The sequence below is a fragment of the Pituophis catenifer genome, unplaced genomic scaffold, assembly GCF_029215685.1.
Source record: "Pituophis catenifer annectens isolate HBS135680 unplaced genomic scaffold, rPitCat1.0.hap2 SCAF_10, whole genome shotgun sequence".
Taxonomy (NCBI): Eukaryota; Metazoa; Chordata; class Lepidosauria; order Squamata; family Colubridae; genus Pituophis; species Pituophis catenifer.
In genome coordinates, this window is record NW_027256890.1 from 8,204,746 (window position 1) to 8,276,349 (window position 71,604).

Consider the following 71,604-nt stretch of genomic DNA (forward strand, 5'->3'; position numbering starts at 1 on the left):
GCTAGTCGTTCCTGACTCTAGGGGGCGGTGCTCATCTCCATTTCAAAGCCGAAGAGCCAGCGTTGTCTGAAGATGTCTCCGTGGTCATGTGGCCGGCACGACTCAATGCTAAAGGCGCCCCGAACACTGTTATTTTCCCCCCAAAGGTGGTCCCTATTTTTCTTACGTGCCTTTTTTACCTGCTTTCGAACTGCTAGGTTGGCAGAAGCTGGGACAAGTCACGGGAGCTCACCCCGTTACGCGGCGCTAAGGATTCGAACCGCTGAACTGCCAACCTTTCGATCGACATGCTCAGTGTCTTAAGCCTCTGAGCCACTGCGTCCCTGGTCCAAATAATTAAGGATATCCAGAAAGATCCCAGGTAAAATCATGACATGGGACTTTCCTTTTATATATTTAGAAAGGGAGGCCTGTCTAAATCAGGTAGAAAAACTGGTTTCCTACAAATTCACCAGCTGCAAAGATTTAAAAACAAAACTTCTCTGTGAAGGTAACGTCGGCCATCAGAACAGACCGGCTACTCAAATCTTTTCTCAAATAGGGCTTATTTTGCCATCATCCCCCTCTTAGTAACAGTAACAGTGTTGGGAGAGACTTTGGAGGTCATCTAGTCCAGCCCGCTGCTCACACAGGAGACCTATAACTAGGGATTCGAACCGCCAAACTGCCAACCTTTCTGATCCGACAAGCTTAGCGTCTTAGCCACTGAGCCACCTAGTCAGGCTCTCAATTTATCATGCTCTGGTTGGGGACTGTATTGATAAGAGATAAGAGAATTGTAGAGTTTTTCCAAGGAAAGTTGTGACATGTAATCCCATCAGTGAAAAATGGAGGGCTCTTTTAAATGACACCCTTACAACTCTGAGGGATGTTCTCGTATTAAAGGAGGTGCACTCAGGGTAGCGTAAGATTTACACCTGTTTGCAAGACTGCTGCTCGACGTGCCTGTTACAGCAAGCACTGGCGCCTTTTTTCTTGTGGGGGGTCCTTGGTGCTCTCTGAACTTGGCTGCTTTGTGTGCAAATCCCTTTCCCTTCTAGCACTGATGATGTTACTTAGTTGGGTCATGAAACGTCTGCATGAAAACAGCCAAGTACAGAGAGCACCAAACTCTCTGAGGAGAGCCCATGGCTTAGAGGTTTTATACATCTACCTAATATGCAGTGGAACTGGGTATGTCTAGTTTGATGAAAAGAAGGACTGGGGGGACAGGATAGCAGTGTTCCAATAACTCAGGGGCTGCCCCAAAGAAGAGGGAGTCAAGCTATTCAGGCAGGACAAGAAGCAATGGGTGGAAACTAATCAAGGAGAGAAGCAACTTAGAACCAAGGAGAAATTTCCCGAGAGTTAAGAACAATCAATCAGTAGAACAACTTGACTCCAGAAGTTGTGAATGCTCCAAAACTGGAAGTTTTTAAGAAGAGATTGGATAACCATTTGTCTGAAGTGGTATAGGGTCTCCTTCTTGAGCAGGGGGTTGGACGAGAAGACCTCTAAGGTCCCTTCCAACTTTGTCATTCTGTATGCTTACCTACTCCAAGGAAGCCTTGATTGACTTTAACAGAATTTATTCCCTCCTTGGTGGACGTAAAAAAAAGACATTAAAAAAAATAATAATGCTTTGGGAGCATAATATCACGCGAAGAAGAATTCAGTCTTAGACAAGCATGACTAATCAGCCTCCCACAAGGCACAAATGTTGTAACACCAAAACGCACACCAAATTCCACACTCCAGAAGACAGCAAAGGGAAGCGTTTAGCTAAATCAGAGTTCTCCAGCCGTACCCCTTTTATATGTTTCCCGCCCTCTTTTTCCCCTGCTTCAGATTCCAGAAAGAACATCGCATCGGTCTTTAAAGTAATTTTTAAAAGAAACCCCAAGGAAATTTGGAATCAACGAGATTCTTGATCAATAAATCGAGGCCATGTAACAAAACAAGGCCCATGTCATGAAACGGCTTCAAACCAGGTTTCGTTATACGGCCAGGAAAAGAAAGGCAGAAGCAATTATCTGATTTTAAGGATTTTCCATCAGCCCAATAACGGCGAGCGCGCAGAATTCTCCCTATTTTTACAGGCACCTCTGTAAAAAGAAAACCAACCACCCCACATTCTATACCAGTGATAGCTAACCTTTTTGCCGTCACGTGCCAAAAGCCGGGGGGGGGGAGCATGGGGGTGGGGGTGTCGCGCACAATGTGCCCACACCCATAATTCAATGTGCCCCGCCCCCGCACATGAGACTCCCACGCATTCCCTCCACTTCTGACACATGATGGCACAGTGGGCCCGTTAGGCCTGTTTTTTGCCCTCCCCAGGCTCCAGAGTCTTTCTTGGGGGGTGGGACCGGAAGTCGGGAAACGGGCCCTTTCCGGCCTCCAGGGGGGGTGGGGAAGGCCGTTTTCATCCTCCCCAGGCTCCTAGAAAGCTTCAGGAGCCTGGGGAGAGCGAAAAACGGGCCTTCCCCACCACACCCCTGAGGCCCTCCAGAGGCCGGAAGTAGCCTGTTTCCCAACTTCCAGTGGGCTCGGAAGGCCCAAAAATTAGTTGGCGTGCCGGAGCTGAGGTAGGGCAACGCTCGCATGCCCACCGATATGGCTCCGCGTGCCACTTGTGGCACGTGTGCCATAGGTTCCCCATCACGGTTCTATACAATCACAAAATGCTTCCAAATAGCTAACGCTGTATTAAAAGATAGCACGGCATCGCCAATACTGAATTGTGACTTTTTTTCCTCACTCTTGTCATTTCATCGCTTCGCCTTCCAGCTCAAGGAAAGGCGGAAAAATAGAAGTGTTAACCATGCATGATTCTCCAAAGTGCTCTGTGATTTTCAATAAGGGGGTTAAATAATTGTGTGTGTGTGGGGGTGGAAATAGTGGTTTCCGCTCAAGGAGGTACGTGATTTTGGCCCCCCCTCCCCCTCCAAAACCAGCACAGATCCCTTTGTGCAAAAAAAAAAAAAAAAAAAAAGATCTTGTTTTTAAGATAAGAGTCTGCTTTTTCTATTCGAATGCTTCTGTTCTGGATTTTGTGCACACCCAAAAAAGTGTGGTTTTGTTTGTTTGTTTGTTTTTTCCTTTCTTCTTTTTCTTCCACGAATGGTACAGGGATCTAGGCAAAGAAGGATCTTGAATCTTGAAATGCTGACTGGGTTCTTGCCTGACAGACGGGCAAGATTCATTTTCATTTCCGTAGGAAAGTGATTATATCTGCAGCTGAAACTGGTAAGTGCTGGTTTTCCATTGGGTGATATCGGCATTCAGCATCGTCCGTTCGGTGAAGGTGACCTGTCCTTCCCCGTCGACGAGGATGACCGTGTTCGCTCTGAAAAAGAGGGAAGAAATTTATTGACCGGCACAAGTACAGGTGGTCTTTGACTTACAAACAGTTCCTTTAGTGACCTACGCTTACTAAGTCATTACAATACACAATTAGTCCCAAAAAACCCTATTTTATTGTAACAGCTGAGAATTACATTCATTCCCAGCTGAGTCCCAATTAGTTGCCAAAAACAAGTCCTTCGGAAGAATTCCTTCAGGATAATCACCAACCTTTATCTTCTTTGACACCCTGCCAAAGGCCTTACTTGGCAAAGCCCCACAAAGTTCAGAAACAAACAAGACATGCCGACTGGAAACCAAGTTAGCAATGTTGCTTTCCTGCAAAAAGGCCCAAGTGCCTTTGTTTCTCTTTTAAGCCTTATGGGAGGGGCCAATCATCTGGCATTTCACCACTAGGCAAAATTCACAAACATTTTGCTTAACCATAGAAATCTGAGGCTCCATTGTGGTCGTAAATCGAGGACTACCTGCATTATGCTCTGCTTTTAGGACCCTAAGCAGTCCACCGCAAGAGAGAAAAAAACAACAACATACGCATCACACTAATGCAACAAATTCAATCGCAGTTCAAAAGCGAAAAGGATATAAAAGACACATTAGGTTTCAAAACCATCCCGAGTGTTATTAATAATTTTTCAATGCTCTTCTAAACAGTCAGGATTTTTGCTCCACCGAAGGACAGAGGGGGATGATTTATTTCAAGCAAGATTAAGGGAGTTCTGATGTAATCATCTTCAGGGTTCCTAATTTTTCATTCGTCTGTCCATCCTCTTAGTCATGTAGCAACGAGAGAAACAAGCTGGAGACAGATGGAAAATTGAATATGGGGTTGAAAAACAAAACAAAACAGGGGAGCAATTTAAGATCCCGTCTCTTTGCTTTACACAATAGAATTCTGGACCTTTGGCCTGATTTTATTAGAGATTTGTTGGGTGCAAAAGGTTAATTTTTAAAGTAGAAGCAGAATAGCAATATCACTTGGACTTATATAACGCTTTACAGGCCTCTCTAAGCGGTTTACAGAGTCAGCCTCTTGCCCCCAGCAACCTGGGTCCTCATTTTTACTGACCTCAGAAGGATAGCAAGCTGAGTCAACCAGAAGGGAGGGAGGGAGGGAGGGAGGGAGAAAAGAAGGAGAAAAGGAAAAGCTATACTTATATACCGCTTCCCAGTGCTTTACAGCCTTCTCTAAGCGGTTTACAGAGTCAGCTTCTTGCCCCCAACAATCTGGGTCCTCATTTTACCAACCTTGGAAGGATGGAAGGCTGAGTCAACCTTGAGTTGGACACGATTGAACTGCTGGCAGTCAGCAGAATTAGCCTGCAATACTGCATTCTAACTATTGTGCACCATGGAAGGAAGGAAGGAAGGAAGGAAGGAAGGAAGGAAGGAAGGAAGGAAGGAAGGAAGGAGCAATAGCACTTAGACTTATATACAGCTTCACAGTGTTCTCCAGCCCTCTCTAAGCAGTTTACAGAGTCAGCCTCTTGCCCCCAACAATCTGGGTCCTCATTTTACCCACCTCGGAAGGATGGAAGGCTGAGTCAACCTTGAGCCGGTCAGGATTGAACTCCTGGCAGCCAGCAGAATTAGCCTGCAATACTGCATTCTAACTATTGTGCGCCATGGATGGATGGATGGATGGATGGATGGATGGATGGATGGATGGTTTTGTCCCGGCAAAACCCCTTTTATTTATACGACTGTGAATTCCTTTCATTCACAGTCAGCAAGGCTTGGCAAACAGAGGAATATTCAGAGGAATATTTATCAACACAGACCTTATCTTGCTTGGAAGGCTGCTAAGTAACTTAGTTTCCAAACGCAGGGCAAAATTTGGTACAGAGTCACGGACAGATCTTCCCACTCTTGAAACGACCAACCAAACAAATTGTTTCCTGCAAAAGCCCCCTCCCCATTTACTCCTCTTTTGTTTTCTATGGGACAGGCCAATCACCTCCAAGGTGTGGCTTTACTCCTAAATCGACTCTGCTTTCTGAGTTGTTTTTGTCTTCTGGCAGCTCTGCGCATGCGCACACTGGGAACAAGCTCCAGCTGTTCCTCTGCCTCACTGCTGTCTAGCTCCCTCTCTGCCTCCGACGCAGAGCCCTCGTCCGAGCTTTCCCCAGCCCCCAGGACTGGCCCATGTTCCTCCCCAACCTCCTCACTGTCCGACTCTGCTGCCTTCTTCGCTGGCGGCTGGTGGGTCACAACAGAGAGAGGCTGCCTATTACTTTTTCACTGGCACCTCCGCCGCCCTGCTAAATCAATTCTCAACGGAAATTGTCCTTCTTTGTGTCTTTATATCGGGCCAAATTCAGGATTTATGACATCCTCTTGGAGCAGAGGGAGGGAGGGAAAGAAGACGGATAAACCAAAGCAAAGGTTTGCCTCTTTGCTTCCAGATAATATTGGATTTTGATTTATAATCACTTTATCTTAGTCAGATGTTTACCCCCGAAAGGTAATAATTGTAATCAATAAATTATAACGGGCGATCAATTGAAAATCACCATGTTTTCCAGGTGGGTCTGGGCCAAAATGAAAAGGGCCTTCCTTCAAATTTTCCCTGCGTGGAACTTTGCTTTGCAGGATGCCTCAGGCCACAAATTGTGACTCTTGTCGGGTGTTTCTCGCCAAACTCTTTCGGGTTTTTTTTTTTTCATCTTTTGATCTATGGCAGCAAGTGCCTATTTTATCCCCAACCGTTGTGTTGAAAATAGGTGTATCAAAGTCTCCGCGTAATCAATTCCTTTGCAGGGATCCCAATAAATCTGGAGCAAACAATGGATTTATGTCTGAGAGCAGCAATTTAATTTGAGGGGGTGGGCTGTGTCTTCCTGGGTTGGGGAGGGGGTCTTGATGGGATTTCTTCTTTTTAATGCAGAGTAGGTAAACTCTGTACTGTAAAGGTAAAAATGGATGGGGTGTCCAAGACACTGGGCTTATCGATCAAAAGGTCGGCAGCTCAGTTGTTTTGATATGGTTATCCCAGTGGGTCATTTGTTTGGTATATAGACAGGTACTTGTCTCTCAAAAGGGACACAGTGGCTCAGTGGCTAAGACACTGAGCTTGTTGATTGAAAGGTCAGCAGTTCAGCGGTTCGAATCCCTAGTGCCGCGTAACGGGGTGAGCTCCCGTGACTTGTCCCAGCTTCTGCCAACCTAGCAGTTTGAAAGCATTTAAAAAGTGCAAGTAGAAAAGTAGGGACCAGCTTTGGTGGGAAGGTAACAGCGTTCCGTGCGCCTTTGGCGTTGAGTCATGCCGGCCACATGACCACAGAGACGTCTTCGGACAGCGCTGGCTCTTCGGCTTTGAAACGGAGATGAGCACCGCCCCCTAGAGTCGGGAACGACTAGCACGTATGTGCGAGGGGAACCTTTACCTTTATTAACATAATTTCCACACAAAGCTGAGCTTTGTCTTCTGTTTTTCTAGCCCTGCCTCCACACAGCCTTCTCGTTTCTTCCCTTCCCCTCACACCCCATTTCCTGTTTCTGAAATTTCTGAAATGGAGCGAGGGGAATGGGGTGCTGTGGTGTTCTGACCTAGGCATTCCCAAACCACAAAGCAGACTCCTTGTCCCGACAAAAAACCCTTTTTATTAAGGTACTGTGAATTCTTCTCATTTCACATCCAGCAAAGTCTTTCAAGGGTGAATTTACAGTCACAGAACTTATCTGGCTTGAAGAGCTGCCAGGCCGATATCTTCAAAACTTAGCAAGAAATCTCTGAGAGTCACAAACCAATTAAGCGAACTAATTGTCTCCTGCAAACTCCACTCCCCTTTCGCTCCTTTTTATTCCCTCTGGGAGGGGCCATTCATTGTCACCTGTGGCTTTACTCCTGAGTCGACCCTTGTTCCTTAGCTGTTCTCTTCGCCTGGCAACTCTGCGCCTGCGCACAACAGGCTCCAGCTGTTCATCTGCCTCAATGATGTCCAACTCCGAAGGCAGCTGATAACTGGCATACGGCCCTGGCCCCCTCTCTGCTCCAATGCAGAGCCCTCATCAGAACCTTCCCCAGACTCCATGACTAGCCCATGTTCCTCCCCAACCTCCTCACTGTCCGAATCTGCTGCTAACTCCACTGGTGGGCCACAACACAGTCAGGGAGGACTGCATTCGCTTACAGGTTCTCTAAAACATAATTCAGATCATGAAACTTTCCTCTTACCTGGTTCCATAATCTGGACATCGGACGCACAGAGCTGCGTACTTGTTTAGGAATGGAAGGACGTAATCCTTTCCCTGGTCCTCCATTGCAGGATCCGGAAGCTGACTGGACCAAAAAGAAGCCAAATCAGAGATCATGGAACTGAAATTCCCTACTTCCTGTGCTTAGATGGGTCTTTATAGGTGTCATTGGGATAATCTTGTAAATGGTGCCGTGGTTTAGAGGTGGAGCTCTCGCCTCACAATCAGGAGGCTGTGAGTTCGATCCTAGGTAGAGGCTGATATTTCTCTGTCTGGGCACAATGAGAATATATCTGCTGTGAAATTCCGTACTGGCGACAGAAGGGCGTCCGGTCAGTAAACCTCAGCTCCATTCAGTTGCCCCGATTCCACCCCGCAAGGGATTATGGGGTCATTAAATGATGGGGAAAAAATAGGGGTAATCTTGTAGCTGTTTACTGGAGACACCAATACAGGTAGTCCTCAACTTACGACCATATCCGAGCCCAAAATTTATGCTGCTAAATGAGAAATTTGTTAAGTGAGGTTTGCCCCGTTTTACGACCTCTCTTGCCACAGTTGTTAAGTGAATCACTGCGGTTGATAAGCCAATTGTTAAGTGAAATTGGCTTCCCCATGCTGGTCAGAAGGCAGCGAAAGGGGATCATGTGACTCCGGGACGCTGCCACCGCCGTCAATACGAGTCAGTTGACAATCGTCTGAATTTTGGACACGTGACCATGGGGATGTGACAAAGGTCATAACTATGAAAAAAAAAAAAAACCAGTCGTAAATCCCTTTTTTCAGGGCTGTTGTAACTTGGAAGGGTCACTAAATGAACTGTTGTAAGCCAAGGACTACCTGTACAATTGTTGTCAAGAGCCCAAAATGCAAGCCGGTCTTAGGGATAGGTACTCACAGAGAAGGGTGGGAAGCTGAGTTTCTGATTTCGAGTGTGTGCGGATGCGCATGCACACCAGGAAGCTGCTCTTCCAGTTTCCGGCATCCCACATGTGCAAAGACCAGCTGGCCGGCACGTATGTGCATGCCAGAACCCGGAAAAGCAACGGGCGATGGCTGGCATGCCCGGAAAGATGGCTCTGTGTGCCACTTCCGGCACACGTGCCATAGGTTCACCATCACTGCTATATTCTGTTCTATTCTATTCTGTTCTGTTCTGTTCTGTTCTGTTCTGTTCTGTTCTATACTATACTATACTATACTATACTATACTATACTATACTATACTATACTATACTATACTATACTATTATATTCTATATTCTATATTCTATATTCTATATTCTATTCCATTCCATATATATTCTATTCTATTCTATTCTATTCTATTCTATTCTATTCTATTCTATTCTATTCTATTCTATTCTATTCTATTCTATTCTATTCTATTCTATTCTATATTCTATTCCATTCCATATATATTCTATTCTATTCTATTCTATTTTCTATATTCTATTCCATTCCATATATATTCTATTCTATTCTGTTCTGTTCTGTTCTGTTCTGTTCTGTTCTGTTCTGTTCTGTTCTGTTCTATATTCTATTCTATTCTATTCTATTCTATTCTATTCTATTCTATTCTATATTCCATTCCATTCCATTCTATATTCCATTCCATTCCATTCCATTCCATTCCATTCCATTCCATTCCATTCCATTCCATTCTATTCTATTCTATTCTATTCTATTCCATTCCATTCCATTCCATTCCATTCCATTCCATTCCATTCCATTCCATTCCATTCTCTGGATGGGGACCATTCCGCCAGCAAGTAAGTCGGTCTATAAGTCAAGGCAGGGGAAGTGAGGATTCTCCAGATGTTGACAACCTACAACTCTCAATATCTCAGACACTTGGACATCTGCAGTCACCCAGAGAACGGTTTGGAGCAAAGCAAGAGAAGATACGGAGCCTTACGGGTCCTGGTTATTCATCAGTTTAATCAGTTCCTGGACCAGGTCTTCTTTCTTGAGATTCTGGCTGTGCTTGATGACATCTGAGAAAAGCTGTTTTCCGTACTGAAGTTTCTTCCAGGGCGTATCCAGCAAAGAATTGCTCAAGCCGTATACCCCTGTGTGGCGAGACCAAATCTACCTTCAGGCGTTTCGCAATGAAACACGAAGAAGATGCCCACAGCAGTTGCTCACCTTGGTGAGAAGTTCACGACACGAACAAAAATCAAGCTACAGTAGAGGCTGAAATTGTGGGAACCTTTTGGGGTGTGTTTTCTAAAACTAGCTAATAACGCCACTTTTTTTTTTTTTTGGAGCAGTACCATAAAATTATATATCCATGGAAAGATACTTTAATCAAGAATGTAATGCAATAACTTTTATGAAGGATTTGCTATTAGAATAGCAGTTAAAGTATAAAGAAGAAAAGTGTAACACGTAACAAAAAAGATATACAAAAATGATCACCATAGAAAAAATGAGATATACAAAAATGATCACCACAGAAAAAACGAGATATACAAAAATGATCACCATAGAAAAAATGAGATATACAAAAATGATCACCATAGAAAAAATGAGATATACAAAAATGATCACCATAGAAAAAATGAGATATACAAAAATGATCACCATAGAAAAAACGAGAAATACAAAAATGATCACCATAGAAAAAATGAGATATACAAAAATGATCACCACAGAAAAAATGAGAAATACAAAAATGATCACCATAGAAAAAACGAGATATACAAAAATGATCACCATAGAAAAAATGAGATATACAAAAATGATCACCATAGAAAAAATGATATACAAAAATGATCACCATAGAAAAAACGAGATATACAAAAATGATCACCATAGAAAAAACGAGATATACAAAAATGATCACCATAGAAAAAACGAGATATACAAAAATTATCGCCATGTCAGTTAATTCTTAATTCGGTAACCTTTAGCATGAATTATGGCCTTACAACGTCTTCCCATGGAGTGAACCAAGTCTTTTAGTTCTGCAGCTGTTCTAATGTGAAACCAAGATTGAATGATGGCTTCTATTAACTGGGTTTCATTGCTGGGTTGCTTCTGACTAACAAGTTCCTTTAGTCGGCTCCATAGATTTTCAATTGGGTTAAGGTCTCGGCTATTCCCAGGCCGTTCCAGCAGTGGAATAGGATGATCTTGGAAACTCCCCCAAAAAAGTGGTATTATTAGCCATCAAACCTCAAAAATACACTTTTCCCAAAAGGTTTCCACAATTTTGGTCACTACTGTATGTTGGAGTAGAAACACGGAAACCGGGGCAGCATGGCTCATCTCAGCTCAACTCTCGCTGCGCGTCAAATCTTTTTACCTCATGCGTGCAACTCAATTTTAGGGAACTTAAAATGCTGTGAGACAGCGAAGTTCTTGTGAAGCCACTTTGAGTTTACAGGGTAAAAAAGGGGGATTATGAACTAGACAGCAAGATACGCATTCACTGATTTTGCTTAGGGGAATTAAAAAACCCCGATACAATAATGGATAATCTGGAAAGTTTATATGTTTGGAACAGCTTGCTAAAAAAAAGAGAAGCTTCAATGAGACAACGAGGCTTTGTTATCCGGAGGCCTGTAGTTTTGCCACAGATAAGCTGGGAAATAAAAGCCTCAATGCCACGTGTCCCAGTATGATAAAAATAACTTTGCTGGGCACAGAATACTCTAAATGGAAATGGCTAATGGCAGGCTCGCAGTTATCTTACCCAGCAAAAAGGTTTATTAGGGCTGTTTGATCAAAAGAATTCCCTGTTTGTTTTGTTCTCGGAGCTGGGTTATCACAAAAAGGCCCCAAATATACACACAATAGCAATAGGACTTAGACTTATATACCGCTTAACAGTGCTTTACAGCGTCTGTGTCAGTATATTGCCCCCTACAATCTGGGTCCTCATTTTACCAACCTTGGAAAGATGGAAGGCTGAGTCAACCGGAAGGAAGGAAGGAAGGGAGGAAGGGAGGAAGGGAGGGAAGGAGGGAGGGAGGGAGGGAGGAACGAAGGAAGGGGAAAAGGAAGAACAATAGCAATAGGACTTAGACTTATATACCGCTTCACAGTGCTTGCCAGCCCTCTCTAAGTGGTTTACAGAGTCAGCCTCTTACCCCCAACAATCTGGGTCCTCATTTTGCCGACCTTAGAAGGATAGAAGGCTGAGTCAACCGGAAGGAAGGAAGGAAGGAAGGAAGGCAGGCAGGCAGGCAGGCAGGCAGGCAGGCAGGCAGGCAGGCAGGCAGGCAGGAAGGAAGGAAGGAAGGAAGGAAGGAAGGAAGGAAGGAAGGAAGGAAGGAAGGAAGGAAGAATGGACAATAGCAGTAGTACTTAGACTTATATACCGCTTCACAGTGCTTTACAGCCCTTTCTAAGCAGTTTGCAGCCTATTGCCCCCAACAATCTGGGTCCTCATTTTACTGGCCTCAGAAGGATAGCAGGCTGAGTCAACCGGAAGGAGGGAGGGAGGGAGAAAGGAAGGAAGGAAAGAAAGAAGAAAAGGAAGAGCTATACTTATATACCGCTTCACAGTGTTTTACAGCCGTTTCTAAGCGGTTTACAGAGTCAGCCTCTTGCCCCCAACAATCTGGGTCCTCATTTTACTGACCTCGGAAGGATAGAAGGCTGAGTCAACTTGAAGGAAGGAAGGAAGAAAGGAAGGAAAGAAAGGAGGGAGGGAGGGAGGGAAGGAAGGAAGGAATAGCAGTAGCACTTAGACTTATATACCGCTTCACAGCCCTCTCTAAGCGGTTTACAGAGTTAGCCTATTGCCCCCAACAATCTGGATCCTCATTTTAACCACTGCGGAAGGATGGAAGGACGAGTCAACCTTGAGCCTGGTGAGAATCGAACTGCCAAACTGCTGGCAGCCGCCAGTCAACAGAAATAGCCTGCAGTACTGTACTCTAACCCAGTGGTCCCCAACCTTTTTATCGCCGCGGACCAATCAGCCTTTGATAATTTTACCGTGGCCCGCTGAGCGCGGGCAGGGGTGGGGGCTTTGGGCCACACGTGCGTAACTGCGCGGGGCTCTCTTCCCTGGAGCTTTTGCGCACGGCCCAGGAGCTTTTGCGCACGGCCCAGGAGCCTTTGCGCTGCAGCGTTCATGTCCCCCGGCCGCTGCGCGGCCCGGTGCCAGGTACTCCACGGCCCGGCACCGGTCCGCGGACCGGGGGTTGGGGACCACTGCTCTAACCCACTGCGCCACCATGGCTCTCACACAAGTGGAGATGCAGCATTGCAGAATGACAACAGTGGCCTTTTGCAATGCAAGCTTGGCCTTTTGGGATTGCATGATGTTTGTGTTACAACACCATTACTACTACTTAGGCCGCCTGCTCTCAACCTCCTTGAATGAGTTCTCCTACATGTCAATCTTTCAGGGAAGATCAGATCAGAAACAAATTCCAGAGTGGCTTGAAACTACGTTGATTAAATTGGATCATTAAAAACCCAACCCTGCTAATTTGAAAGGGCTTCCCTTTCTCCTCCTTTGTAAAATGTATAACTTACATAAATTATTGGGTGGGGGGAGAGGAAACTACCCGAGAAGGTTCTTTTTCGTAACATTGCCTTCTCATTAGGCAGGGGTATCAAATTCAATTTCATTGAGGGCCGTATCAGGGCTGTGGTTGTACCTCGGGGGGAGGGGCAGGGGGCGTGACCGACTGGGTGGGCGTGGCCAGTTTGATGCCACTCTCCAACTGCTGGCATGTTTCCTCTGTCAACTCGTAAAACATTCCTGGATACCTTTCTCAAGGCCGCAGCCTACGTTACCAGAGGCAACCGGAGAGGCGTGTTTTCTACAGCCCGCAAAAGTGCTCCGTTGGAGAATGTGATTTATGACACACCCTGGGAGGGGGGCGGGGGAAACAGGGTCATAGTTGGGAGGTAAATTACGTGGAGCAGAGCTGACTTCACTTGGGTATGTGCTGACATGTTGTTCCTGATAAATAACTGGATTTCTTTTGAAACTTGGCTCGAGGCTCATGAATTAATTAGGGCATCCGTTGGAACCCTGTCCTCTTTGCATTGGGTAGACCGGCCCCTGCAGGCCGGATCTGACAACATTGTGAGCTGCATCTGGCCCATGGGCCTTGAGTTTGACACCCCTGTCATTAGGGCTTATTTCTGTTGCTAAGCAATGTGGTTAATGGACGTTAAGCAAATCACGAGGCTGTTAAGGAAATCCGGCTCCTCCCCCCCCCCCCCCCGGATTTTGCTTGTTGGAATCATGCTGGGAAAGCCGCAAATGGCGATCCCATCTGAATTTTAATCGTGAGACCATGGGGACGTAAGTGTGAGGAGCGGCTGTAACTCATTTTCTCCAGTGTAACTTTGGTCACTAAAGGAATGGATGTAAGTCAAAAACTACCTCTAATGTGTTCTCCCTGAATGATTGTTCTCCAGATGTGTTGTACCAACAACTCTTCATCATTCACACGAAAAACCATCAACACGTATCCCAACCTGCAAGTCACCTTGACACTTGCGGTGTTAACAAACTGAACATTAGAAATAGAAGCCTTTCTGGATTTTAGTCAACTGTCCAACCTTGGCAAGTTTAAGACCGGTGGTCTTCAACTCCCAGAATTCTCGGCTGGCTGAGGAATTCTGGGAGTTGGAAGTCCACTGGTCTTAAAATTGCCACGGTCCAAAGCAAGCAGTAGCTGCCCACCTCGGAATCAGGGGTGGGCTGCTGGGGGTTCGCAGGGGTTCGGAAGAACCTCTAGCTAAAATTCTGTGCAGTTCGGAGAACCACCAAATCCCACTCCTGGCTGGCTCCGCCCCTCCCGCCCCTCCCGCCCCTCCCGCCCCTCCCAGGAGTCCCCACACGGCCCATTTTGGATGCAGGTAAGTGCAGGGTGCACGCAGAGACTCGGGGAGAGCGAAAAACGGGCCTACCGGAAGTTCAGGAAGGCTGGAAATGGGCCCGTTCCCAGTCTCCAAAAGGCCTCCAGAACCTGGGGAGGCTGTTTTCGCCCTCTCGGAGGCTTAAGGAAAGCCTCCGAAGCCCGGGGTGGGCAAAAACGCCCTCCCCCTGCCATGGTGCAGAAAGCCGATTGGGCCACGCCCACTATGGCCACACCCGCCCAGCAACTGGGCAGAGAACCCCTTGCTAAAATTTTTGAAGCTCACCCCTGCTCTGAATTTCTCAAAATATGACATATATCCCTTGGTCTTCACGTCCATCATGGCAAAACACACACATCCAGGTATGCAGCCAAACCACTGCTTTAAATAAATCAAGGTAACCATGTTTTTTCTTTGTTTGTTTTTTTTTAAATTTAACCCACCGGGATTTAGGAAGAGAGGTTCTGGGTCTCCTTTGTTTCCGTAATAGCAAATTACATCTCCGTTACTGGTGCTAAAAGATAAAAATAGAAGAAGTAGTAGGGAAAAAAAGTTCTTCTTGTAAAAACTGGCAGCTTAAATCTTTGATTCAGTTCTACTTATCCTTTATTTGAACATTGTCATTAACATCTACTACATCTTTATTTAGTGATTGGCCCTTGGGCCATATCAAAAGTGCAAAGTTCCAGAAACAGATTATTACTAAAATTTGATAAAAGCAATTTAAAATGGAACTGGAATAAAATACGATTTAAAAAGGAATTGGAATAAAATACAGTCTAAAATGAAATTGGAATAAAATACAATAATTTAAGATATAGATATACAATAAAATTATATTTTGGTGGGCCTCCCCTGCAATCTACCCCAATCGGTCCCAAATATGCCAATCTCAACTGAACCATTTTGCTTAAATACCGTGCTGTGTTAAATGTTATTTTCAGATTCAGGCCGCACATAAGGGAAGTTGTTTTGATATGGTTATCTCAGTGGGTCATTTGTTTGGTATATAGACAGGTACTTGTCTCTCAAAAGGGACACAGTGGCTCAGTGGCTAAGACACTGAGCTTGTCGATCGAAAGGTTGGCAGTTCAGCGGTTCGAATCCCTAGTGCCACGTAACGGGGTGAGCTCCCGTGACTTGTCCCAGCTTCTGCCAACCTAGCAGTTTGAAAGCATTTAAAAAGTGCAAGTAGAAAAGTAGGGACCAGCTTTGGTGGGAAGGTAACAGCGTTCCGTGTGCCTTTGGCGTTGAGTCATGCCGGCCACATGACCACGGAGACGTCTTTGGACAGCGCTGGCTCTTTGGCTTTGAAATGGAGATGAGCACCGTCCCCTAGAGTCGGGAAGAACTAGCACAAATGTGCGAGGGGAACCTTTACCTTTACCTGTCTCTCATCCTCTTCTATAGGCAACAATCAAATAGGATGTGATGATTGTTGCCTTCTACCTCTGCCACTCCGCAAATGGATTCAGTTCTAATGTTGTGCAATCTTTAGCCCAGCAAGATTTCCTCCGCACCTCCCTCTGTTCAGAAATCAGCAAACTATTTTTCTTTTCTTCAAATGAATCTGGTGACATTTCTGCAGCAGGGACACCGGTTAAGAAAAGCGAGCGGAGGACTCCAGCACACGGGAAAAAAAATATCTTTATAGATTTGATCAAATGAATCTGCTTTTAAAATTAATTAAAAAAAACCCAAAACTCAACACTTTTGAAATTAGCAGCTTAAGATCCGATGAGGAAAATCTTTTTGCTGGAAGGTAGGACATGGAATTGCCCGAGAGCAGCAAGCTTTTTCTGCCTTCGAAGTATTAAAAGAAAAGAAAATTCCATTGATCCGGTGAGAATTTGATTATTCCCTTCGCGACGCTTCCATCCGCAATGTTAGAAGCATCTAAGATGGGTCCAGTATGCTAATTTAGCCCAGTTTCTTGTGGCAATTGCATTTAGTTGGTTATTAATATTTTCCTATGTATTTCACTGGATCAGTCATTGGATATTCTAATCACATCTCCTTCGTTGTAAAATCCATGCCTGCTATTTTTATCCTCCCGGGATAATCACCAACTGCATTCAAGAACCAATTAGATTTTTAAAAAAACCCACAAACTTAAAATTACCATACCATAAATAGGACTCAATGTCAACACACACCTATAGAATTAAGGAAGGAGGGCGGGGGGGGGGAAGCCAAATCAACAGACCACCCAATCTTTACCGAAGGAAAAACATGCTGTGGAAGGGGGGGAAAAATAATAAGTCCATCAGCAGAATAAAATTATCTGTGTAGATGTGCATAATTAACTCGTCCCCAAACAAATGAAAAGTTAATTAGTCAAATATATGCAGTGATATGAATTAGACATCCATCTTCGGTACCATAAAACCTTCAGAGGGAAATTAACTAACTTCCTAATATTTGTTGAGCTTAAATAGAGGAAAGGCTCAGCTTAAAGGCAGATGTTTTTCGTCTAGTAGCGGAACGGTGGAGTCCGAAAGCACCGCCTCTCTTTTTTTTTTTTCGACAGGTAAAGCTGCAGGTGTGTTTTTGGCCACTTTGAGACCACCGACCGGGGGCCCTGGTGGAACAGGCAAGATTATTGCAAAAGGAAGTTCTACCAGCTCAAAACAAAAAAAAAAATGTTTTTAAGGGAGAACAGGCCAGGTCTTGGCAACGTGCATCACGAAAACCTGGAAACATGTTTTGCAGGCAAGCAAGCAAAGAAGCAGGTAGATGCTGTTAGCACATCAAAAATGAGCAAAGGAAGAAAGAAACAGGATAGATCTTAATAAAAGGGAATCGTTGTAGCTCAGGGTTGAAATGAGGAGCCCTTGGGGCTCTCTGGTGGCTTTCTTGAAGACATTTCATGACCCAACTAGGGAACATCGTCAGTGCTGGAAGGGAGTGGGGTTTGCAGGGGGGAGGAGGAGAGGAGGAAGAGGAGAAGAGAAGGAAAGAAAGGAGGAGGAGGAGGAGAAAGTGGAAGAGAGAAGGAGGAGGAGAAAAGAATGGAGGAGGAGAAAGAGGAGAAAGTGGAATAGAGGAGGAGGAGGAGAAAAGAATGGAGGAGGAAGAGCAGAGGAGGGAAGAATGGAAGAATAGGAGGAGGAGGAGGAGGAAAGAAAGGAGGAGGAGGAAGGTGAGGAGGAAAGTGGAGGAGGAAAAAGAGGAGAAAGTGGAAGAGAGAAGGAGGAAGAGAAAAGAATGGAGGAGGAAGAAGAGAGGAAGAGGAAGAATGGAAGAAGAGGAGGAGGAGGAAAGAAAGGAGGAGGAGGAAGGTGAGGAGAAAAGAATGGAGGAGGAAAAAGAGGAGAAAGTGGAAGAGAGAAGGAGGAAGAGAAAAGAATGAAGGAGGAAGAGGAGAGGAAGAGGAAGAATGGAAGAAGAGGAGGAAAGAAAGGAGGAGGAGGAAGGTGAGGAGGAAAGAATGGAGGAGGAGGAAGACAGGCGGAGGAGGAGAAAAGAATGGAGGAGGAAGAAAGGAGGAGGGAAGAATGGAAGAGGAGGAGGAGGAAAAAAGGAGGAAGAAGAAGGTGAGGAGGAAAGAATGGAGGAGGAAGAGGAGAAAGTGGAAGACAGAAGGAGGAGGAGAAAAGAATGGAGGAAGAGGAGAGGAGGAGGAGGAAGAATGGAAGAAGAGGAGGAGAAAGAGGAGGAGGAAAGAATGGAGGAGGAGGAAGAGGAGAAAGTGGAAGAGAGAAGGAGGAGGAGAAAAGAATGGAAGAGGAGGAGGAGAGAAGAATGGAAGAAGAGGTGAAGGAAAGAAAGAAGGAGGAGGAAGATGAGGAGGAAAGAATGGAGGAGGAAGAGGAGAAAGTGGAAGAGAGAAGGAGGAGGAGAAAAGAATGGAGGTGGAAGAGGAGAGGAGGAGGAAGGAAGAAAGAAAGAAAGAGGACTGCGGGGTCTTTGATACTCTCCGAGCTTGGCTGTTTGATGATGACAAAAGCACTAATGTTACCTAGTTTGGGTAATGAGACGTCTGCAAAAAAAAACCAAAATAAAAAAACCCCAAACCCAGCCAAGCTCAGAGAGCACCAAGGACAGGTCGTTTTCTCCGAACACCTCCAAGCTTTTCAGGACGATCTTGCGAAGCTGCCGCTAGAGGTCTCGCTCCTCCTGATTAGCTTTCGGCATGCCAGCCTGGGAACAGTCAATTCCTCCAACAAGATCTTGAGTTTATGGAGCTGGCTCCCAGCATCGGGGAATCTTATCCTTCGCTCAGGAGATGCGCTTATTATTTATGGCGAGCAAACCACTTCAACACCACCGTTGATAAATGGAGCCAATCTCCAGTTGCAATTTTTACATAATATGCAAGCTTTCCTCAACCAGCTCTCCCTGCGTGGGATTGAAAGTGGGGGGGGGGGGAAGGCTGCAGAAGTGTGTATGAGTGTGTTTGTGTTTTTAAGTGTTCATAGAGACGTTTCTGCACGACAGCAAAAATGAGAATTTTCCTGCGTTCCATTTTTGTTAGCGAACGGAGGAGCCAGACACCCAAAAGATCATGAAAACAACAGTAGGCTTAGCAGCCCCCTCTCCCCCACCAAGATTAAATTAATACAGGTAGTCTTTGATTTTTGGCCACAATGGAGCCCCCCCCCAGTGGTGGGATTCAAATAATTTAACAACTGGTTCTCTGCCGTAATGACCAGCTGGGTAGGCGTGTAGGCATGGTCAACTCAATGTCACTCACATCGATGGGCGCTTCACTTTAGCTGTTACAATGTAATAAGGGTTAACCAGAGAGGCAGTTTCTATAAGCAGGGCAATAAAGATTAGGCTAGAAACACCACCAGAATGTTTCCTTCCTGCCTTCCTTACAGGATTAGCCCTGTAAAGTGGAAAAAAACAAAAGATTTCTTCCAGCAACCGGTTCTCCAAACTGCTTAGAAAGTTAACAACCGGTTCTCCCGAATAAGTGCGAACTGGCTGAATCCCACCACTGCCCCCCCAATTTCCGTTGCTAAGCGAGACGTCTGTCAACTGAATTTTGCTCCAAGTGACGACCTTATTTTGTTGCGAAGTGAATTGCTGCAGCGACGTGTGAATCTGGCTTCCCCGCTGACTGTTGCTGGCCAGCAGGTCGCAAAATGGGGAGATGACGTGACCCTCCTCCCTCCCCCAGTGGGATAGTGTAACCGTCATAAAGATGAATCGGTTGCCAAGCGTTTGAATTTTGATCACCTGACTGTGGGGATAGAATAGAATAGAACAGAACAGAACAGAACAGAACAGAACAGAACAAGTTGGGAAGGGATCTTGGAGCAGTGGTTTGGACCGGTTCTATAGAACCGGTAGTAAAACTGGCGGGAGGCTCCGCCCTCTGACCCTGATGTCATCAGAAGCGATCTGCGCATGCGCAAAAGCAAGGCACGCATGCGATCCCATTGCGAACCGATAGTAAAAGTAAGTAGAACCCACCCCTGCCTTGGAGGTCTTCTAGTCCAGCCCCCTGCTCAAGCAGGAGAACCTATCCCAGCGATGGCGAAACGTTTTGGGCTGCATGGAAATGTCGCGAGCGTGCAAGTGCTTGTCGGGGCCGCGCTCCAGAAAAGCCAAACTCCTGGGTTTTAGCGCACCTGTGCGCCAGATAATCAGCTGGCCAGTGCGCATGCACAGGCCAGTTTTTGGCACTGCCGCACGTGCGAAGGGATTGCGCTCCGGAAAAGCTGAACTTCTGGGTTGTAGTGCACATGCGAGCCCGAGGATCAGCTGGCCGGTGCACATGTGCAGGATGGTTTTTTGGCATTGCCGCATGCGCGAAGGGATCGCGCTCCGGAAAAGCCAAACTTTTGGGTTCTGGCATGCATGCGCACCCAACAATCAGCTGGCCGACACGGCATGCAAACACCGGTTTTTGACACTGTCCCGTGTGCCAAGGACAGCTGATCGTTGTACGCGCATGCGCGCCAGAAACCCAGGAGACAAACAGGCAAGGCCGCGCATGGCGGGCGACATGGCTTCGCGTACCACTTTGGGCACGCGTGCCATGGGTTCACCATCATGGACCTATACCATTTTAGATAAGTGACTGTCTCTAGACTCTTCTTAAAAACCTCCAGTGATGGAGTGCCCATGATTTCTGGTGGCAAGCTGTTCCACTGGCTAATTGCCCTCACTGTTAAGAAGTTTCTCCTTAATTTCCAGATGCTGGAGATTGTAAGGGTGAAAAATAAGTCACTTTTTTTTTAATGCTGTTATAACTCTGAACGGTCACTAAACAAACTGAGGAACCCAAGATACCAGCTCACCCGTGAAACCTAATAAGAAAAATGACAGTTTGCTCAGCTATTTATATCCAAGTATCTGGAACCTAAATCCGGCGTTTTTCCTGGCTAAAGTGGAACTAATCCACTGCCTTCTGACCCCTCTCTGGTTCCTACCTCCTTTCCATCTTTTACACCCCATCACTTCCTTCCTAAGGGTTGGTTTCACATCCTTATCTCTTCTTTTTCTTTCTTTCTTTCAGTTACTTGTCTTCCGAAGAAAGAGAAACGGTTTTGCATATTTTGAAATGAGGATACCATTCAGGGTGAATTTAGCAGCTTTCGTCTCTGTTCCCCCCGCTTCCCCTTTTAAATACTGAGGCTAGGCACTGTCGGTAGCGTGTTCGGCTCCTGTTTGATTTATGTCAGCTTCCGAAGTTGGAAAAAATACATTCCCGTCGCTTTCTGAAAGCTGCTTGCAAAGAAAGCCATTTGCATAGTTTAGGAGACGCTGCTGCAATATGCATCCATTTTGGCGTTTTAAAATTCGGGCACGCTTGTTCTGACAGATGAACATAATTCCGTCTGTGTCTAAAATAGAATTTTTTAAAAAATAATTTTATTAGCAGCCACCCCGGGATATCGGCACGTTGGCAGTTTATCCCTGCTTCTAGCTTATGGCTCAGGCTAAAAATCTGGAGTATTTATTGCATTCCTCACTTGATAACCATTTCCATGTCTCTGCCCCTTTCTCTCTTTTTTTCCTTTCTTTTTTCTTTCTTTCTCTTTCTCTCTCTCTCTTTCCTTCCTTTTTCTTTCTTTCTTTTTTCTTTCTTTTTCTGTTTTCTCTCTTTCTTTCCTTCTTCTTTTTTCCTTTCTTTCTTTTTTTTGTTTTCTCTCTCTCTTTCCTTCCTTCCTTTTTCTTTCTTCTTTCTTTCTTCTTTCTTTCTTTCTGGATGGCGAAGGATGCTTTTCTATGTGGGATTGGAAGATTCTCTACCTATTTCCTCAAAGTTGTTTGTACCGACACTGGAATTTCATCCATTTTGGGTGCAAACAGATTCTATGGTTTCAAGTGAGATGCGTGTGGCCCAGCACAGCTGTCACATCAACCAGGGCAAATATAATTCTGATTTATCACTTTATTTTCCCCAGCGGGATTAGAAACCCCTCTTAAACTCAATACCTTTTCTCCCTGCAAAACGCAGGATGCAGTCCCAAGAGACGATGGTCCTGCATTGTGCATTCATCATTCTGAGCTTCCTCTTTTTTAGGTGGGTCTTTTCCCCAAAGAAAAACAGGCCACGTGGAGCTGTTAACCTTTTAAGTTTGAGAAACACTAAAACACAAAAAATAATGAACGCATCGCGCGTATTTTGCGATGCAAAAGAGAGTGGATCAAAGATGTGGTCTCGCTTGTGTAGCCGTCTGTGCGAATTAATTTACAATTCCTTGGGGGTTTTTTTTGTTTGTTTTCTTCTTACCTGTTTGTCTTGATTAAAAAAAGAGGGAGAGGGAGGGAGAGAGGGAGGAAGAGAGAGTGCGGGAGAGGGAGAGAGGGAAAGAGAGAGAGGGAAAGAGAGAAGAAAGAAGGAAAGAGAGAGGGAGGAGGGAGGGAAGGAGAGAGAGAGGGAAAGAGAGAAAGAGAGAGAGGGGAAGGAGAGAGAGAAGAAAAGAGAGAGAGGGGAGAGGGGGAGGGAGGGAAGGAGAGAAGAGAGTGGGAAAGAAAGACTGAGGGAGAGAGAGAGAGGGAAAGAGAGGGAGAGAGAGAGGGAAAGAGAGAGAGAAGAAAATCTTAGAGGATTGTGGAAAGAACTGTGCTGAGTCGATGAGTAAGATCTTCACGGATTCCCACTTGCCCATAAGTTGTGAGGTTGCAATGCAAATGAGCAGCGCGTGCAAAAAAGTTTCCTTAATACAAAAATTAAGTGAAATAAATAAGGAGAGCTTTGCATGGTGACTAAACCTAGGGCCATTGTTTATTATGCCCAGATCAGCCAGGATTCCTGCTAACCTTGGTTTAAAGCAGGCTTGTTAACCTGGCCAAGATTCCATGCATTCAGTAATGGTATGAACCAGCTCACCCAGCCGGCTTTCATGCCTAAGGCAGGACTAGAATTCACAGTCTCCTGGTGATTGGTCCTGAGTCACCCAGTTGGCTTTCATGCCTAAGGCGGGACTAGAACTCCCAGTCTCCTGGTGATTGGCCCTGAGTCACCCAGTTGGCTTTCATGCCTAAGGCGGGACTAAAATTCAGAGTCTCCTGGTGATTGGCCCTGAGTCACCCAGTTGGCTTTCATGCCTAAGGCGGGACTAGAACTCCCAGTCTCCTGGTGATTGGCCCTGAGTCACTCAGTTGGCTTTCATGCCTAAGGCGGGACTAGAACTCCCAGTCTCCTGGTGATTGGCCCTGAGTCACCCAGTTGGCTTTCATGCCTAAGGCGGGACTAAAATTCAGAGTCTCTTGGTGATTGGCCCTGAGTCACCCAGTTAGCTTTCATGCCTAAGGCGGGACTAGAATTCAGAGTCTCCTGGTGATTGGCCCTGAGTCACCAATTGGCTTTCATGCTTAAGGCGGGACTAGAACTCAGTCTCCTGGTTTTTAGCCTGGCGCCTTAACTACCTACGGGACCAAACTGGCTCTAGTAATTAAACTAAGTTAAGTAAATCAAAACCAAGTTAAATAGAAACTGGGCTTTTTGCCCAAAAGAGATAGACTTGTAGTTCAAATACTAGACTGAGAAAAAAGGCCAAAAATTCAAAAGTCTCTTGACAGTGAGACGGGCAACAAGCAAGCAAACAAAGAATTTGAACATGGTTTAAACCACAAACAGCCTTTGCATTCGACGCACAGCAATTATTCGAATTCTTTGATAATCACTTCTTTTGCTCTTCTGCGTTGCTTTCTCCTAATCAGAAGTTAAGAAATCCTTGAGTACGGAGATAGGACTGGAATTAATGAAATCCATTATTAATTGAGTGAGGGGACGTGATAGAGAAGGCAATTCATCAAAGCCAGCTCTTCGAATGTACTTATGGAGCCCGATTGTACAATAAAAATAAGAAGAAAACAACAATCATCCTAATTTTATTGACAAGTCAGTCCCTGGTGGCTTATTTTTAACGTCGGTCCTTGGGCAAAATGGATATTAATTTCTATTTTGAGGGAGTAATGTAGGAATAAGGATTCTTGAAGTGTAAGGATGGGGGTGGGCCGAGACGGTGGGCGATGCATTAGACGTGCAGGCTTGCTAATTCAGAACATCTGCAGTTTGTTTTTCCTACATTCTGGGTTTCCCCAGAACTATCTCTGCAAATATACACACCTCCGTGGTTAAAAACTGCTGCCGGCAATTTTGGAAGTGAGAAAAATGACAACGACGACAACCACCATCAGGCTCTCATTCCCAAAAAGGATGATTGCACATTCTAACGCTAGCATGGACGGGGGGGGGGGCGGAATCTACTGGAGATTTATTGAGGGTTCTCTTGTTTGAGGGATCTGGCACCTCCTAGTTACAAAAAAACCCCACATTTGTGGAGCCTTGGTGGCGCAGTGGTTAGAATGCAGTATTGCAGGCTGACTCTGCCCACTGCCAGCAGTTTGATCCTGACTGGCTGAAGGTTGACTCAGACTTCCATCCTTCCGAGGTGGGTAAAATGAGGATCCAGATTGTTGTGGGGCAAGAGGCTGACTCTGTAAACCGCTTAGAGAGGGCTGTAAAAGCCCTGTGAAGCGGTATATAAGTCTAAAGGCTATTGCCCTTCATTCCTTCCTTCTTTCTTTCCTTCCTTCCTTCCTTTCTTCCTTCCTTCCTTCCATCCATCCATCCATCCATCCATCCATCCATCCATGGTGCACAGTGGTTGGAATGCAGTATTGCAGGCTAACTCTGCCCACTGCCAGCAGTTCGATCCTGACTGGCTCAAGGTTGACTCAGCCTTCCCTCCTTTCAAGGTCAGTAAAATGAGGACCCAGATTGTTGGGGGCAAGAGGCTGACTCTGTAAACTGCTTAGAGAAGGCTGTAAAAGCACTGTGAAGCAGTGTATAAGTCTAAGGACTATTGCTATTCCTTCCTTCCTTCCTTCCTTCCTTCCTTCCTTCCTTCCTTCCTTCCATCCATCCATCCATCCATCCATCCATGGTGCGCAGTGGCTCTAATCTGCTCTAATTTTCACTATCAGACACCCCCAATTGTTTCATATATTTTTTTGTCTTATTATCAAAAGAGACGGCTGAAACACCCCGGTTTTAATGCTTTGGAATCCGCCAACAGCATCCCAGCAAAATCCAAGCGGTAATGAACCCGTCAGAATTGAACCATGAAAACATAAAAACACTGGACGTATCTCTCTCTCTCTCTCTGTCTCACACACACACACACAAACATATACACACCCATCTTGCTATGTCGGGCCTATAAACAAAAGTGCCTTGCAAGGATTGTTTTACGGCGGGCATAAAAACGTCAGCATCAATGGGGAGGGGGGGAAAGATGGAGAAAGAGAGAAAAAAGCAGGCGGGGGAGGCGGAAATAATGAAGTGCCATTTTCAGGAGAAGGATAGCCGATTTGCTCTCTTTTTATCCGATGCTCACAAGGTAATCCCAACAGTAAAGTTAAAGGTTCCCCTCGCACATAGGTGCTAGTTGTTCCCGACTCTAGGGGGCGGTGTTCATCTCCATTTCTAAGCCAAAGAGCCAGCGCTGTCTGAAGGCGTCTCCATGGTCATGTGGCTGACATGACTCAACACCAAAGGCGCATGGAGCACTGTTACCTTCCCACCAAAGTGGTCCCTATTTTTCCACTTGCATTTTTTACCTGCTTTCGAACTGCTAGGTTGGCAGAAGCTGGGACAAGTCACGGGAGCTCACCCCGTTACGCGGCACGAGGGATTCGAACCGCTGAACTGCCGATCTTTCAATCGACAAGCTCAGCGTCTTAGCCACTGAGCCACCGCATCCATAGATAGATAGGTAGATAGATAGATAAATAGATAGATAGATAGATAGATAGATAGATAGATGGATGGATGGATGGATGGATGGGTGGATGGATGGACATAATTGCAGAAAAGAGATGGCGAGAGAGACAGATGTATATGAATAGTGATTGATAGATAGATAGATAGATAGATAGATAGATAGATAGATAAACGGACATAATTGCAGAAAAGAGAGATGGAGAGAGAGACAGATGTATATGAATAGTGATAGATAGATAGATAGATAGATAGATAGATAGATAGATAGATAGATAGATAGATAGATAGATAGATAGAGGTAAAGGCTCAGCTGGGCAATGAGGGGGGGAGGGCAGGGAATTTTTGCTACCAGTTCTCCGAACCACCCATCTCCATCACTACCGGATCAGGTGATCCGGTCTGAACCAGAAGCATTTCACCCCTGGTCCAACTTATTTTCCAAAGCACCAGAAGACAAGAAGCAACGGATGGAAACCAATCAAGGAGAGAAGCAACCTGGAATTAAGGAGAAATTTCCTGACAGGGAGAACAATTAACCAGTGGAACAACTTGCCTCCAGAAGCTGTGAATGCTCCAACACTGGAAGTTTTTAAAAAGGGATTGCACAACGATTTGCCTGAAATGGTATAGGGCTGTGATGGCGCATGTGGGAGACACATGTGCATGTATAGGGGGTTGTGCGCGCATGCACGGGGGCTGTGATCATGCACGCATGCATGGGAGTGGGTAGAGCCCGGGGTGTGTGTGTGGTGCGCCCTCCGCGGCCTGTTTTTGGGCCCAGGAGGCTGCAGGGAGGCCTACTAGGCCCAAAATGGGGGCGGGGGGCGCATGCGTGCATGTGCGGGGGGGGCGGGGGGAACGTAGGGGGTCTTGCGTACATGTGCAGCCCCCCGAATTGCATTGTGGGTCCTGGCACGCATGCGCCGTTTCACATGCACACACATGCTTTCGACACACAATGAAAAAATCATTAGTCATCACTGACCTATAAGATCCCTTCCAATTTTGTTAATCTAATCAAAACACCAAGAGACCCAACCGTCTCTTATTCCTGGCTTCAAAATAGCTCTAAAAGCACCATCTGTGTAGTTTTAGTGTTTTAGTATTTTAATTACAGGTAGTCCCTGACTTAACAGCAGTCCATTTAGTGACCCTTCAAAGTTACGACGGCACTGAAAAAAAAGTGACGGACGATTGCTTTTCACACTTCAACCACTGTGGCATAACCCCGCAATCACGTGATCCAAATTCAGACTCATAGTTATGACGGTCTGCGGCGTCCCCGGGGTCATGGGATCCCCGTTTGCGACCGCCTGACAAGCAAAGTCCGTGGGATCCGTTGAACAACCGTGGTACTAACTTGACAACGGCAGCGATTCATTTAGCGGCTGTGGTAAGAAAGGGCATAAAAACGGGGTAAAATTCACTGAACACACGTCTGGCTTCGCAAGGGAAATATTGGGCTCACTACCGTTTTTTGCGAACCAGTAGTAATGGCGGCGGGAGGCACGGCCCATCTGCCCCGAAGTCATCACTGACGATCTGCGCATGTGCACACTCCTGTTGTGAACTGGTAGTAAAGGTAAGTGGAACCCACCCCCGGCTCACTTGGGGTCGTATGTGGAGGACGACCCCTAATTATTTTTACTTACTTATAACTTGCCAGCCTCCCAGAGTCACCTCAGAGGGCAGTGATGGCTAACCTTTTTGCCATCGCGTGCCAAAAGCGGGGGTCGTGTGGAGGTGTCGCGCGTGTGTGCCCGCACCCATAATTCAATGTGGCCCGCCCCCATCGCACATGTGCACGCGACCCCCCGCACTCCCCCCACTTTTGGCACATGATAGCACAGTGGGCCCAGTAGGCCTATTTTTCGCTCAAGAAAGCCTCTGGAGCCTGGGGAAGGCAAAAATGGCCTTCCCCACCCCCTCCGGAGGCTCTCCAGAGGCTCTCCGGAAGCCAGAAACAGTCTTTTTCCTGACTTCCGGTGGGCCCGGAAGGCCCGAAAATCAGGTGGCCGGCGCCCACATGCGCGCTGGAGCTGAACTAGGGCAATGCTCGCATGCCCACAGATATGGCTCCACGTGTTGTGACTCCGACCCCCGAGGCCAATTTATCGGAGGGAGAAGGCTCCGAATATGAAGGAGAGGAGTTGGCCAGGCCTCCCTCTCCAGGACCTTCCTCTCTGGCAATGCCTCAGGTGTCTCCCGCAGGAGGAGAAATTGGCCAGGAGCCAGGTATCTCCTCGCAGTCAGACAGTGACGGAGATAAGTCTTGGCTGGATCCACGCCAGCATCGGAGAGACAAGCGCACGCAGCAGAAAAGGAGGCGTGCTAGAGATTAAGTTGAGTCACTGGACCATACCCCACAGGGGATAAAAGGGGGTGAGGTGGCCATTCAGACTCTGTAATGGACAAAACTAAACTACTAGCAAGTCACATTGTATCTTTGGAAACAACGTTATCTGCCTTGGATTTAATACGGACTGGACGTGACAATTCTTGAACTGTGTGTATCTTGTTTGGGTTTATCTGACGGAGGAACAACCCCTCCCTTTATGAGTAAAGTTCTTGGCAAGCAGCTACTGGGTTGCTGCCAATCCTCTTATCGAAAGAATTTGTTGTCTGCCAATTTTATTTAACCCCTGACTGTCTGTTTGTGTGCGTGTGTGAGACAGGGACAGAACACCGCGTGCCACCTGTGGCAAGCGTGCCATAGATTCGCCATCACGGTCATAGGGGATATAGGGGGCATAAAAATGTAATAAATAAGGAAAAGAAATGTAGGTTATCCAAAGTTTCTTCTCTCTATCGGAAGCCACCTCCTTTTTTCCCCTTCTTCTCCTTTTTCCATCCTCTGTTCTAGGAGGGCTTCTCGCTTCGTGGCAGACAGTCCAAGTGCACATTAGCAAATCAAGACCGCGGCTGACCTCTAGTTATGATCCCACTGGGATCTTCAGATCGCTGTTCCCGCTGAAGACATTTTGAAAAGTTTTAAAGGGAAGCTTCGGAGCCACCTACCTCGACTTGCAAGCTGCCTTTCGGTGAATTCTAATAGCCTCCTGGACACGGTGGAGGAGTTTAAAAATGAAATGAAATAAAATAAAATAAAATCTACCACCCACTGCTTTGACCTTCAAGATGTGGCCTTTAGAAAAAAGCAGGTTTCTCTCAAACGATGGTCGTGATGACCGTGGATTCAGCATTGTCTCTTCATCGCAGAGATGAGGCCTACTGTTCTGACCCAGCTCCCCAAACACGACAAAGTTAACTCAAAGATTCCTTTATTAGGAGTGCTGGCAGCCCCGGCAAAAAGTTTCTCTCTTACCGCAGACTAACAAGTCTGTCCAGCAGGGAGAGTAATAGTTGTCTGCCACACCTATTCATCTCCCCCCCCTGCCTTTTATCCCCAGAGCTAGGCTAAGGCCTTGCTAGCAGCGGTGGCTCTTCCATCCCAAGGATCAGCCCATAGATTTCCACTGCTCTCCTCTCCTCTGCCTTCTGCACATCCACGCGTCAGGCACTGGACCCAGCTGTTCCTCCTTTTCCGCATCGGCCACTTCCAGACCTGGGGGCTATTGACTCTCCATCTGAGGGCCGATGGACGGCCTCTGTCTCTATCTCTGACAGCTCCATCCCGTCTTCTCCCTTGGAGCTCTCAGGTTACCTTGATGCTGGCCCTGACTCCCACGCCTCCTCCTCCTCATCTGATTCGGCTGCTGGAAGGGGCCGGCAGTCGACAAGCCACAACAGCTACCTTGACTCGCAAGCTGAGGTGAATTCTAATAGTCTCGTGGACACTGAGGAAGCCTTTAAAAAAAATGATAATAAAATCTACCACCCACCGCTTTGACCTTCAAAATGTGGCCTTTATAAAAACCAAGGTTTCTCCGAAACGACAGTCATAATGACTGTTGATTCAGCATCGCCTCTCGTTCGCTGCATTTATTCTTGCTTGTATCTGCTTGTATCTGAAGTACAACGGAGAGGGAGAACCGTAATCCTCCTTTTGTGGGAAAGAAGCCCAACATGAGGGTCTTGGCATGTTTTGAAAACTAAGCATCGTTCCTCTTTGGCTCTGAGTTCAGCTATTAATTTTTCTAAAGAGCTGCTCATCCATTCCTCCGAGCGGCTTGATCAAGCTGTCAGAAAAGGATCTCCGAAGCAATTATTGCCAAGGATGTTTTCCCTGTCCTTGTCAAAATATGTATGACGGCGCTGTGATTTGCAGTCAAGAGAGGATAACCTTTTCTTTCCCACCTTTCTTTTTGAACATCGTTTTTGACTACGGGGGGGGAGGGAGGGAAATCGAGGGTCAGATAACGATAGGATGTTTTCGGTCCCAGTGGGAAGAGTCATTTCTTTCAAGAATTTTGATTGGGGATGTGCAGTTTAAACTGCTCCGGGTTCATTCAAAGATTTTGGCTCGTCACCCATAGCACCAGGGCTACCCCTGGCATCGTGGCACCAGAGTTTCATTTTTTAAAAATCCCACTTTGATTAATCCGTAAGTAACTCAAGATGGCGAATATGTCTAGAAGATACTGTCTTTTTTGGAGTATAAGATGCACCTTATTTTCTTCCTTCTTTCCCTCCCTCCCTCCCTCCCTTCCTCCCTCCCTCCCTCCCTCCCTCCCTCCTTCCTTCCTTCCTTCCTTCCTTCCTTGTGATTAGAATGCAGTATTGCAGGCTAATTTTGCCAACTGCCAGCAGTTCAATCCTGACCAGTTCAAGGTTGACTAAGCCTTCCGAGGTCAGTAAACTGAGGACCCAGATTGTTGGGGGCAAGAGGCTGACTCTTCAAACTGCTTAGAGAGGGCTATAAAAGCACTGTGAAGGGTATATAAGTCTAAGTGCTACCGTGACCGGGAGGATTTTTTATCAGGTCCGCCTGATTCGCCAGTTGCGTCCCTTTCTGGATCGGGACTCGTTACGCATGGTCACTCATGCCCTCGTCACCTCCCGCCTGGACTATTGTAATGCTCTCTACATGGGGCTCCCCTTGAGGAGCACCCGGAGGCTCCAACTGGCGCAGAGTGCGGCCGTGCGGGTGGTAATGGGAGCAACATGGCGCTCCCATGTAACACCTTCTCCTGCGCGAGCTGCACTGGCTCCTGGTGGTCTTCCGGGTGCGCTTCAAGGTTTTGGTTACCACCTTTAAAGCGCTCCATGGCTTAGGGCCTGGTTATTTACGGGACCGCCTACTACCACCAATAGCCTCCCACCGGCCAGTACGCTCTCATAGAGAGGGACTCCTCCGGGTGCCGTCAGCCAAACAGTGTCGACTGGCGGCCCCTAGGGGGAGAGCCTTCTCTGTGGGGGCACCTACCATCTGGAATGAGTTCCCCCCAGAGATACGGAGGATCCCGGATCTGCGCACCTTCCGCCGCGCTATGAAGACCTTTTTATTCCACCAGGCGGGCTTGGCCTAATCTTTTCCCTCTTTTTAATATGTAAATTTTAATCTGTTTTTAAATTATTGGGGTATTTTAATTTGTCTGGGCCAAAAAGTTTAATTTGATTTTATCGGGTTTTTAAATTTTGTGTGTTTATGTATTTTATTGTTGGCTGTTCACCGCCCTGAGTCCTTCGGGAGTAGGGCGGTATACAAATCAAATAAACTAAACTAAACTAACTAAACTATTGCTAACTGTAGTCATTTGACCATGGCAAAAGGTCATAAAACAGGACATGATTCACTTAATAACTGCCTTCCTTAACAAGGGAAATTTGGGGGGCTTAATTGTGATTTTAAGCTGAGGACCAGCTGTATACCGGTGTTTCTCAACCTGGGCAATTTTAAGATGTATGGACTTCAACTCCCAGAATTCCCCAGCCGGCATGCTAGCTCGGCAATTCTGGGAGTCGAAATCCACACAACTTAAAGTTCCCAAGATTAAGAAACACAGAAGTGTACAGTTAGGAAAAGGCTGTCATGCAAGCTAAACATTAAGAATTCCGGTATCAGGAATGTGCTTCTCATTCAGTCCATGTGCAGGAACTCAGCACCTTGGGAAATCAATCGATCAATCCATCAATCGGAATAGAGCCGGAAGGGACCTTGGAGGTCTTCTAGTCCAGCCCCCTACTCAAATAGGAGACCCTATACTACTTGATCAGATAGGTAGTTGTCTAGTCTCTTCTTAAAAACCTCCAGTGATGGAGCACCCACAACTTCTAGTGGTGACCTGTTCCACTGGTTAATGGTCCTCACTGTTAGGAAGTTTCTCCTCAATTCCAAGTTGCTTCTCTCCTTGATTAGTTTCCATTCACCATCAAGGACAATGGGCAAGGCGTTCAAAAGACCAGCCTGCTCTTCAAATAAATTATAATAAATAATAATAAATAAATTAGATTTAAACGGGCCTCAGTGTGAAAAAGTCGCCAGATGGCAGGGTACGGCGGATTGAAGCGGTTTGGGAAAGCCATAGAAATGCAAAAAAGCAAAGCCGAATGACAGCAATTGGGGGAACTCCGGAAGCCATGAATGACAGGCCTGAAAAGACTGCAAGAGCAACATGCGTTTAAGCATCCAGCTGTTTCCCACTGGGGTGGCGGTGGAAATGGCCTTGATCAGGGGTGGGATTGAAAAATGTTAGCAACCGGTTTGCTGCCTGGGTGGGCATGGCCATGGGCAGGGGTCTGCAACCTTAAACACTCAAAGAGCCATTTGGACCCGTTTCCCACAGAAAAGAAAACACCGGGAGCCACAAAACCCTTCCCGTGCCTGACTATTTCTTGAGCGGCCACAAAACTAGCATAGGTAGTTGAATTAAACGTTCTGTTTTCTTCTGAAACTTTTCTTTTCTTGGATTTATCCATGGTTGGCCTACCGGGGGTTGAAAAGCTCAATAAATCGCGTGCCGGTGGGTGTTGTACATTGGTGGTTGTGACACATATTTTGAGTGACTGGGAGCCGCATCAGAGGGGTGAAAGAGCCACATGTGGCTCCAGAGGCGCAGATTGCTGACCTCTGGCCATGGGGGTGCGGCCTACTCGGCCTCCTGCACCACAGCGGGGGTGGGGGGGTGTTTTTGCCCTTCCCAGGCTCCAGAAGCTTTCGCCGAGCCTCTGGGAGGGTGAAAACAGCCTCCCCCGGGCTCCAGAGGCCAGAAATGGGCCCATTTCCAGGCTTCCAATACTTCCGTTAGGCCCATTTTTCGCCCTCCCAGAGCCTCCGCGCAGGCCTTGCACTTACCTCACATCCAAAACGGGCTGCATGGAGACTTCTGAGAGGGGCGGGGCGGAGTGGGTGGGGCCAGCTAGTCCTTGCAACTTCCGGTTTGGCGAACCAGATGTAGAATTACCATCCGGTTTGCCTGAACCGATTCGAACCGGCTGAATCCCACCCCCTGGCCTTGATTCAGAAAGAACTCGGGCCATCAAAACCAAAGCCAAAATCCCAGGCAAAGTTGTGGTTCTCCATTTCTGAATTCAAATGCCGTGCTTAAGGGAGGGTGGGGGGAGAAACATAACAGGTAGGACGGAGCCTCTGCTATCAAGCAACAAACACGTAACATCTGCGGAGTCGGTTTCTGAATTCCGCTCCTTAAATGGGGAAGGCTTACTACAGATTTACCTTAAGTCGGCTGCTATCAAATTAAAGCCATTGTAAAGGTGTCCTTCCGAGGCCACTTTCTTCAAGTAAGAGTAACTGTCCATTTCTGACGTCAAGAAATTGGTCACCAGGGCGCCTGCAAAGAGAGGAATATAACAAGTGGTTTATAACTAAGGAAGCATCTCTTCCCAGAAGTGAGACCAGATATTTTGCCACATCAGGTAAGCTTAGTAGTATTTCAGAATTGAATGAGCTGTCAGAATGTAATGGTATTGTCATGTGATGGCATGGTAGGCCGTTTTTTGCTCTTTCCCAGGCTCCAGGGCCTTTCTAGGAGCTTGGGGAGGCCGGAAACGGCCCGTTTGCCAACATCCGAAAGTTCAGCTCTTCGGCTTAGAAATGGAGATGAGCACTGCCTCCTAGAGTCGGGAACGACTAGCACATATGTGCGAGGGGAACCTTTACCTTTACCTTAGTAATGATAGTATTAATATTGTTATTTAAATCATACTTATGTAATTGTAATATTGTAAAAATATTTGTAATATTTTTAATTTGTAATAATATTGTAAAAATTGTAAAAATATAAGCCTTCATTATTTAATTGTTCAACATTTTAGTCCCCCATTCTAATAACAATATCATTAGAACATACACCATCTTTCAACTTCTAATCTTTATATCTAGCTATTACTTTTAATATATTGTATGAGAAATTTGCATAATAATATTCCCCCTATTTCTTGTGCCTGCCTCTATTCTAGCTCCTAGTAAAGCCAATTTTCTGTTACAAAACATTTCCTCTATCCGTCATCTCTTGCCATCTGTTTTAATATTTCAATTCTTATTCGTTTTTTGACTTGCCTCCCACATTCATCCCTGGGTCGTCTTCTCTATCTACATCTTTCCTTTTTTAATTTTAAGTATTTCTTCCATCTCTACTATCTTTTGTTGCCAAACCTCCAGAGGATCTGCCCAACTCTCCATTTTCTTTTCAAAGATATCTTTCTGTTTATCTAGTATCATTTTTTTGGTCTTTTAGCATGTAGTTTTCCCTGAATTGCTTCATAGGTTTTTATTACCGTCTTCTTCTTATCTTCTTGTTTTTCTTTATTTAGTTCTGTCTTTTCCCCTGGTCTCTCCATTGTCTCCTCTATTTCCTGGGCTTTTATCACTCTTACTGACCAGCAGAGCAATAAAACGCACCCTATCAATTAGAGGGCCATTTGTTTAATAAATACGATATCTCAGTAACGCGAAAAATATTTGCAGGTTGTGCAACGTAATTTGCTGACCAGGGAGCTTGGTGAGAAAAAAAAAAAGCTGTTAGCTTTTAAGCCACAGATTGTGTTTATTTTAGCAGAATGTCGCAGTTCCTGTTTCAATGAAAGTATTAACATTTGCTTGCTTTTAGGTTATTCAACTTCTTGTTTGCAAAATACCTTTATTGGACAGCCAACAATTCACAAAGAGAGGGCAGATTTCGTCCCAAAGAAAATCTAAACATTCTGGGCTAAATTAATCACTGCCAATCACTTATTTGGGTCCTCATTTTACTGACTTCGGAAGGATGGAAGGCTGAGTCAACTTTCAGCCGGTCAGGATTGAAGGAATTGAACTCCTGGCAGTGGGCAGTGAGTCAGCCTGCAATACTGCAGTCTAACCACCAAGAACGCCCTTTTTAACTATAGATGGTCATTACAGTTTATAATTATATACTACAGGCTCTATTACAGTTACGGATAAACATTTTTTTTTTTTTAGTTAAGCGGGTGACATCCCATCCTCTCATTTCCTACTACATACTTGCCTCTTCCTTTTGCCTGCTTGTTGATCTGAGGCTGCATGTAATTGGTCAAGGCGGCCATCTTGCCTTTCTTGCTGATTCCAAGCCAGGATCCACCTTCTTTCCCTTCTTCCATATCCAAGCCTGCCATTAACAACAAAAGACAAAGAAATTACCTGGGTGGGCACCTTTAAGCAACCTGTGGTTGGTTACCAACAAACGGCATTCTAAAAGTGGAAGTCATTTCTCAGACAGGTGTGAGGCAGGAAAGGTGTATAGGAAATCCTTGACTTATGACCACATTTGAGCTCATAGTTTCTATTGCCCCGTTTTAGCAATAGCAATAGCCCTTAGACTTATATACTGCTTCACAGTGCCTTACAGTCCCTTCTAAGCGGTTTACAGACCTATTGCCCTCAACAATCTGGGTCCTCATTTTACCCACCTCGGAAGGATGGAAGGCTCAGTCAACCTTGAGCCAGTCAGGATCGAACTGCTAACAGTGGGCAGAGTCAGCCTGCAGTACTGCATTCTAACTGCTGTGCACTATGGATGGATGGATGCATGGAAGGAAGGAAGGAAGGATGGAAGGAATAGCAATAGCAGACTTATATACCGCTTCACAGTGCCTTACAGCCCTCTCAAAGCTGTTTACAGAGTCATCCTATTGCCCCCAACAAACTGGGTCCTCATTTTACTGACCTTGGAAGGATAGAAGGCTGAGTCAACCAGAAGGAAGGAAGGAAGGAAGGAAGGAAGAAAGGAAGGAAGGAAGGAAGGAAGGAAGGAAGGAAGGAAGGACAATAGCAATAGCACTTAGACTTATTGCTTCATAGTGCCTTACAGCCGTCTCTAAGCAGTTTACAGAGTCAGCCTCTTGCCCCCAACAATCTGGGTCCTCATTTTACCAACACTTGGTAGGTGTGGCAGGGGAAGGATACTGCAAAATCCCCATTCCCATCCCACTCCAGGGGAAGGATATTGCCAAATCCATTCCCACCCCATTCCTAGGGGAAGGATTGTCACAAGTAAATGCCTTATTCTCCATTATGTAAATAGTATATGAACAGGGTGTCAGGGGTTAACTTATTCTTCACTTCTTAATGTATTCATACTTCACCACTCCTTTTTTCTAGCTCCACCCATTGTATATATAAGGAGCTGCATACATCCCTTCTTCGCTTCTATCTGTGAATATTCAGTGAATATAGAATGCCTTATGTAAATAAAGAGAGATATATTTGAACTCTTAATTCTCAAATTATTTATTGAGTCTGATCCTGAAAATATCGCAACAAGGATATTGCCAAATCTCCATTCCCACCCCACTCCAGGGAAGGATAGTGCCAAATCTCCATTCCCACCCCACTCCTAGGGGAAGGATACTGCAAAATCTCCATTCCCACCCCACTCCAGGGAAAGGATACAGCAAAATCCCCATTCCCACCCCACTCTGGGGCCAGCCAGAGATGGCATTTGCCAATTCTCTGAACTACTCAAAATTTCTGCTACTGGTTCTCTGAACTGCTCGAAATTTCCGCTACCAGTTCAGAACCTGCTGGATTTCACCCCTGGTCTGGTTTCACGGGAGAGGAAAGGAGAAAGCATTTAGCCGCCACGACACAAGGAGCAGAAAATAAACTACCTACCTTCTTGAGAAGATTGACAGCTCAAGGCCTACCTCTTATAAAGCCAAGGGCAGGCGGGCACACACACACACACACACACACACACACACACACACAAAGCTTAGAGTGAGGATAAATACATCAAAACAGACCAGAATGCTTTTAAAATTCAGATTTCAGCAAGCACCCCGTTCCCCCCCCCCTTGCTAAGCATCGCTCTGTATAAAAGAGGTAGAGAGGAAGGGTCGTCACGTATAGCCCATACTCGTCAAGAATTCAGAATGAAAACCAGACTTTCAGAAAGTTTAAAAAAAGAAAAGAAGAAGAAGAAGAAGAAGAACTTTGGGGCAGACAGAAAGAGTGAGAGAATAATTTATCCTCTGCCAGTGACAACAAAGTTAAGCAGAAGAGAAGAATCTTCGCAGATATTTTTTTTTTTCAACAACAACAAAAAAATCCCCATGGTTTGACTGTTGAAATCCCATTTTTATTTATGTGCATATTGAAACATGTACTTTAGGATGGCTAGGCAGGAGAGAGAGAAAGAGAGGAAGCAAGCAAGCAAGCAAGGAACGAAGGAAGGAGAGAGAAGGAAGGAAGGAGAGAGAAGGAAGGAAGGAAGGAAGGAAGGAAGGAAGGAAGGAAGGAAGGAAGGAAGGAAGGAGAGAGAAGGAAGGAAGCAAGGAAGGAAGCAAGGAAGGAGAAAGGAGGAAGGAAGGAGAAAGAAGGAAGGAAGGAAGGAAAAAGGAGGAAGGAAGGAAGGAAGGAAAAGGAAGGAAGGAAGGAGACAGAAGGAAGGAAGGAAGGAGAAAAGAAAGAAGGGACAGAGACTGGAAATAGTTATCAAGTGAGGAATGCAATAAATACTTTGGATTTTTAGGGAGGGAGAGAGAGGGGGAGAGAGATCTATGAGGTGGCTCGGTGGCTAAGACGCTGAGCTTGTCGATCAGAAAGGTCGGTGGTTCGAATCTCCAGTATAGGTCTCCTGCGTGAGCAGGGGGTTGGGACTAGATGACCTCCAAGGTCCCTTCCAACTCTGTTACTGTTACTAATAGACAGAAATGCTTCTAAAATGGGCAGTGCTGGATCTGCTAAAGCTGCGCGCTTAAAAAACAAATTGGATTAGCACAGAGCAAAATCCACCTCTCGTCTTTAAAATCATGGGATTTCAAGGACCACACTAAAGTGCTGCTCTGTAAGGTGTAAATATAACCCACACTAAGGAATAATGTTTCAGGGGAAGCCAGTTTGGTCTAGGCTAGAAAGCAGGAGACTGGGAGTTCTAGTCCTGCATCAGCCATGAAAGCTGGCTGGATGACTTTGGGCCAATCACCCGGAGACTGTGAGTTCTAGTCCTGATCACCAGGAGACTGTGAGTTCTAGTCCCGCCTTTGGTGCGAAAGCCAACTGGGTGACTTTGGGCCAATCACCAGGAGACCGGGAGTTCTAATCCTGCCTTAGGCATAAAAGCCGATTGGGTGACTTTGGGCCCATCACCCGGAGAGTGTGAGGTCTAGTCCTGCCTTAGGCATGAAAACCGGCTGGGTGACTTTGCTCTGATCACCAGGAGACTGTGAGTTCTAGTCCTGCCTTAGGCATGAAAGCCGGTTGGATGACTTTGGGCCAGTCACCAGGAGACACAGTTCTATTCCCGCCTTAGGTGTGAAAGCCAATTGGGTGACTCAGGGCCAATCACCAGGAGACTGTGAGTTCTAGTCCTGCCTTAGGCGTGAAAGCCAACTGGGTGACTTTGGGCAGTCACCAGGAGACACAGTTCTATTCTCGCCTTATGTGTGAAAGCCAACTGGGTGACTCAGGGCCAATCACCAGGAGACTGTGAGTTCTACTCCCACCTTAGGTGTGAAAGCCAACTGGGTGACTCAGGGCCAATCACCAGGAGACAGTGAGTTCTAGTGCTGCCTTTGGCATAAAAGCTGGCTGGGTGACTTTGGGCCAATCACCAGGAGACCGGGAGTTCTGGTCCTGCCTTAGACATGAAAGCTGATTGGGTGACTTTGGGCCCATCACCCGGAGACTGTGAGTTCTAGTCCTGCCTTAGCCATGAAAGCCAGCTAGGTGACTTTAGGCTGATCGCCAGGAGATGGTGAATTAAGCAAGTCACCATGGTTGTTAAGTGAATCAGGTGGCCATAAGTCCGAATCTAATTGATCAAAAGGGCATTTTTTAAAACCTTTTTCCCCCCTGGAAAACATCAAAAAATATATCCCAAACCGCAATCCCAGGACCAGGACCAGGATCAGGACATGCTGCAACCGCCCAGTTGCCACGCACCCAAAATGCATTCATGTGACTGCTGAGACAGGTGCAGCAGTCGTAACTTTGAGGAAGGCTTATAAATAACTTTTTTTTCGAGGCTGTTATAAATCCGAACGGTCATTAAGTGATCGGCCGTATGTCGAGGATGGCTTGACTTAAACACATACCCAGAGAGCACTATACGTACCACTGAGAATCTCGCTGCTATTGTCCCAAAAATCGGCGGATTTGGATGGCCTGTTGTAATATTCATCTCTGTTAGCTGCTAGGATCAGCCTGTAGGTAAAGAACAGAAAATTGGTGATTGCGCTGAAAAATGACGTTTGTTTTATTACTTCATAATAATTGCTTCATAATAATTTTATTGCAATGGAGGTAGTGACAGATTTTATTTTCCTGGGCTCCAAGATCACCGCAGATGAGGACTGCAGCCAAGAAATTAAAAGACGTTTGCTCCTGGGGAGGAAAGCTATTCCATTCCATTCCTATTCCTATTCCATTTTATTCTATTCTACACTACTCTATCCTTTCTCCTTCCTTCCTTCCTTCCTTCCTTCCTTCCTTCCTTCCTTCCTTCCTTCCTTCCTTCCTTATTGGCCAAGTGTGATTGGGCACACGAGGAATTTGTCTTCGGTGTATATGCTCTCAGTGCACATAAGGAGAATAAAATACGTTCATCAAGAATAAAAAGATAGAACGTTTAGTGATAGTCAAGGTTACTAATAAACTATCAAATCATACCAGGAAACTGATAAAAACAATATAAATTGAAAGATACAAGCACATGGTTATAACATGGTTACAGAATTCTATTTTATTGTTATTCTGGATGACCTACAAGGTCCCTTCCAACTCTGTTAATTTGAATCTATTCTATTGTTATTCTATTCTATTCTATTCTATTCTATTCTATTCTATTCTATTCTATTCTATTCTATTCTATTCTATTCTATTCTATTCTATTCTATTCTTTTATTCTACTTTATTCTATTCTATTCTAATCTTCTATTCTATATCTTTATTCTGTTCTATTTCTCTATCCTATTCTATCCTATTCCATTCCATTCCATTCCATTCCATTCCATTCCATTCCATTCCTCTATTCTATTCTATTCTATTCTATTCTATTCTATTCTATTCTATTCTATCTTTTATTCTATTCTATTCTATTCTATTCTATTCTATTCTATTCTATTCTATTCTATTCTATTCTATCTTTTATTCTATTCTATTCTATATCTTTATCCTATTCTATTTTCCTATCCTATCCTATCCTATCCTATCCTATCCTATCCTATCCTATCCTATCCTATTCTAATCTTCTATTCTATTCTATATCTTTATTCTATTCTATTTCTCTATCCTATCCTATCCTATCCTATCCTATCCTATCCTATCCTATCCTATCCTATCCCTCTATTCTATTCTATTCTATTCTATTCTATTCTATTCTATTCTATTCTAATCTTCTATTCTATTCTATTCTATATCTTTATTCTATTCTATTTCTCTATCCTATCCTATCCTATCCTATCCTATCCTATCCTATCCTATCCTATCCTATCCTATATCCTATTATTCTATTCTATTCTATATCTTTATTCTATTCTATTCTATTTTATTTCCCTATCCTATCCTATCCTATCCTATCCTATCCTATCCTATCCTATCCCTCTATTCTATTCTATTCTATTCTATTCTATTCTATTCTATTCTATTCTATTCTATTCTATTCTATTCTATTCTACTCTACTCTACTCTACTCTATATTCCCTATTCTATTCTATTCTATCCTATTCCTATTCCTATTCCTATTCCATTCTTCATCTACTGTATTCTAATCCCAGCCATGCTGCCAGGGGGGTGGGGGGTGGAGAAAGAAGCCAATTAAACAGATTTCTCTTCGTCTCATTTGAAGATCCGAGGGGTTGAATCTGTGACCTCGTCTATGTGTTCTATCGTGAAATTACAGCTTTGCCGGGAAGTCTCGGGGATGGGGAAAAAAAAAAAAATCTCCTGCGAAAATTTGGTGACACCCACACAGCCAAGCCGAGTGAATTAATGCCATCGCACCACTGCTGTCGACAAACCAGCCGGCTCTCCTGGAAGCAGGCAGGCCCTGCACAAGTTCTGATTCCTTTCCCGCTCTGCATAGTAAACACACACACACAGCATCCTTCAAGGATGCTCCCAGGGGGCACCTTTAATCATATCGGGTTTATTTTTATTTGTACCTCTGTCGAAACGTATCCACTGAAGAATGCGGCGGCTTTGGCAGGACCTACGTGCCTCAAATCTATTCCATCCAACGCAAAGACTCACAAAGAAGAACAAAAAGATGGAGTGAACGCTACGAAGCTAACCTTGGTTTGAAAATCCAGGCTTAAGGTTTAAGCAGGGCACAAAAAACAAACCCGGATTATCCCAGATAAGGACAAACCAACATTTGTGCCAGTGGCTTGGTGGGCGTGGCGTGGCAAGATACTGCAAAATCTCCATTCCCACCCTACTCCTGGGGGAAGGATACTGCAAAATCCCCATTCCCTCCCCACTCCAAGGGAAGGATATTGCAAAATCCCCATTCCCTCCCCACTCTAATGGAAGGATACTGCAAAATCCCCATTCACTCCCCACTCCAGGGGAAGGATACTGCAAAATCCCCATTTCCACCCCACTCCTGGGGGAAGGATACTGCAAAATCCCCATTCCCTCCCCACTCCAGGGGAAGGATATTGCAAAATCCCCATTCCCTCCCCACTCTAATGGAAGGATACTGCAAAATCCCCATTCACTCCCCACTCCAGGGGAAGGATACTGCAAAATCCCCATTTCCACCCCACTCCTGTGGGAAGGATACTGCAAAATCCCCATTTCCACCCCACTCCTGTGGGAAGGATACTGCAAAATCACCATTCCCTCCCCATTCCTGGGGGAAGGATATTGCAAAATCCCCAATTCCCATCCCACTCTGGGGCTAGCCAGAGGTGGCATTTGCCGGTTCTCCAAACTACTCAAAATTTCTGCTACTGGTTCTCTGAACTGCTCAAAATTTCCGCTACCGGTTCTCCAGAACCTGTCAGAACCTGCTGGATTTCACCCCTGATTTGTGCCTGTTGATAAACCACTTTTAAGGGGTGGCTGCTGATTCAGACACACACTGGGGAAAGCACCCATCTTTAAGGCAGCCTCATCCAAAATCAGCCACAGCAAAAATCAGATTCTCTAAGTAATTTATAAGAACTTCAAAACAAGCTGTACAAAGATTTATGCAACTTCTGACTCTCTCTCTCTCTCTCTCTCTCTCTCTCTCTCTCTGTGTGTGTGTGTGTGTGTGTGTGTGTGTGTGTGTGTATGTGTAGATGGAAACTCAAGAATCCGTACTGCCGAGGCAATTTCCTGTGATATAATTCAGTTCCATTAAAAAAAAAAAAGATTATGAGATTATAGCTCCGAAACATAAAACCTATATTTACAAACAGCAGCAATTTGTATAACCAAAATTGGATTTATGATGGCCTCTGCAAACGGGAGCAACATTGAAATGAGAGGCATTTATTTACAGCATGACAAATAGAGACTGTTACAGAGGAAGGAACACGGAAGGCACCGGATGTGGCCTAATTACAACTCAGTAGCTCCACCAACGAACCGGTATGAGCCAGTACAGGCAGTCCTCGACTTACGACCAAAAACTGAGCTGAAAATTTCCATTGCTAAGGAAGAAAACTGTTAAGTGAGTTTTAGCACTCAGCGCTTAGACTTATACAGGTGAAACTCGAAAAATTAGAATATCGTGCAAAAGTTCATTTATTTCAGTAATGTAACTTAAAAGGTGAAACTAATATATGAGATAGACTCATTACATGCAAAGCGAGATAGTTCAAGCCTTGATTTGCCATAATTTTGATGATTATGGCTTACAGCTCATGAAAACCCCAAATTCACAATCTCAGAAAATTAGAATATTGTGAAAAGGTTCAATATTCTAGGCTCAAAGTGTCCCACTCTAATCAGCTAATTAAGCCGTAACACCTGCAAAGGGTTCCTGAGCCTTTAAATGGTCTCTCGGTCTGGTTCAGTAGGAATCACAATCATGGGAAAGACTGCTGACCTGACAGTTGTGCAGAAAACCATCATTGACACCCTCCATAAGGAGGGAAAGCTTCAAAAAGTAATTGCAAAAGAAGTTGGATGTTCCCAAAGTGCTGTATCAAAGCACATTAGTAGAAAGTTATGTGGAAGGGAAAAGTGTGGAAGAAAAAGGTGCACAAGCAGCAGGGATGACCGCAGCCTGGAGAGGATTGTCAGGAAAAGGCCATTCAAAAGTGTTGGGGACTTTCACAAGGAGTGGACTGAGGCTGGAGTCAGTGCATCAAGAGCCACCACACACAGATGGATCCTGGACATGGGCTTCAAATATCGTATTCCTCTTGTCAAGCCGCTCCTGAACAACAAACAACGTCAGAAGCGTCTTACCTGGGCTAAAGACAAAAAGAACTGGTCTGTTGCTCATTGGTCCAAAGTCCTCTTTTCTGATGAGAGCAACTTTTGCATCTCATTTGAAAACCAAGGACCCAGAGTCTGGAGGAAGAATGGAGAGGCACACACTGCAAGATGCTTGAAGTCCAGTGTGAAGTTTCCACAGTCTGTGTTGATTTGGGGAGCCATGTCATCTGCTGGTGTTGGTCCACTGTGCTTCATTAAATCCAGGGTCAACGCAGCCGTCTACCAGGAGATTTTGGAGCACTTCATGCTTCCTTCCACAGACGAGCTTTATGGGGATGCTGACTTCATTTTCCATCAGGACTTGGCACCTGCCCACACTGCCAAAAGTACCAAAACCTGGTTCAATGACCATGGGATTACTGTGCTTGATTGGCCAGCAAACTCGCCTGACCTGAACCCCATAGAGAATCTATGGGGCATTGCCAAGAGAAAGATGAGAGACATGAGACCGAACAATGCAGAAGAGCTGAAGGCCGCTATTGAAGCATCCTGGTCTTCCATAACACCTCAGCAGTGCCACAGGCTGATAGCATCCATGCCACGCCGCATTGAGGCAGTAATTGATGCAAAAGGGGCCCAAACCAAGTACTGAGTACATATGCATGCTTATACTTTTCAGAGGTCCGATATTGTTCTATGTACAATCCTTGTTTTATTGATTTCATGTAATATTCTAATTTTCTGAGATTGTGAATTTGGGGTTTTCATGAGCTGTAAGCCATAATCATCAAAATTATGACAAATCAAGGCTTGAACTATCTCGCTTTGCATGTAATGAGTCTATCTCATATATTAGCTTCACCTTTTAAGTTGCATTACTGAAATAAATGAACTTTTGCACGATATTCTAATTTTTCGAGTTTCACCTGTATATCGCTTCACAGTGCTTTTACAGCCCTCTCTAAGCAGTTTACAGAGTCAGCCTCTTGCCCCCAACAATCTGGGTCCTCATTTTACCCACCTCGGAAGGATGGAAGGCTGAGTCAACCTTGAGCCGGTCAGGATCAAACTGCTGGCAGTGGGCAGAGTCAGTCTGCAATACTGCATTTTAACCACTGTGAAGAAAGGGAAAGAGGGAGGGAGAGAGAGAGGGAGGGAGGAAGGAATGAAGGAAGGAAAAGAAGAGCAACAGCAATAGCACTTAGACTTATATATATCGCTTCACAGTGATTTCCAGCTGTCTCCAAGTGATTTACAGAGTCAGTCTACTGCCCCCAAGAATCTGGGTCCTCATTTTACTGACCTTGGAAGGACGGAAGGCTGAGTCAACCTTGAGCCGGTCAGGATCGAACTCCTAGCAGTGGGCAGAATCAACCAACAATGCTGTATTTTAACCACTGTGCAGGAAGGAAAGAAGGAAGGAAGGAAGGAAGGAAGGAAGGAAGGAAGGAAGGAAGGAAGGAAGAAGGGAGGGAGGGAGGGAGGGAGGGAGGGAGGGAAAGCAATAGCACTTAGACTTCTATACCGCTTCACAGTGCTTCACATCTCTCTCTAAGCAGTTTTACAGAGTCAGCATCCTGCCTCCAACAATCTGGCTCCTTCTTTTCCCGACCTCGTCCTTAAGTGTGAGTCACTTAAGCCACTTAAGTGGTCACTTTTTCAGTGCCGTTGTAACTTTGATCGGTCACTAAGCAAACTGTTGTAAGTCGTGGATTACCTGTAGCTGTAATTGGGGTGCAAGAATATCTGCTCTCTCTCTCTCTCTCTCTCCCACTCCAGCTGCTACATCCTTAATCCTGGCAAACTCCCCTTACAACATTATTCCTGCTAGATCTTAACGCAAGTGTAAAAAACCGAAGGCACTGGGTCTTTAAGCCATGGAGGCCTTTACATATTTTGCTGCAGATACAGTAAATGGAACACGGAGCTTTTAAAGGAGGGTTGATCTCGAAAGTCTGCGCTTGGATTTCTGCACCGGCTGAATAGATAAAGGAATGACGGACCAGTATGTTCTGTGTCACAAGGCTGGTTTTATGGAACAAAAAAATAAATAAATAAATAAAAGAGATTTAAGCTTTGTATCTATATTTGCATTTTTCCCCCCTCGTCGTTTGCACACAGTTCCTTTATTTACGGTTCACAGTCAATTCTAATGCTGATGCCTTGGCACTGGGTTAAAAAAAAAATGGATTCCCTTTAAAGGTAAAGGTTCCCCTCGCACATATGTGCTAGTCGTTCCCGACACAAAGTCTGTACAAACCTTAGTTTACTAAATTAAATCAGTCTTTTTCAAACAAAGGCTGTTAATTAACTTTCTTAACAGCCTACAAGAATCCAAAGAATAAATAATTGTAATCTTACTAGGATTGGCAGAAAGCCCAAAAGCAATTTGCAGGAAACAGATAATGAGAACTAAGATCCAGACGCGAAGGAGGGTGAACGAAGTTGTTCCCTGCAAATTGCCTCAGTGTCATCCTTTCTTAAATAAGTTAAGGGAGTGGCCAATTAGCCCCAAGCCTTACTCTCGAGGAGACCTCCTCCTGAGGAGCCATTCCTGCCTTTTGGCAGTTCTGTGCACCTGTGCATCGAGAAGAGGCTTCTCCTCTTCTTCCTCTTCACTTATGGGAGCTTCTGGAGGTTCTGAAGGCCTTGGCTGAATCCCCGCCTCTGGCATCACATCTTCTCCAGCCTCCTCATTGTCTGACTCGAGTGCCAGCTGCACAGGCTGCTTGCGCAGCACCACACCAGCCTCCTCACTGTCTGAATCAGCTACTAGCTGCACAGGCTGTTGACGGGCCATAATACTGGGTTACAACAGCCACAATGGATTTCCAAACTCTAGGAAGAGCGACAACAAGCATATCAACAAGAGACGGTGAAGTTGAATTTGCACATTACCTGTAGGCATTTTTGGAGACAGGACGTGGGTCAAACTTAAAGAAAAGAATGCACATGGGTTACAGATGAGGGAAAAGCTGAGCTTCCGTTGCAGAGATGGTCAGTCAAAGGTCATCCTTCCCGCTGCCTGCTGCAAATGAAACACGGACAGCTGATTAGACTCCAAAATTGTATGTTCATCCTGGTTTGTGATCCTATTACACATTGCAGGTAGTCCTCTACTTACAATAATTCATTTAGTAACCGTTCAAAGGTGTAAGGACACTGAAAAAAGTGACCCAGGACCGTTTTTTCACACTTGTGACCATTGCAGCATCCCCCACGGACACGTGATTGACATCCATCGGATGCTTGGCAACTGATTTGCATTTACGACCGTTGCAATGTCCCTGGGGTGGGGGGGGTGGCACGTAACTCCCCCGTTGCGACCGTCTGACAAGCAAAAGTCAAGGGGGAAGCCAGGTTCACTTAACAACTGTGCCGCTAAGTTAACAACTGCAGCGGTCCGCTTAATGACGGTGTCCAGAAAAGTCGCAAAACAGGGAAAACTCACCTGAGAAACATCTCCCTTAGCAACAGAAGTCTGGGGCTCAGTTGTGGTCGTAAGTTGAAGACTGCCTGTACGGTGGGCTGGTAACCAAAGATCTGCAGCGTTTAATTGTTATTAAGACCAGCTGTCTGCAATTACTGCAGGTTCGAATCTCGCCAAGGCTCAAGGTTGACTCAGCCTTCCATCCTTTCTAAGGGAGGTAAATTGAGGACCCAGTTTGTGGGGGCAATAAGCTGACTTTGTATAAATATACAAAAGGATGAAGGCTATTGCTTAACGCATTGTAAGCCGCCCTGAGTCTCTGGAGAAAGGCGGCATATAAATCAAATTAAAAAAAAAATTGTGATAACTGAAGAAACTACCGTGTCTTCCCGAAAATAAGACCCTATCTTATATTTTTTTGAACCTCGAAATAAGCGCTTGGCCTTATTTTCAGGGAGGTCTTATTATTTTGGGGCGCGTGGAACAAGATGGGGTCAGGGGTGGGTTCTAAATTTTTTTATTACCGGCTCTGTGGGAGTGGCTTATTTTGTGGGCGTGGCTTGATGGTCATGTGACAATTCTTTAGGATTTAGCAGCGGTACTGGTCTACCAGGCTTTTAACTGCTTGCAGAGCTATACCAGTCTACCCATTTATTTTTGCAGGCACCGGTCTACTCATTTGTTTTTGGAGGCACCGGTCTACCACCAAACTGCCTTTTACCACTGATCAGCTGCAGGGCGGCCCTTTGAAGCCCCGCGGCAAGAGTTTAAACAGTTTTTCCTTCTAGCCCATCAGCTGGGACTCAGGAGCAGCAATAGATTGGGGGTGGGGCCAAATAAAAGGTAAGAATAACACAGTGGGGGTGTTAGGGGGGCAGAACCGGTTCGGTGATGTCATATTGTCACCGCTACCGGCTCGGTGCAACCAGGAGGAACCTACCACTGGATGGGGTTCCTCTTGCCGTCTTACCTGATTTCCAGCTCTGTCTCCCTAACCCTAGCCAGAGGAAATGGCGGGGACCGGCTGCACATCTGCTTAAATATTTTAGGGGAGAGCTTATTTTCAGGGGGGGGGCTTATTTTAGCGCATGTGCTCAAAAGCCCGATTGGGCTTATTATCAGGGGATGTCTTATTTTAGGGGAAACAGGGTATCAAGCGTGCAAGCTTTAAGGTATGTTTGGTACTGTGTATAAATGGTGTGTTGAATCATCAAAGAAATAATTCTAGCGTAATTCTCCTTACTATTTCAAGTCAGACCTTGGTGCCCGAAAAATTATACTTCAGAGGTGAACCACCAAGTCTGCCCCAAATGTCCAAATCCAGGTTTAATTTTTGGCACTGTTAGTCAGGTAAAGGTGTTGGATCAAGTTATTTTCCTGAGCTCCTGGAGTCCAGCCTGGATTAAGGCAGCTTTACCTTTAAACCCAAGTAGTCCTCGATTTATGACACTTCATTTAGTGACCGTTCAAAGTTACAACGTGGCTGAAAAAAACTGACTTATGACCGTTTTTCACACTTACGACCGTTGCCGCATCCCCGTGATCAAAATTCAAACGTTTGGCAAGTGATTTGCATTTGTGACGGTTACAATGTCCCAGGATCGTGTGATTTTTGACAAGCAAATTCAATGGGGAAGCCAGATTCACTTAACAACCGTCTCGCTAACTTAACAAGTGCCATGATTCACTTAACAACGGTGGCCAGAAAAGTCATACAATGGGGGTCAAATTCAGCTAACAAACTGCCTCGCTTAGCAACATATATTAATTTTTGCTCCAAAAGAGGCATTAGGGTTTATTTTCTGGTTAGGTCTTATTTTGGTGGAAATACGGTACTAAATGCATCCATCTGGCTGACAATCTTTAACTGAGGCTTATTTTGGAGGTAGAGCTTATATTACGAGCATCCTGAAAAATCATGCTAGGGCTTATTTTCTGGTTGGGTCTTATTTTTGGGGAAACAGGGTAGTCAAGAACTAGCTATACGTCGCTCCTGTCGTTACCAATCCAGGTTTACAGATTCTGGCCACGTGTGAATGGTGTGACCCACATTCCTTTCAGTTTGGAGCCTAGCAAGGAGGCTTAAGTCTTTTCCACGCTGCCCCACTGGGAACGGTACCTTGTAATAACACACCGGTGTGCGCTTTCATCTCCTTCCAAGTGCAAAAGAAGGATTAAGATGCGAGTAACTGAAACAATCACCCGTACGTCGCCCAAACAGAAAGAGCTCGGCTGTATCAAGAGCTTTCCGGAACGCAGAGATGCAGGGTTTGAAAGAAATCAATCGCTGAACTCCAAGCAGCTCGGAATAATTGACTTAACCTTGCCCCAGTGAGCGATGATCAAGCGGTTTTATTGAAAACAAATTAAATTACTTTTATAAGCCCAAGAGTACGGCTGCAGAGGGGGGGGGAAGAGATCACTTCCCACGCCTACGCTAGGGACTCGGCTTCTCCCCTTCAAGATCTGTGTGTGCCCCGTGCATATGTATGTGCCCCCTGCATGCACGCGCAGCCCCTTGCACACGCCCCAAAGACACTGTGCGGCATTGACCCAAAGACCAGCTTGCCGGCGGGAGGCACACGGCAGAGCTGAGCTGAGGCGACAGCTCGCGTGCCCAGAGAGAAGGCGCTGCGTGCCATAGGTTCGCCAGCACAGCATTAGGCCTGCCACATTTACTGCTGTGGGAAACTGGGAGGCGGGGATAGTAGGGAGCAAGGGTGATATATACTCATAATAACATTCCTTTCTCAGAGAGTCAAGGACATCTTGCCCTGCACCTGGAGGGCTGCGACTGGGAGGCATCTCCAGTTGGGACGGTGCTTTGATTGGACCGTGTGATATGCCAATATGACATCTCTAATAAAATGTAACTTTGAGAAAACTCAAGCCTCGGAGGTTTATTTCGTTAGGGGTGTTACTTGGAATTCTAACACTGGGTGTCAGTTCCAAGTGGGGGAGAAAGATACTGGAAACATGGAGGCTGTTTGGCAAGATGGTTTGAGGTCCTGGGCAATTGAGCACATGGGTGAGAGAGATTTCTGAGATTTCTGTGGCATATATTCTGATTGGTTGTCAGGCTCCCATGGGGCCATGCAGGGGTAATTTTTCTAGGGTGTCTTGAGTCCCAGGCTTGGTTGAACCTTCCCAGGTGCCATGTGGTGAGATGGGTAAAAGGCTAATCAGGTGCGGGCTTCAAAGGAGCCTGAGTGGTGTAGGAGGCTAATGCCTCCTACTAAGGCAGCATTTAACATCCAGCTGCCTGCAATTATTGCGAGTTCAATTCTCACCAGGCTCAAGGTCGACTCAGCCTTCCATCCTTTCTAAGGTGGGTAAAATGAGGACCCGGTTTGTGGGGGCAATAAGCTGACTTTGTATAAAATATACAAAAGGATGAAGACTATTGCTTAACGCATTGTAAGCCACCCTGAGTCTCCGGAGAAGGGCGGCATATAAAAATAAATAAAAATAAAAAATAAAAATAAATTTAAAAAATTAGCATTAAAATTTTTTTAGCAGAACCCAGAAGAGCAACAGGCGACAGCTGGCGTGCCCAAAGAGATGGCTCTGCGTGCCACTTCCGGCATGCATGCTATAGGTTCACCATCCCGGCCCTATACCATTTCAGGCAAATTGTTGCCCAATCTCTACTTAAAAACTTCCAGTGTTGAAGCATTTACAACTTCTGGAGGGAAGTTGTTCCACTGATTAATTGTTCTCACTGTCAGGAAATTTCTCCTTAGTTCCAGGATGCTTCTCTCCTTGATGAGTTTCCACCCATTGCTTCTTGTCCTGCCCTCAGGTGCTTTGGAGAATAGCTTGACTCCCTCTTCTTTGTGGCAGCCCTGAGATATTGGAAGGCTGCTATCATGTCTCCCTTAGTCCTTCTTTTCATTAAACTAGACATCCCCAGTTCCTGCAACCGTTCTTCATATCTTTTAGCCTCCAGTCCCCTAATCCTCTTCGTTGCTCTTCCTTGCACTCTTTCTAGAGTCTCCACATCTTTTTTACATCGTGGTGACTGAATGCAGTATTCCAAGTGGGGCCTTACCAAGGCCTTATAAAGTGGTATTAACACTTCATGTGATCTTGATTCTATCCCTCTGTTGATGCAGCCTAGAACTGTGTTGGCTTTTTTGGCAGCTGCTGCACATGGCTTGACTCCCTCTTCTTTGGGGCAGCCCCTGAGATATTGGAACACTGCTATCATGTCTCCCCTGGTCCTTCTTTTCATTAAACTAGACATACCCAGTTCCTGCAACCGTTCTTCCTATGTTTTAGCCTCCAGTCCCCTCATCATCTTCGTTGCTCTTCTCTGCACTCAAGTCTCATCTTTTTTACATCGTGGCGACCAAAGGTCTACCAGTCTGCTCAAAAGGAGGAGTTGTGTTAAACTCAACTCACAAAACATTACACCGGAGTGGGACCTCTTTCAGGAACAGCATCCTGAAAATAAGCAAGCAAGCAAGCCATGTTGTATGTTAATTACGCCAGGTATGCCCTGTCTTCTCTACCACCACCGTTGGTTGAGGAACATCAACTTGCATCTGGATGAAAAATAAACTTGAGTTTCGTGAACAGCCCAAGGGTTTCAAAGATCTATATGGATTCATAATAGGTAGACATTGCTTTCTTTAGGGAGTTTTCTTCTTAAGTTTAGCCTACAATTCTGGTACAATTTCCAGGAGCTCCTGTTCTGACCTAGGCTTCCTGAGACAGTAAAAAGCACACAATTAGTCCCAAAAACCCTCTTTTTATTTCAACAGCTGTGAATTCTGTTCATTCACAGCCCGTAACGAGTCATAAATAGTTTGTAAAGAGTCCAACAGAAGTCTGCCACAGTCCTTCGGAATAAGACTGAGAAGCACCCACCTTTATCTCCCTTGACACGCTGCCAAAGACCTAATTAGCAATTAGCTTTGCAAGGCCACACGGAGCAAAAATGGAGCTTCAGAATTTAAACCGACCAGAACGAACAAAGTTGTTTCCTGCAAAGGCTCATGTGCCTTTGCTCCTCCTTTATGTCTTATGGGAGAGGCCAATCATCTCCAAGTCTTACTTCCGAGTCGCCCCTTTTGGCTTAACTGTTCTTGCCCTCTGGCAGCTCTGCACATGCGTGCACCGGGAAAAGGCTCCCCCTGTTCCTCTGCCTCGCTGATGTCAGACTCTGGAAGCTTCGGAGTCAGCACATAACTCTCAGATGGCCCTGGCCCCAACTCTGCCTCCGACGCAGAGTCCTCGTCCGAGCCTTCCCCAGACTCCAGGACTGGCCCATTGTCCTCCCCAACCTCCTCGCTGTCCAACTCTGCTGCCAGTCTGCAGGCTGCCGGTGGACCACAACAGCTCCTTCACCTTAAACGTTAACCATGTTCATCTTCCAAGGTCAGACAGGTGCTGCCATCTACTGTGACAATCAGGTTATGGGAAGCCACAGTTATGCCTTTTAAAAATAAATAAATAAATAAACCTGCCCCCCTTGTGCAACTGGATTAGAAACCAGCAATTTTTAAAGCACCTTTAAACTCAACCTCAATTCTTAAAAGATGACAACAAAGCTCTAAAGAAGAAGTCATTATAAATGACATGCTCGCAGAACCCGCCACGAAAAGACCAGACAAGAATGAGAGATAAATCAAAGAGTGACGGCTACATTAAGGCTGACATTTCCAATATTTTGTCTGCCTCGCATCGCTGCTTCTTATTATCGCCCCCTTGCTCCGTTTTTTTATTTATTCTAAGTGATTAGCTTTATATAGATCTGTTAAAAACATGACAGCTTAACATTGTTATAATAATTGAAATCTATTCAGCGCCTGGAGTTGCCAGTTTGTTGTCTAACCAATGCAAAATGCCCTATTTGAATAGAATAGAGAAAAACGGCAGGTTAAGTTTTTATTGTGTAAAAAAAAAAAAAAAACGCAGCAGGCTTTTGATTTTTTTTAAGCCTTCCTCCAAATGAAAAGGGAGGGGGGAAAAAAAACAAACCACAAGTGTTTTTTACCGATGGGATCAAACCAGTGCATGTGATTGTTTAGCAGTGTTTTTCAACTTCCAACATGCTGGCTGGGGAATTCTGGGAGTTGAAGTCCACACATCTTTAAGATGCCAAGCTTGGCAAGAAATTAAGAAAATTAATTCCCTCCACCTAAACATCTAAGACACATGTCTTGTAGCCGGAGATGTCTCCCTGAGAAACATCCCATATTTTTTTTAAAAAATAATGTGGTGAGGTCACTCAGGATAGGTCTCTATCTCCTAATCATGTGATGAATATAGAGAGTTGATTGTTATTATTATTAGGGATATATATCCACAACAAAGGCTGCAGTTAACATATTTTTTTGAGGGATAGAGAGACAAAAAGGCAGCAGTATAAATCAGTGGTGAAATCCAATTTTTTTTTACTACCGGTTCTGTGGGCGTGGGTTGGTGGGTGTGGTGTGCCTTGGTGGGTGTGGCTTGGTGGGCATGGCAGGGGAACGATACTGCAAAATCCCCATTCCCACCCCACTCCAGGGGGAAGGATATTGCAAGATCTCCATTCCCACCCCACTCTGGGACCAGCCAGAGGTGGTATTTGCCGGTTCTCCAAACTGCTCAAAATTTCCGCTACCGGTTCTCCAGAACCTGTCAGAATCTGCTGGATTTCACCCCTGATATAAATGCTTTTGGAATTTTTTTTTTAAAAAAAATCCTACAAAACCCGTGCTCTTCACAAGACAGATCACTGCGGAAGTGATTTGGTTCCCTAAATTGTACAGAATAAATATTGCAGACTGGAATGAAGTGCTAAAGAACAGCTGAAATATGCACGCGTAGAGATAATTAGAAGCAACATTATGCTTAAGAACTCTTCCAAAAAGGAGCAGAAAACATTGGAATTCATGCTAGCTTGTAGCTTGCCTGGATAAAATATTCATCCATTTATAAAGTTACTATTCCACAATGTTAATTTCTAATTTCCTTTTCGGGTGACTAAGAATACTTTTTAAACCTATATACGGGAGCTATTGTTTTCAAAGCCTTTGGAATATTGATGTTTATTTCACCGTTCACGCCATATAAACTTTTGACATGAGCCAGAATTACTTCATTATTTATTACTTTTATAGCCCGTATAAATTTCCTTCTTCACAAATCATGCAGCAACAAAAGTAGATAATGCATGTAATAGCTTAAGCATGGTATGAATCTGGGCACTGTGGTTTGTAAATCATGGTTTACGGGCTCAACACAATGTGATTTCAGCCAACTGTGCCTTAGAAAAATGCTGGAAGATCATGGTTTACGGGGAGGTCAACATAACTATTGTTTATCCCACCACCATTATGGACAGGCAACTTTTATTATAGGTTGCTTGTTCTGGGTTTTCTTAAAAGATTTTTCCCCACCTAGGAAAACTGTGAATGTCCTTGGGCTTTCAAATATGGGCCGAATTTAAAAACGCAAGAATTATTTAGAATAATATCTAAGAAATATTACATCGACCCAAACAATGTTTTCGGAAGGTATACACAAATTTCATTAAATGAGGTTCATGTTTGCACTTTGGTAGTAATTCCACTCAACCGAGATGAAAAGATCGTTTTTTTTGTTTTTTTGTTTTTTTTTTAATTTGATTTATATGCCGCCCTTCTCCGAAGACTCAGGGCGGCTTACAATGTGCTCAGCAATAGCCTTCATCCTTTTGTATATTTATACAAAGTCAGCTTATTGCCCCCACAACTGGGTCCTCATTTCACCTACCTTAGAAAGGATGGAAGGCTGAGTCAACCTTGAGCCTTGGCGAGATTCGAACCCTGCAGTAATTGCAGGCAGCTGGTCTTAATAAGCTTAATAACAGCTTTAAACCCCTGTACCACCAAGGCTGTACCCTGTACAGTTTTTATGAACTGTATTAAGCTATATTATCAGAAAAGCTCCCTATGTTATAATTAAAAAGTCCTCTTTCATTGACATATGAATGTCTAGTTCAGTGATGGTTAACTGTTTTGGTGCTGAACAGGGGTGGGTTCTACTTACCTTTACTACTGGTTTGCAACCGGGATCGTGCATGTCCAGATCGCTTCTGATGACGTAAGGGTCAGTGGGCGGAGCCTCCCGCTGGTGCCGAGTGCCCAAAGCGCGCACGGGCCCAAATGCACACATGTGTGCCCAGACCCCAAAATGCAATGCATTTTGTGGTGGAGCTGGGCTGCGGCAACGGCTGGCATGCCAGGCGACGTGGCTCCGCGTGCCACTTCGGGCATGCGTGCCATAAATTCGCCATCACAGGTCTAGTTCAATCTCCTTGATAAGAATCCTATAATTTTGAATTCCTATATGACTAAGAAACTAGTTTTAATTTAGACCTTTATCACCAATTTTGTATTCCTCTCATAATCCCAGTAGACTAGAGTTCACTTATAATTGTTTTGCTTTTTTGTGTCTAAGGAAACAGAATAGCTTATGCAATCATGAATTTGTTAAAATGCCACAAAACCCACACATTTATTTTCATACGCCTAATTATAGTTGGGTTGGTCCCATCCAAAAGACAGAATAAAAAGTCCTATCTGCAACTTTACCTACTACTACCCAGGTCTGCTGATAAAAAGCAATTAGTCTTTAATATGTCCTTAAGTTTTACTACCAGGAGAAAACAAAAAACAAAAAGCAAAAACAAACAAACAAAGAAAACAGATTGTCTTCCTGTTGTAGCCAAAACTGCTTTGGGAAAATTGCCACAGTTGCCTTGAGGTGTTTGCAACTAAAGATTACATTTGTTCCATATGGTGAAAGCTGTAACAGTACACAGGCAGCTGCACCTGTTTTCAAGAAATCATTTATTTGGGCAAAATGATATTTTTTTTTAAAAAAACAACCACAGTGGAATAGGGTCTCCAGAATTTAAATAACTGTAACTCAGAATAGGACTGTGCGGTCATAATAAAATTTTCTGCCTATTGGTTCAAGAACGAGCTGCCCTCTACACGCTTGGATTTATTCCCAAATAAGTAGGCACAAGATCAGGAACATAGTAACAAAGATCTGTGTAATTCAGAACAGCCTACACCAGCTGGCAGAAGCTTCTCAAATGACAGGTAGTCCTTGACTTACAACAGCTCATTTAATGATAGCTCCAAGTTACAATGTTTGTTGTTGTTAGTTGCAAAGTCGTGTCCGACCCATCGCGACTCCATGGACAGCGTTCCTCCAGGCCTTCCTGTCCTCTACCATCCCCCGGAGTCCATTTAAGCTCACACCGACTGCTTCAGTGACTCCATCCAGCCACCTCGTTCTCCGCCGTCCCCTTCTTCTTTTGCCCTCCATCTTTCCCAGCGTTAGGCTCTTCTCCAGGGAGTCCTTCTTTCTCATTAGTTGGCCAAAGTATTTGAGTTTCTTCTTCAGGATCTGGCCTTCTAAAGAGCAGTCAGGGTTGATCTCCTCTAGGACTGACCGGTTGAATCGCCTTGCAGTCCAAGGGACTCGCAGGAGTCTTCTCCAGCACCAGAGTTCAAAGGCCTCCATTCTTTGGCGCTCAGCCTTCCTTATGGTCCAACTTTCACAGCCATCCATTGCAACTGGGAAAACCATCGCCTTGACTATATGCACTTTTGTTGGCAGGGTGAGGTCTCTGCTTTTTAGAATGTTGTCTAGATTTGCCATAGCTTTCCTCCCCAGGAGCAAGCGCCTTTTAATTTCTTGGCTGCAGTCCCCATCTGCGGTGATCTTGGACCCCAGGAAAATAAAATCTGTCACTACCTTCATTTCTTTCCCATCTATTTGCCAGGAATTGTGAGGGCCAGATGCCATGATCTTAGTTTTTCCTATCTAGCTGACATCAAACTTGCACGTCTGAAAGTCCGAGAAATGAGGAAAGGTCCCTTCTGAGTCTTTCCACCCATTTGGCAGCTGCAGGCTATACTGCCTCTTATCTGACTATTCCCTGGACAGCATCTCTCTTTGCTCCGTCTCCCAAAGCCTGCCCCACATACCTTTTACAGGTAATGAAATATCTACAACCAACCAAAATCAGACAGCACCAAGGACTCCACAGTATGAACAATTAGGCTAAGCACACTCATGGTCTGACTCAATAATTAACCCATTTATCTGGGTTTGCACATTATACTGACCCACAAATTCTATTAAGCCATCATCGTCTTTAAATAATGGTCTCTTAAAGAGACTAAAACACATGGATCAGTCACTTGTCAAGCAATTTAAACCAAGCTAAATATACTGTTTCAACTCCTACCCTCAAAACGACGCTATAGAGCACTGTACACCAGAACTAGACACAAGGACAGTTTTTTCCCCGAACCCCATCACTCTGCTAAACAAATAATTCCCTCAACACTGTTAAACTATTTACTAAATCTGCATTACTATTACTATTAATCTTCTCATCGTTCCTATCACCCATCTCCTCCCACTTATGACTGTATGTCTGTAACCTTGTTGCTGGTATCCTTAAGATTTATATTGACTGTTTCCTAATGTGATTTGATTGCTTATTTGTTCCCTATGACTATCATTAAGTGTTGTACCTTATAATTCTTGACCAATATATCTTTTCTTTTATGTACACCGTGAGCATATGCAAAGACAAATTCCTTGTGTATCCAATCACATTTGGCCAATAAAGAATTCTATTCTATTCTATGTATGCACCGGAGACAAATTCCTTGGGTGTCCAATCACACTTGGCCAATAAAGAATTCTATTCTATTCTAAATCCACTCTAATCTGGTGCAAATATAAACCCCAAACTAACCCAACTTTATTTTCAGTGTCAAGAGGCCATTGAGGACGGATAGCAGCAGGCTGCACTGATATGTCTATGCACTGCACAGTCTATGATATGAGAACAAAAAAGTACATTTCAGAGAAAGCCAGAACATTTGCCCTGTATCCCAAAGGTGTTTTTTTTTCCAAGAGGCCTTTCTGTTTTTTCTTTGAAGACGTTTCACTTTGAAGATGTTTGACAGGAGCTGAAGAAGCTTCTTGGATGAGAAGCGAAACATCTTCAGAGAAAAACAAGGAAGTCCAGTTGCCTCTTGAAAAAAAAAAAAGCCCCTTTGGGATAACTATGACCTGGATGACTGAGAATCTCAGTAACAGTAACAGAGTTGGAAGGGACCTTGGAGGTCATCCAGTCCAACCCCCTCTCACGCAGGCGGCCTATAACTAGGGATTCGAACTGTCGACCTTTCTGATCGACAAGCTCAGCATCTTAGTCACTGAGCCACCTAGCCAGGCTCCGTAGACATTTGCCCTGCATATCAATAAAATAGGACAAAAGGCAAAAATGCTTCTTTGGCAACTTGGCCTGTTTCAGAAAACCCACAGAGCTCACATTTCACCCAATTATCATATTATCCAATTTTCTGGGTCTGGAGCTATTTTGTTTTTAACTTCTATTTTTATCTTTCGAATTCTCGCAACTTGCTTTCAGTGTCACTTAAGTATTGGATTTTTAAAAATTATGTCTACGTCCAGAATCACCATTGTATGCGAGATACAGGTAGTCCTCGATTTACGACCGCAACCGAGCCCAAAATTTCCATGGTTAAAAGCAAGGCAGTTGAGTTCTGAGACCCATTTTACGACCATTCTTGCCACAGGGGTGGCAAGCAAATCACTGCAGTTCACTGAGTAAACACGGTTGTGAAGTGACAACCTGACTTCCCCATGGACTCTGCTTGTCAGGAAGTTGCCAAAGGGGATCACATGACCCCTCCCGGCCGGGACACTGCGACCGTCATAAATACGAGTCAGTTGACAAGCATCATCAATTTCGATCACGTGACCATAGAGATGCTGCAGGGGTCGTTAACTGTGAAAAACGGTCCTGGGGTCACTCTTTTCAACGCCCTTGTAACTTCCAATGGTCCCTAAACGAGTGGTTGTAAGTCGAGGACTTTTTTTTATACAAATGGGATAAATGCCACACAACAACCCTGCGAGGTAGACCGATAAGAGGAAGGGATCTAAAGTCCCACAAAGGCTGAGGGGGGAGAACTTAAAACCCCTCTCCCCCTGCCCTTAATCTTCCCACAGCGAAGGTTCATGCTTTCAAACCCATTATCCCCAGCTAAAAGAGAGGCCAGGGGTTTTTTTTGTTGTTGTTTTTTTAGACTTTCCGGACTACAACTCCCACAATCCCTCCTCAGGGAGTTTCAAACGGGGGGCCGATGGGACTTGAAGTCCACCTCCCCAACTACCCCCCCCGCCTAAAAGATACTCCGTGCTCCCGTCAGGCCCCGCGCGCGCCCCAGACCCTCAGGGGCCCGGTTGGGGCTCCCCACTTCCGGCCCAGTGCGCCCCCCCACATCCGGTCCCGGAGAGCCACCCAAAACTCACCCTCAGCGGCTCGAGCGGCACCTTCAACTCCCACCGAGCAGCCGCTTCCGGGCGCGACAACCACCATTCAAGAAGCAGCGCGCCGATTGGCCCTGCCTTATCTCCTCCTCGCGCGCCTGCGCATGCGCCCCAGGCTGAATCGACCCCCCCTCCTGCTCCTCCTCCTGCCCCGCCCCCTTCGTGCTATTAGCTTGTTTTCCCCCGTCGCTCTAGAGACGCCGCCGTTCCGCTTGCTTGCCTCCCCTCCCTCCGCCGGCGTGCGTGCGTTCGCTCGCTCGCTCGCTCGGCCTGCCCCGGGCTCTTCCTTCCTTTGCTCTTTCCTCCCTCCCCATCTCTCCTTTTTTTTTTTCTCGGTCGAATGGCTTCTTTTGCACCTTTTGCAGGGCTCAGAAATCTTGCATTTTAATTTAATTTTTTTTTTTAAAAAAAGAAGGCAATCCAGGGAAAGCAACGGCGTGGGGGGGGGTGTTTGCAAGGGAGGTCAACCTCCAAAATGCCATAGGGAAGCTTGCTTAGCTCAGCAGATGCACCGTGCAAAAGTGCTTTTCCAGTGCACCCCACGCGCCAGCGGCTATAAATATTCCGAAGTCCCGCCCTGTGCTATTGATTTTTATTTATTTATATATATATTGTGCCATTCGTCTAGCCTTGCGCTGCAGGGGAAATCCCTTCTCCAGGGGCCCAATGCGTTTGCCCTAAATCAGCAGACGTGCCCAGCCCTTGCAATCTCTGCCCCATTTTATTTATTTATTTATTTATTTATTTATTTATTTATTTATTTATTTATTTATTTATTAATTATTTATTCCCCCCCCTTGTAAAACACGATTCAAACGGTGCTTTCTCCTCCCTCCCCACCTTCCCTGCAGACGCTTTGGGTTCGCACGACCTTCCTTTGCTCAAGCTTTGCAATCTCCCGGCTGCAAAGTCTATAAAAAAAGAGGAGCCACAGCGATGCCCCAGATGTTGGCGGCTGGCATCCGAGCTGCAACCCTTCTTCGCCCTTCTGCCTTCTTTGCCTGCCCCCCCTCCCCTCTGCCCGGCCTGACCGCAGAGACCTTGCCACGCACTCATAAAGGGAGGGGTTGAAGACCCCCATGGATGAAACGAACCGGGGCTTGAATTGAGCCCACCCTCCCCCTTCCACACACGCCTCCGGCCAACGCCCCCTTCCCACTCCCAGCGGGGCACGTCCAGAGGACCGTTTCCAACGCGGAGCCCCACTCCCCTGAATTAATTCCCCGTGGGGGGGGGCGGAAAGGAGGGAAAAATAAAGAGTCAAGGAGGGTCGTGGGAACTCAGCTCCAAAGGGTTGGCAGCAGCTGCTGCTGTGCCTCCGCATGGAAGGGAAAAGGGAAGGTCGCGGGAATGCAACCCCTGGTTAAGAAGACCCTCGCGCTTCCCCGGGGTTGAGTAGCCACGGGGGTGTGTGCGTGGAGGGGGAGGAATGTGCGTGTATAATAGGAATCTGCTCTTCCCAGACTAGCCTTGGCTGGAGTGAGTGGGGGTGGGTGGGTGAGAGTCAGTGAGGGGGGTGGGGGGAGCAAGTGAAGGGGGGTGGGAGGGAATGAGTGGGGTGGGGTGGGTCTGAATGAGTGAGGGGGTGGGAGTCACTGAGGGGTGGGAGTCGGAGTGGGTGGGGGGTTGGGGAAATGAGTGGGTGGGGGTGGGAGGGAATGAGTACGGGGTAGGTGGGTGTGAATGAGTGGGGGGTGGGTGGGAGCAAGTGAGTGGGTGGGGGGTGGGTGGGAATGAGTGGGTGGGGGTGGGGGGAATGAGTACGGGGTAGGTGGGTGTGAATGAGTGGGGGGTGGGTGGGAGCAAGTGAGTGGGTGGGGGGTGGGGGGAATGAGTGGGTGGGGGTGGGAGGGAATGAGTACGGGGTAGGTGGGTGTGAATGAGTGGGGGGTGGGTGGTGGGAGGGAATGAATGGGTGGGGGTGGGAGGGAATGAGTACGGGGTAGGTGGGTGTGAATGAGTGGGGGGTGGGTGGGAGCAAGCGAGTGGGTGGGGGGTGGGTGGGAATGAGTGGGTGGGGGTGGGGGGAATGAGTACGGGGTAGGTGGGTGTGAATGAGTGGGGGGTGGGTGGGAGCAAGTGAGTGGGTGGGGGGTGGGGGGAATGAGTGGGTGGGAGTGGGAGGGAATGAGTACGGGGTAGGTGGGTGTGAATGAGTGGGGGGTGGGTGGGAGCAAGTGAGTGGGTGGGGGGTGGGGGGAATGAGTGGGTGGGGGTGGGAGGGAATGAGTACGGGGTAGGTGGGTGTGAATGAGTGGGGGGTGGGTGGTTCTGAATGAGGGGGGGGGTGGGAGTGAATGAGTGGGGGGTGGGACCGAATGAGGGGTCGGTGAGTGGGAGGGAATGAGTGGGGGGGAGTGAGTGAGTGAGGGGGTGGGTGGAGCCAGCCAGGCGCCGCCCCCTGCCTCCCCCTCCTCTTTGCGCTCGTGGGAACCCGCCGGCTCTCGCGCGGCGCAGGGCAGAGCAGAGCGCTCGCGGCGGGCGCGGAAGATGCTCAGCGGTCCTCGCCGCGGCCTCCTCCTCCTCCTCCTCCGAGCAGCGCAGCTCCTCCGCCGGAGGCCAGGTCTGCATCTTCCTCCCCTCGCGTCCCCACCCTCCTCCCCCCCTTCCCCAGCCAGGCTTGCCTTGAAGCCCCCCGCCCACCCTCTTCCCACCACCAGGCTGCGGCGGCGGCGGCTGCTTTGGCTTGGCTCCTCTTTGGAAGGAGCATCCTTCTCTTCCCTCGCGCGGCTGGCATTGTTGCGAGAAGGGAAGGGAGGATGGACGGCAACGCCACCCGGCCTGGCTACACAAAAAGGGCTCTAAACAGACCCCGCTTTGTGCCGCGTGGGAACCCTGCAGTGGGGGGCTGGGGGTGGGTGGGTGGGTCCGGTGGAGAGAGGTGCCCCGCCCCGCTTTGCCTTTGGAAAAGGCTCCGGAGGGTCCGCTTGGATAAGGCAATGGGGGAGGGGGGTGGGGGAAGGAGGAAGGGAGGGAAGGAGGAAGGGAGGGAAGGAAGGAAGGAAGGAGGCAGGGAAGGAGGCAAGGAAGGAAGGAAGGAGGGAGGAGGGGAGGAAGGAAGGAGGCAAGGAAAGAAGGAAGGAAGGAGGCAAGGAAGGAGGGAGGAAGGGGAGGAAGGGAGGAGGCAAGGAAGGAAGGAAGGAGACAGGGAAGGAGGGAGGGAGGGGAGGAAGGAAGGAGGAAAGGAAGGAAGGAAAGAAGGAAGGAGGCAGGTAAGGAGGGAGGGAGTGGAGGAAGGAAGGAGGGAGGGAGGGAGTGGAGGAAGGAAGGAGGCAAGGAAGGAAAGGAAGGAGGCAGGGAAGGAGGGAGGGAGGGGAGGAAGGAAGGAGGAAAGGAAGGAAGGAAGGAGGCAAGGAAGGAAAGGAAGGAGGGAGGGAAGGAGGGAGGGGAGGAAGGAAGGAGGAAAGGAAGGAAGGAAAAGGAAGGAAAGGAAGGGAGGGAAGGAGGGAGGGGAGGAAGGAAGGAGGAAAGGAAGGAAGGAAAGAAGGAAGGAAGGAGGCAAGAAGGGAGGGAGGGGAGGAAGGAAGGAGGAAAGGAAGGAAAGAAGGAAGGAGGCAGGGAAGGAGGCAAGGAAGGAGGGAGGGATTGAGGGGAGGAAGGAAGGAGGAAAGGAAGGAAGGAAAGAAGGAAGGAAGGAGGGAGGGAGGGAAGGAAGAAAGGAAGGAAGGCGGGGCTGTCCCTTGAGGCCGGAAAGAAAAATGGGGAGTGGAGGTGGGGGGGTCTCTTCTCTGCTTCTCCTTTCCTCTCTGTCTTCTCCCCCCCCCCCAGTTCCCTGCAGAAGCTACTCCGGCGTTGCCGGATCCCCCACCTGCGCTCCCTAAACTTCTCCTTCGCTTGCAGCCTGATTTGCTAGAGGGATCTGGGCAAGGGGTAGCCTGAAGTTGACAGGGAAGATGGCTTGGTGGTGGGTTGGGATTTGAGGTGGGGAATGGGGGGGGAGGAAGGAAATGGGGGCTGCTAGGCGTGGTTACCAAGTCCTGGGTTCAACCTCCCTTCTCTGGGCGGAAAGGGGGGGGTGTCTAGAGTCTCCTGGCCTCTTATGGGGTTGGGGGGGTTTAAGCCTCATTGGTATTGTGGTGTCTTTGACAGTCTTGTTCGCTGTCCTTTGGGAAGAAGCACTGAGTTGTAAGGCTGGCTTGGCTTCCCTAGGGGAGAGAGAGAGACAGAGAGAGGGAGGGAGTGAGAGAGAGAGAGAGGCAGAGAGAGAGAGAGAGAGAGAGAGAGAGAGAGAGAGAGAGAGAGAGTGATCCTTGTGATGAAGGATGCTTTTTTCACCTTTCAAAGTTGGTAGGAAGGTAAGCGGGCCTAACCCTACAGAGCCCATTTTTTATTATTATTATTATTATTATTATTATTATTATTATTATTATTATTATTATTATTATTATTATTATTATTACAGGTGTAGTCCTTGACTTACGACCACAATTTGGAACCCAACATTTCTGTTGCTAAGGGAGGCATTTGTTAAGTGAGCTTTAACCCTGTTTTACCACCTTTCTTGCCAAGTAAGAAAGTAAAAAAAAAATCACTGCAGTTCAGTTAGTGACATGGTTATTAAGTGAATCTGGCTTCCCCCATTAACTTGGACTTGTCGGAAGGTTGACCCCGGGGGGGGGGATACTGCAACCGTTGTAAATATGTATCGGTTGCCAAACCCTCTGAATTTTGATCATGTGACTGTGGAGATCAATGGAACGGTCCTAAGTGTGGAAAATGGTCGTAAGCCACTCTTCAGCAGCATTGTAACTTTGAATGGTCACTAAATGAACTGCCGTAAGCTGAGCACTACCTGTATTTCGTAGGGGTCCTTGGTGCTCTCTTGAATTAGGCCGTTTGCTTGCAGACGTTTTATTACCCAACTAGGTAACGTCATCAGTATTAGAAAGGAGTGACATTTGCAGAGAGGAGGAGTGTGGGGTGCTTGGTGCTCTCTGAGCTTGATGCTTTTCTTGCAGAGGTTTCATTATCAAACTAGGTAACATGATGATGATGATGATGATGATGATGATGATGATGATGATGGATATTTTTTATTACTGCCCATTTCAGGCACTCCCTCGTTATAGCAGCCCCAAGTCTTTATCAGCCTTTTGCCTTGGCCTGATTGCATTGTGGCCAAATGCACAGGGTGCTGCCCTCTTTTTTAGGCTTCCGGCGAGATTGGGGTTGAAACTAAGACCTGAGAGAAACTTTTATTTTGGGGGATACCCTCCAAAGGGAAGGGGGGGGCTTAGTTTGAGGAGGTCTGCAAGAACAGGAATTGTGGGAAAGTTTTTTTGTTTTTTTTTAATTTGATTTATATGCCGCCCTTCTCCGGAGATTCAGGGCGGCTTACAATGCTCTAAGCAATAGCCTTCATACTTTTGTATATTTATACAAAGTCAGCTTATTGCCCCCACAAACTGGGTCCTCATTTCACCTACCTTAGAAAGGATGGAAGGCTGAGTCAACCTTGAGCCTGGTAAGATTCGAACCTGCAGAAATTGCAGGCAGCTGTGTTAATAACAGGGTGCATTAAACTACTGTACTACCAAGGCTTTTCTTTTTTTATTTTTTATTTTATTTTATTTTATTTTATTTTATTTTATTTTATTTTATTTTATTTTATTTTATTATTTTATTTTATTTTATTTTATTATTTTATTTTATTTTATTTTATTTTATTTTATTCGGCTTATATACCGCCCTATCTCCCAATGGACTCAGGGCGGCTCACAATAATAAAAACACAATAATAAAACCAATTTATTTATTGGTTCGATTTATATGCTGCCCTTTCTCCGGAGACTCAGGGTGGCTTACAATGCGTTAAGCAATAGCCTTCATACTTTTTGTATATACCTGCTTAGTAGGGCTTTCGCCCCCCCCCAAGCGGTGTTCTTTTTTATACAAAGTCAGCTTATTGCCCCCACAAACCAGGTCCTCATTTTACCTACCTCGAAAGGATGGAAGGCTGAGTCAACCTTGAGCCTGGTGAGATTTGAACTCGCAGTAATTGCAGGCAGCTGGTGTCACTTAACAGGGCTTTAGTCTGCTGTGCCACCAAGGCTCTGAGCGGTATCCTTTTCCTACCTGTAACATCCAGTGTTTAACTGGGGAGAATGATTGTTGGTTTACATCCCACCTCTATTTATTTTTTACAAATAACTCAAGGAGGCGAACATAGCTAATACACTTTGTACTTCCTATTTTTTTTATTGTATTTTATTTTATTAAATTTCTATACTGCCCTTCTCCCGAAGGACTCAGGGCGGTGAACAGCCACAAAATAAAAACAGATAAATACAAAAATTTAAAATAAAATAAAAACGAATTAAATAATTTGGCTGAATTTAAAAACCCTGTAATTTTCCCCAAGAACAACAACCCTGTGAGGTGACTGGGGCTGAGAATGGGGCTGAGAGTTTCCATCCATTGTTTCTTGTCGTGCCCTTCTGATGCTTTGGAAAATAAATTGACCCCCTCTTCTTTGGGGCAGCCTCTCAAATCCTGGAATACTGCTATCCCGTCCCGCCAGTCCTTCTTTTCTCTAAACTAGCCAAACCCAAATCCTGCAACTGTTCTTCGTATGTTTTAGTCTCCAGGCCTTTAATCATCTTAGTTGCTCTTCTTTGCACTTTTCCCAAAATATCAACTCAACTCAAGGGGGACCAGAATTTCTCTTGCTAAGCAAGGTGGGTTGTTAAGTGAATCCCACACGATTTTATGACTTTTTTTTTTTTTGGCCATGGTTGTTGAGCGAATCACTGCAGTGGTTTTTTTTATTATTATTATTTGATTTATATGCCGCCCTTCTCCGGAGACTCAGGGCGGCTTACAATGTGCTAAGCAATAGCCTTCATCCTTTTGTATATTTATACAAAGTCAGCTTATTGCCCCCACAATCTGGGTCCTCATTTTACCTACCTTAGAAAGGATGGAAGGCTGAGTCGACCTTGAGCCTGGTGAGATTGGAACTTGCAGTAATTGCAGGCAGCTGAATGTTAATAACAGGCTATTAGCCAGCTGCGCCACCAGGCCCATTTAAATGAATGGTTAAATGAATGGTGCAATCATTAAGTGAATTTGGATTCGCCTGTTGATTTTGCTGATCAGAAGCGGGTTAGGAAGGTCGCAACTGGTGATTGCGTGACCCTGGGATCGGGGTGAAATGTAAAATTTGTTATTGTGGGCGTGGCTTGGGGGGTAATGTGACTGGGTGGGCGTGGCCATTTTTTAAAACAACTTTTCAAAGCATTTTTTCTAATGCTTTGAAAAGCCTCTGCCGATCAGGCAACTCAGCTGGGATCGTCAGAGACTTTTCAAAGCATTTTTTTAACCACCTCTTCGAGGTTGCAGAAAAAAATGCTTTGAAAAGCCTCTCTGACAATCAGGCAGCTGGGCTCGTCAGAGAGGCTTTTAAAAAAATGTCTCTCTGAGGATCAGGCAACTCAGCTGGGATCGTCAGAGACTTTTCAAAGCATTTTTTTTTAACCACCTCTTCGAGGTTGCAGAGAAAAATGCTTTGAAAAGCCTCTGACGATCCCAGCTGAACTGCACGATCATCAGAGGCTGTTTTTTTTAACTTTTAAAAGCATTTTTTCATCGGAAGAGGTTGTAGAAAAAATGCTTTTAAAAGTAAAAAAAAAAAAAAGCCTCTGATGATCGTGTGGCTCAGCTGGGCATGGGGGGGGAGCGCAGGGATTTTTGCCACCAGTTCTCCGAACCACCCGCCACCATCGCTACCGGATTGGGCAATCCGGTCCGAACCGGGAGCATTTCACCCCTGCCTGGGATGCTACCACCGTCATAAATACATGCCAGTTGCCAAGCACCGAAATTTTGATCACGTCACCGTGATCAGTGACGGTCATAAACAGGAGGCCTGGCAATAGATTACTGCCATTGCAGCTTCAGTCGCTAAATGAATGGATTGTAAGTCGAGGACTCTTCGAAGAGGATTTGGGTTGTCTGAGGATACTTGGAACGGTGGGCACAGCTGGCCTCAAGTGAGCTGGAGAATTACACGGAGGATGGCCTGAATTTCGTATTGCTTCCCTGCTTGCTCCTGATTTAGCCAATCCAAATTTTTTGCCAAGTGCAAAAAATGTGTTTCATTTTCATTATTTTATTTTATTTTATTTGCAAAACATAGTTAGTTCTTGATGGACAGAGCATATCCTAAACAGTAGTTGTAAATTTTTGCATTATCGTCCCAGAGCATAGGGAATAACTTTTGAGAGTTTGGAAAAAGTTCAGAGAAGAGCAACTAAGATGATCAGAGAGGCCTGGGGGCTAAACCGTATGAAGAAGGGCTGCAGGATTTTGGGTTCAGCTGGTCTAAAGAAAAGAAGAATTAGGGTTGACATGATAGCAGTCTTCCAGTACTTGAGGGGCTGCCACCAAGAAGGGGGTCTGTGTCAAATTATTCTCCAAAGCACCAGAGGGCAGGACAAGAAACAATGGTTGGAAACTGATCAAAGAGAGAAGCAACCTGAAATTAAAGAGAAGCTTCCTAACAAGTGAGGACAGTTAACCAGTGGAACAGCTTGCCACCAGAAATCGTGGGCGCTCCATCACTGGAGGTTTTAAAGAAAAGATTGGACAGTCACTTGTCTGAGATGGTATAGGGTCTCCTGCTTGATCAGGGGGCTGGACTAGAAGACCTCCAAGGCCCCTTCCAAATTCTATTCTATTCTATTCTATTCTATTCTATTCTATTCTATTCTATTCTATTCTATTCTATTCTATTCTATTCTATTCTATTCTATTCTATTCTATTCTATTCTATTCTATTCCATTCCCATTCCCATTCCCATTCCCATTCCTTATTCTATTCTATTCTATTCTATTCTATTCTATTCTATTCTATTCTATTCCTATTCCTATTCCTATTCCTATTCCTATTCCTATTCCTATTCCTATTCCTATCCTTTCCTATTCTTTCCTATTCCACTGCATTCCATTCCATTCCATTCCATTCCATTCCATTCTATTCTATTCTTTCCTGTTCCTATTCCCATTCCTATTCCCATCCCCCATCCCCCATCCCCCATCCCCATACCTATTCCTATCCTAAACTTTTGCTCGTACCAGATTCCGTCTCCCCGGCGTGTCCTGTTCTATCGCTCCCGTTCTTTAAAATTCCTGGGCTGTTTCCCTGTGGAGACAGGGTGTAGGCAACCGTATCACAATTACAGAAATCCGAGCCGGTGCGTCTTGTTTGCAATTTGTTTTCTGCAAGTGACTGGATTTGGTCGTGAGAAATCTATCAGAAAAATGTGTTGGAGCGATTTGTAATCTCCAATCTCTCATTTGCCGGCCTTCATATTTCTTTGTGTAGCTATGCACGTGACGCAGCTGCTTCGGACGCTGTGAAGAAATTGTGTTCTTGCTAAGGGAAATGACATATTCCTTTTCCCCACACGCGCTCCCCCCCATCCTTACGGAAGCATCACTGGTCGGTAGACGGCACGGTGTCATTTTTGTAACAATAATTTTTGTGCAAATGTCACACAGAGAGAAGTTTGATTACAGGAAGTATCCGATAAACGTGGGGTTCTGTTCAAAGATCTTATTGGCCAATGTTTGTGGATCAATGTTGTGCTAGATCGGGTGTAAGCAACCCGCGGCTCCAGAGCCGCATGCGGCTTTGGCCCTTTGCTGCGGCTCCCTGTCCCATCACTGGCTGCGCCCTGCCCTTTGCCCTCCCCTCTCCATCACTCCTCGCCTGGTCTTGGAAATCCAAGATACAGAGAGATAGGGGGAGAGCAATCTAACCGGAGTTTTCAGCGGCCCTCCAGCCAGCCACCACTGCTGGAAAGTGGCTGACAAAGAAGCCTCCCAGGCCACTGAAAAGTACCGGAGGTCCCGGAAAAAGCTGCTGCCGTCGCCACCATTTTCATCGCGCATGCCCCTCCCATTGGACTTGCAAGTCCAATGGAATGCGCGTGCGCGAAGAACATGATGGGCGGGGCGAGTGAGCGGCGATCAGGGGACCCGTTCAAGGGCGTAGCCAGCCAGCCATCACTACCGGTTCGGCGACCTTGGCCAAATTTCTGCCAACGGTTCGCATGAACTGACACGAACCGGCTGAGTACCACCTCTGGTTCACACATATATAAAAACACCAGTGAATTCCATTGTGACTTTAATTTAAAGTCTAATTTAAAGAATGCCGGCTGTTAAGAAATGAAACCAGAGTTCACTGCCTCTTCACTGCAGTAAGTTAAAGAGATTCTGAATGCTTTCCTTTAAAAAGAAGAAGAAAAAGAAAGAAAAAGACACCCTAATTGAAGGACATCATTTCCTTATAAAAACAGCCCTAGGTTTAAGTTGGCAAAAAGCAACCAAGATTAATTTTGAAATGCTCTGAGGTTTGCAGATTTCTTTAAAAGCCATTTCAAATCTCCCCCCCCCTCTGATTTTTTAACCATAATGGCACAGTAAAAAGCTGCATAGCAAGCAGGAAAAGGAAAGTTATATATTTTATTACTGCATCTCTGCAACAATGATGCCTCTCCTAAATTTAACTAAAATTGTTGTTCGCTTAAACAAGGGACCTAAAATAGCTTCCCTATCTTTAGCCAAATTGGGGTTTGTTTGTTTTTTTGGAAAAGAAATCTCTTCCAAATCAGCATAAATTCACTTTCCTGTCAATGTATTGGGTCAGTTTATATCTCTTATTTTTCCTCCTTATTTTAAACAAGCTAACTTTAAACTGGGTTTGTGTAAGTGATGCCCAGCCCTCTGTTTTATTTTGCTGTTTTTGATAGCCAAGGTTGGATTCACCAAATTAATTTCGTAGCAGACAGGGCAAAAATAGCTCATCTAGAATATAATTAGATTATCATTACGGCCGGCAGATTTTAAAGGTGCCGTGATTAAGCAGCCTGTTGGATAAATTAGGACTTGTCACGCAGGTAAATCTGCTTGATTAAGAGTCTTTAAAAAAGAGAGAGAGAGAGAGAGAGAGAGAGACAAAATGTTGGCCTTGGTGAGTTAGGATTAATGTCACCGAGATTATAGGTAGTCCTTGATCAGTGGTGGGATTCTAATTTTTTTACTACCGGTTCTGTGGGCGTGGCTTGGTGGATGTGGCATTGCTTGGTGGCGTGGCTTGATGGGTGTGGCAGGGGAAGGATACTGCAAAATCTCCATTCCCTCCCCACTCCAAGAGAAGGATATTGCAAAATTTCCTCCCGATCAGCTGAGACTCAGGAGACAGAGAATAGATGGGGGCGGGGCCAGTCAGAGGTGGTATTTACCGGTTCTCTGAACTACTCAAAATTTCCGCTACCGGTTCTCCAGAACTGGTCAGAACCTGCTGAAACCCACCTCTGTCCTTGATGTATGACTACAACAGAGCCCAAAATTTCTGTTGCTAAGCGAGACATTGGTTAAGTGAGTTTTGCCTCATTTTACGACCTTTCTTGCCACCGTTGTTAAGTGAATCACTGCAGTGGATTAGTTGGTAGCCCCGTTGTTAAGTGAATCTTGCTTCCCCGTCGATTGTGCTTGTCTGAAGGTCGCAAAGGGGGGATCGCTGCGACCGTCATAAATGTGAACCTGTTGCCAAGTGTTCGGATTTTGATCAAGCCCTCTTGGGGATGCTGCAGTGGTCGCAAGTATGAAAAATGGCCCTCAGTCACTTTTTTCCAGCGCCGTTGTAACTTTGAATGGTCACTCAATGAACTGCTGTAAGCCATGGGCCACCTGTATTCCCCTTGGATTCTCTTACTGCTGAATAACAGTTTGTCGTTAGTATGCACCCTGAACTGTGTTAACAAATAAAGTTGACTGATGTTTAACAGAATAACAAGAGTTGAAGGGACCTTGTAGGTCATCTAGTCAAACCCCCAAGCCCAAGTAGGAGACCCTACACAGTTTCTGACAGAGGCTGTCTAGTCTCTTCTTGAAAGCCTCCAGTGATGAAGCTCCCACAACTTCTGAAGGCAACTTCTGTTCCATCGGTCGATTGTTCTCACTGCCAGAAAATTCCTCCTTATTTGTAGGTTGAATCTCTCCTTGGTCAGTTTCCATCCATTATTCTTTGTCTGGCCTTCAGGTGCTTTGGAAGATAGCCTGACCCTCTCTTCCTCTCTGTGGCAGCCCCTCAAATATTGGAAGACTCCTCTCCTGTCTCCCCTGGTCCTTCTCTTCACTAGACTAGCCATGCCCAGTTCCTGCAACCGTTCTTCATATGTTTTAGTCTCCAGCCTTTGATCATCTTAGATAGATTCAGATTAACTGAGTTGGAAGGGACCTTGTAGGTCATCTAGTCCAACCCCCCACCCAAGCAGGAGACCCTATGCCATCTCTGACAAATGGCAGTCCAATCTCTTCTTGAAAGCCTCCAGGGATGAAGCTCCCACAACTTCTGAAGGCAACTTCTGTTCCATCGGTTGATTGTTCTCACTGCCAGAAAATTCCTCCTTATTTCCAGGTTGAATCTCTCCTTGATCAGTTTCCATCCATTATTCCTTGTCTGGCCTTTGGAAAATAGCTTGACCCCCTCCTCCTCTCTGTGGCAGCCCCTCAAATATTGGAAGACTGCTATCA

The 71,604-nt window shown here is 45.8% G+C and overlaps 1 protein-coding gene across 1 annotated transcript; it reads right to left on the reverse strand.

Annotated features, from left to right (window-relative positions):
• Positions 1 to 2,667: 2,667 nt before the first annotated feature.
• On the reverse strand, positions 2,668 to 59,118 carry TANGO2 (transport and golgi organization 2 homolog). The gene is made up of 9 exons (XM_070951540.1): positions 59,044 to 59,118; positions 46,164 to 46,293; positions 39,007 to 39,095; positions 34,939 to 35,058; positions 33,150 to 33,264; positions 14,823 to 14,893; positions 9,461 to 9,614; positions 7,523 to 7,627; positions 2,668 to 3,328 (listed from the first exon to the last, which is right to left on the reverse strand). Exons 2-9 carry the CDS (start codon positions 46,217 to 46,219, stop codon positions 3,208 to 3,210), a joined length of 831 nt encoding a protein of 276 aa, XP_070807641.1. The 5' UTR covers positions 46,220 to 46,293; positions 59,044 to 59,118; the 3' UTR covers positions 2,668 to 3,207.
• Between the last annotated feature and the right edge of the window lie 12,486 nt (positions 59,119 to 71,604).

Excerpts from the sequence above, each read along its gene's own strand:
- TANGO2 (XM_070951540.1), bottom strand. The coding sequence starts at position 46,219 with ATGTGCATTCTTTTCTTTAAGTTTGACCCACGTCCTGTCTCCAAAAAT. Across the intron at positions 14,894-33,149 it reads TTGATAGCAGCCGACTTAAG|CACCAGTAACGGAGATGTAA; the intron begins GTAAATCTGTAG and ends TTTATCTTTTAG. Across the intron at positions 9,615-14,822 it reads ACCTCTCTTCCTAAATCCCG|GGGTATACGGCTTGAGCAAT; the intron begins GTGGGTTAAATT and ends CTCGCCACACAG.